At 35.3% G+C, this 72,089-nt stretch overlaps 3 protein-coding genes across 3 annotated transcripts in view; all 3 read right to left on the bottom strand.

Annotated features, from left to right (window-relative positions):
- The window catches only part of LOC136812820 (sialin-like), a 19,715-nt gene extending 16,945 nt beyond the window's left edge, over window positions 1-2,770 (bottom strand). The window contains exons 1-3 of the mRNA XM_067069344.1: window positions 2,296-2,770; window positions 1,788-1,824; window positions 1-84 (exon numbers count right to left, since the gene is read on the bottom strand). The exon at window positions 1-84 is cut by the window's left edge and continues 116 nt beyond it. Of these exons, the coding sequence (XP_066925445.1) occupies window positions 1-84; window positions 1,788-1,824; window positions 2,296-2,487 (313 nt within the window). The 5' untranslated portion in view covers window positions 2,488-2,770. The remainder of the gene's footprint in view (window positions 85-1,787; window positions 1,825-2,295) is intronic.
- A 1,301-nt stretch (window positions 2,771-4,071) lies between these two features.
- On the bottom strand, window positions 4,072-16,158 carry LOC136812819 (vesicular glutamate transporter 2-like). The gene is made up of 12 exons (XM_067069343.1): window positions 16,072-16,158; window positions 15,580-15,613; window positions 14,796-14,995; window positions 14,203-14,290; window positions 10,094-10,183; window positions 8,509-8,642; window positions 6,948-7,094; window positions 6,505-6,634; window positions 5,802-5,915; window positions 5,279-5,315; window positions 4,621-4,714; window positions 4,072-4,324 (listed from the first exon to the last, which is right to left on the bottom strand). Exons 1-12 carry the CDS (start codon window positions 16,156-16,158, stop codon window positions 4,097-4,099), a joined length of 1,383 nt encoding a protein of 460 aa, XP_066925444.1. The 3' UTR covers window positions 4,072-4,096.
- A 20,864-nt stretch (window positions 16,159-37,022) lies between these two features.
- Window positions 37,023-63,124, bottom strand: LOC136812818 (venom phosphodiesterase 2-like). Its single transcript, XM_067069342.1, has 28 exons — window positions 62,862-63,124; window positions 60,848-60,916; window positions 59,624-59,692; window positions 58,501-58,548; window positions 58,042-58,145; window positions 56,718-56,800; window positions 55,670-55,749; window positions 54,224-54,340; window positions 53,741-53,816; window positions 53,474-53,507; window positions 53,089-53,154; window positions 51,631-51,706; window positions 50,370-50,478; window positions 49,883-49,926; window positions 49,619-49,688; window positions 48,847-48,878; window positions 47,648-47,724; window positions 47,082-47,135; window positions 46,576-46,642; window positions 45,855-45,942; window positions 43,980-44,194; window positions 43,495-43,555; window positions 40,857-41,008; window positions 39,967-40,093; window positions 39,240-39,329; window positions 38,379-38,508; window positions 37,576-37,735; window positions 37,023-37,166 (listed from the first exon to the last, which is right to left on the bottom strand). The coding sequence occupies exons 2-28, from the start codon at window positions 60,851-60,853 to the stop codon at window positions 37,023-37,025; spliced, it is 2,379 nt and encodes a 792-aa protein (XP_066925443.1). The 5' UTR covers window positions 60,854-60,916; window positions 62,862-63,124.
- Window positions 63,125-72,089: the final 8,965 nt, after the last annotated feature.

Below are 72,089 nucleotides of genomic sequence, written 5' to 3'. Positions count from 1 at the left end.
TCTTTCCACCAAATTTCATTGATAACCAACCACCTGGTACTTGTGTTAATAGGTATCCATAGAAGAAGCTACTCAGAATTATCCCTGAAACCGAAAATTATTGAAACGGGTTATCCAGGACAAATCTGCCGTGATCTAACAAAAGGAAGTAACCATCAATTTTTTTAAATTTATATTTTTGCAAAAATCAACTCCTAAGGGTCCAGCTTGTATTTTCCAGTAGTTCATTTCCAGTAAAAGACTTCTTTTTATCATTTTTTCTGGACTAAAGTTTCATTTCATTTTCTGACAAAAGGTAGTAACTTTAAAATTTTTAGCTTGAAAGGGCTTGAGTAGAGTAAAACTTGTGTAGATTTTTCCAAAATCAAGATGTTAATCTCCTTTTAACTCCTTCATTTTAAATATTATACTATTCTAGGGTTTGGTCTTTCACAATCAGCAAAAGTTTTGATCTTAAAACGATACCATTAATCTTGAATAAGGTCAACTCGTTTATGCAATTATCTCAAAATAAGAAAAATGCAGTTACTTCCTTTTGTCAGATCACGGCAGAAATATGGATGGTCACCAATGACCTTATGAAACCTGGAGTAAGATATATCCGACATCTTTGATCGGAATTTTTTTGAAAGTAGTACCTGCAAAGAAGGCATTGTAATGTTAAAAATTAATATCAAACTTCTGGTTATATTAGACAATTTTCAGGGTGGAAAATTAGAAAAGTTTTCAATTTTTCGTCTACTTTCAGTCATTCTTCAGTGATTTTTGTCACTTTTCATGGCGAAGATAAAAAAAATTTAGATTTTTCTTTCTGGCAGGGTCCCAATTTTCAAACTCCGGCGACACGTCCCCGTCGGCCGTCAAGGTCAGTGCCCCCGGGGGTTTATGTAAATCTCAGTGATCTGAGAGTGACCCATTCCTATGAATACCGAGCTCCTAAAGTAGACAGGTAGCTTTAGGAAAACTTGCGAAAAATCTCGTGGTTGACAGGTCTTTCCAGGAGCGTTTCGGTTGACTTAAAGGTTTTATTCTTAAATAAGAGTACGTTTGCTTACTCATCAATTTTAATTCCAACCTTTTTCTTTCTTATTGAATAGACACGGATGTGGAGCAAGATTGGTCAGAAAGAGGAAAAGAAAAACATTTTTTGCTTATATCAGCATAATATGACAATAGACAGACACTGTCCTGATATGAAATATGTGTCTGATATGAAGCGGGAACACTTATGTAAAAATAAAACCTTTAACCCTATTTAACCTAGGCTTTTAGGGCGGTTCAGAACTAGGGGGGGGGGGGCTTTTCGTGTACCACCCCTTAACTTTTGATCTAGGGGGTCTTTTTGGATTAAAGATCCTTGTCACATAAGGTAACTTTTGACAAAAATTTTTTTTGATGACGTCACTCATCATGTCCAAAATGAGTGAAAACCGAAAATTTCCTTTGTTCTTTTAAAAAGCTATTGTATTCTAATAAAATTCAATAAATTACGGTTTAAACGATATATTTGACATAAATAATATTGTATTGGAAAAGTGTCAGTTTTTGTGACATCTTACTGTCAGAAAGGTCATTATGCTCAGAGTGTGAAAATTTTTAGCTGTCAAATTTTTTTTTATTTTGAAGCTGAATAAAAGTTAGGATTTTACAGAAAATTTCATGGCAAAAGCTCTACTATTTCAGGAGCTATTACCGATAATTTGACCTCCGAACAAAAACAGCCTCCTAGGCCGAATAGGGTTAAAGTAAAAAATAAATAAATAAATAAATAAGGAAATCTAAACTACCTTGCTGGTTTTGATTCCAATTGAACTCTCCTCCATTCTGTAAGATTATAAGTAAAAATAGATTAAACATAATTCCAAAGCTTTAATACAACATTTGGGCAATTTTACCCGGATGCTTGTTAAAAAAACATAACTAATTTGGCCTCCCAAGATCAGTGTTCGAAAAATTCAAAGATTACTGCCTCGCCAGATTTAGAATATTATAGGATTTAGTGCTAGCCAAAATTAAGGCCGGTCTTCACTTGCGCATGCTGCGATCGCACTTTTTCGAGCAAAGCTACCACGCTATTGGTCGGTTGAAAAATGAAGCAACTCCATTGGCGCGACCTGACATAACGGTTGGAAAAAGTTGAAATGTGTTCAACTTTTTTTTTGAGGGCACGCTACAACTTTATCACGTAATCTTTTTTCCAAGCAAAAAGGATTGAAGCCAAAAATGTGCGATTGCAGCGCGCGCTAGTGGAGACTAGCTTTTAGTTCCCTTAGGTTTGCGAATCTCATTACTTACATATTCTGCCGCTGTTACATTTGTATCTGTTGATCTGCATTCAGGATCACTGTTATCCACATTAGCATACGTCGAGTTCACCATTGCCACTAGAACAACACTAAGATTCACCCGTAGCGCGTACACAATAAAGAAACCAAAATGTGAAAACAGGATCATAATATATCTGCGTGGTACGTAACATGATGTCATTATATTTGTAATATGGTTGTAATATATAATTGTAGTGTCAGTCTATAACGCTTGTGGTGCGATCCTTCGTTTTACTACGGTGGTCAAATTGTTGATTTCTTCCTCGCTTCAACTCTTTATTTTGTCCGTAATTTTGAGAACCAGAATACAAAATGACGTTTGACAGTAGTGGTGGTTTCCGTAATTTTGAGGACCAGAATACAGTATGACGCTAGACGGTAGTAAGAGGTTTTTCGGTAATTTTAAGGACCAGAATGCAATATGACGTTTGACAGTAGTGGCGTTCTTTTCGGTAATTTTGAGGACCAGAATACAGTATGACGTTAGAAGGTAGTAAGGATTTAGTAGTAAGGTAATTTTGAGGACCAGAATACAATATTACGGTTGATATGATACGTATGCTCTGTTTAATGTTTTAAAAATTGATTTATTTCGACATATGAATGTTCTACCTGTAGTAAGGGTTGCTTTATTTTTCAATTCAAGTTGTCCATTGTAGCCACTGTTTTTTTTTTTATTATTCAGTTTTCTCTAAAAAAAATAAGGAAAATAAATTCAAGTTACTGTAAATGTGTGTTTAAATCTGATCGATACATACAGTCAACCGTCTCACTAATTCAAACCTCTATTGTTCGTACCTTAATGTTATTTCGAACTGAAATATTGGCCCTCTCAGCTGGAAAGGGGTTTATATTACTCACTGTAATTGGAATATTTCTCTAATTCATGATATTCATGACGTTATATTTTCTACAGAAAAACCCCGGTTTTAGGCAGTAGTTGCAAATTTAAACTGGCAAAAATCGGGGTCTTTCCGTAGAAAACATTACTTCATGAATATCATGAATTCTAAGAAAAGTTAAAATTTTTCATGAAAGCAAATTGAAAACAAATCTGACTGTTCAAGACTTTAAAATTCCTACCGAAAAATGATTTTAAAATAAAAACAAATTTCTGATCATCATTTGGATGATTTAAATAAAATTTATAAAATTAGTTAATTTACAAAAAGATAACAATCGAATCATGTGACACACATTATAAACAATGTTGATAATAAAATAAACATATTAAGTAAAATATCAGTTTTCCCAATATAAAAATCTAATGCGTTTATATAAAATTAAATAAAAATCTACCTATCTACACATTTATCTATAATGCTACCAAACTAAAATCTACAAAAATGTTCTACAAAACGAAGGAAGTAAATTACCGATTCGGAATAGCAAATGAATCTTAACCCCTAAACAGATCAGAAAAATATGTGTCCAGGGTTTTAAAAGCCTCCGTGACTTATACCTATCACCAAAAATGGGTCATTACAGAAATCGTCTGTACTCTCCCCATGTCGTGGAGGTGTGACGTCCAGGGTCGTCTGGTTTTTCTGGTTGCTCGGTAAAATGAGGAGGAAAATCCAGGATGGGCAGAAACATGAGGTTGGAAATCCAGGGTGGTCAGTAAAACGGGTTTGATACCCAGGGTGGTCCAAAAATGAGAAAAATCCAAAGCGGGTCCTGAAAAATTGGACAAAAATCCAGGGGGTCACCTTTTCAAAAAAAGACCTCCTCAACGTAGGGGGTACAAGTTATTTCTATAATAGCCTAATCTAAGAACGAACTAAATGTTCAGTCTCGTCATAACCATCACATTCATCGGAAACATTGATACTTTTTCCACAAGCAGTATTCCCAGAAGGACTTTCACCCTCTTTCTCTTCGTTCATATCATTCCATGGTTGCACTTTCCCACTCATAAAAATGATACAAAATAAACCGCCAGCTGTGGCCACACTCGCTGCACAGAAAAACACTTTTCGATACTGTTCTCGTGTGGGCTGAAAAATGAATGATAAAGAAAGTGGCTTCCAAAATATGAGAAATTAATCAATTGGTGATAGTTTTTTTTCAAAAAGGGACTAGATCTAGTGCTCAGGCAAAGAAAAAGAAGTCACAGAATCACATTAACGCCATCCAGTTCATCAAAAAGCCGTAAGTGGCACCCTAAGTGGCTGTCAAGGCGTAGCGACCGGTAATTTTCTCACGCTTTACTAGAATAGAAACAAGTTGTAATACCGGAATACCAGCACCTTGAAACCCCTCCCCCAAGTTATTATACCATATAGAGACTTACATTACCATTGGTGAAATAGCCAATGACCCATGGAGAAAGACAGCCAGCTAATGAAGCCGAAGTGTTCGTTATACCGACCAATATACTGCAATACCTAGTTAGTATAATGGAAGATTATTAGGGAAAGGGGTTGGGAAATATAATTTTTATCGTTTTGGACGTTTTCAAAAGTGCATTTTGACTGAAAAATCATTGAATTAATTTAACTAAAACGTTTGTCTTTACTCTCTAAAACCAAAAAATAAACGGCTTCCACATTATTTAGAGCATACTTAGTCATAAAACCCTTCTATTTTTTTCTACAGGCCATCACCCTGTAATCTCAAGTAAGAAGCAAAGTTTCGAATTCTTTTAAATTTCAACTAACCTAAGTTGGTCAAATGTCGACATCGCTCATCTAATTCCAACACCCCTCTTTAGAGATAGGAATAAATGGAAGGTCAGAATCAATGATAGACAATCGATTTTTCCTAGCTGACCTTTTAGTAAAGAAATATAGTTTCAATCAGCGATTCCGACCTTCCCTTTATTGGTATCTCTAATGAAGGATGTTGAAATTAGATGAGGGATGTCAATATTAGACCAAACTTAATCTAGTAAGTAATATCATTCAAACAAAAAACACTGTCTTCTAAGAAAGGTACGTGAATGTGTTAACCTTGGTGAGATATCCATTTGGTTCACGGTGACTGCCCCTAAAAATGAAAAAAATAATAATTCCTTGACCTTGAAATATCCCAACATTTGGTCGTTAGGCTGCTTTAACGAGTCCTCGTGTAAACTTTTTATGAGCTCTTAAGGCCGGTCTCCACTTTCGCACAACCTTTTTTGCCTGAAGAAAAGATTACGTCATAAAAAAGTTTCACGCGAACAAAAAAAAGTTAAAGGAAGTTCTACTTTTTTCATCCGTTACGTCAATTTCGACCAATGGAATTGCTTCATTTTTCAACCGACCAATGAGCTTACAAAAACTTCAAAAGGTTTCGCTCATGTGGAGACCGGCCTTTATGAGTGTTTTTCATCATCATAAGACATGACTGGAGTCGATTTAAGAGAGAGAGAGAGAATATCCAGGGGGTGCAGGACAAAATGCATCCTCAACAGGGGGTACGGACAATTTCTGGAAAAGCTCACTTTCCATAGATCAAGACAATGAAAATGTAAATCATGAAACAGTTCACCTTGATTGAGCGCTAGAAAGCACAACGACATGACCATTAGAGCCACGGAAAGAGATGTATTATCGCATCCAGTGTAATTGACAGCTATCAGACATGCCGCTGTTGGAAAGTACACTAAAAACAAGAATAACGATCAGAGGTTTTAGTGTTTTTTTTGGTAGGCTGGTGAATGAAAAATTAATTCCGGCATTTTGCAGATTTTAGGCCGGCGAAATCTTAGCAAGCCAAGTGTATGGATTAGCGTGAATATGTACTTGAGGCGGTGAGCCGAATAGTTATCTTTTTCGTCCCTTTGACCGGCAAAATTTGCTATTCGCCGGGTCTAAATAAGACCACTGAATGATACAGTAGACTCTCGTTTATTCGAATCTTTCTATAAAGATATATATATATAGTCTAGAAGTATAAAACCTTCAACTACTCAAAATGGAAACAATAAAGACAAAAACCCACAACACATATATATTTCTTAGTACCACCATTTTTTGTATTAAATAGGAAGTCTTTGGTATGAACCGGCCGAGGATTGAGCCCATGACCTTGCACACCGTGGCCAGATGCTCTACCACTGCACTACGGTCGCATTTTTTTAATTTTTAACCAAATTGCAAATTTCGATCGATATCGGTCAAAAAATTAGAATCTCATGGAAGGTTGTAGAATAACTGATTCTTCTATGGAAAAATAGAAAAAAATAGCTTACCAAAGCAGGCGATGAGTTTTCTAGTATAAGTCGTTGACAGATGATGTTTTCTTATGTAATCCGATATAAATCCGATACCCAAGTAGACGACACATGAGCCAAGATACGGTAAAGCCGACAGGAGACCATCCTTAAAAAGGAAATAATGAGACTACCTTAAGAGAAGCAATTTTGGCGGGAAGAAATTTTGGCGAATTTGGCGAATAGCCTCAAAAATTCGCCAAATTCGCCAAAATTTTATCCCGCCAAATTTAGATTTATGAGCCATTCGGAATTAAATTAATTTGATTGATTAAACAAGGATGTGGAGCAAGAAAACATTTTTTGTTTATATGAACATAATATAAGAATAGGCAGACACTACCCTGCTATGAAATATGTGTCTTGATTATGAAACGGGAACACTTAATGTAAAAACAAAAATTTATTAACAGAATACTCACATTCTCAATCTTAAAATCCAAGACTTGTTCAAAATATGTAGGTAGCCCAAGAGCCATTGTGAACACCCAAGAATCACTAAAACATCCAACAATGATTGCCCAAACTGGCATGGATGTCAGCATAGAACGCCATGGAATTCTCACATTCTGAGAAATGAAAATAGTTGACAGGAGGGGCGAAAAATTTGTGTAGGAGAGCAGATTTTCATGACACTGTAATTATCTATTCACAATTTTTGCACCCCTCTTGGCTGCACTACTGAAACTACTGAGATAGTACATTTGACTCTCGAACCGGCTATCTTATTCGTTCGAATTACAGAGAGATCCGAATTATCGAAAGTATATCAAGACGGTTTCTCCTTGACGGGGGCTGGGAATATAGAAAGATTCAAACAATATAAGTTCGAATGAGCGAGAGTTTACCATAATAACGACGAAGTTGAAGCTTCACCATATCATATACTCTTTATGTTTTTTAAAATACACGATTTTTTAAAGAGCATATGGCTGAAAATTGGCCAAAAGTATAATTAAGAACGATCCTCAGCCTCAGATTTCAGAAATTGCTTAAAATTACTTAGAAAATACAAAGGAACAAAGCGTATAACATCGTAAGAGCATTTAAGCCTGAAAATTGCAAAAAATTAAGAACAGCCTAGCCCGAGTCAAAATATAACGGTTCTTATAAAAAAGCGTGTAAAATCACATGTTTCTTGGAATAATTTTTTTTTATTTAACAGTCTGAAAGATTCCCCGTAGATCTGTTCATACGTACTCTGAACTAATATCAACGTCATCAAAAAATTGTCACAGAGAAAAAGCTGTACTCAAGGGTTTTTCTTTGTTTTTGGTAGGCAGTTAGGCGCTGGCGAATGAAAAATTAGCTTCGGCGAATTCTAGATTCTATGCCGGCGAATTCTTAGCAAGCACAGTGTATTGATTAGCGTGAATACGTACTTGAGGCGGCGAACCGAACATTTCGACCGGCGACTTGTAAATTTTTTCGTATCTTGGACCGGAGAAATTCACCGTTCACTGGGCCTAAATAAGACCCCTGCAATCAAGATATTTTATAGGTAGATAAATCAAGCCCTCATGCCATGTGAGGGGAATTGGGTAGTCAGTCCAAGGTGCTGACGGGGCACTTATTGAAAGCGTCTATAGTTGAGAAAATGGGTATCAGAGCCTCTTACAATTCAACCAAAATAGAAATAGAAAAAGCATTTCGGCCCTCACTTTCAAGAAAAAAGGTCAGATAAACAATAAGCCGGGGGGGAGGGGTACTTCGGCAAATGGAGGGTACGGTATGTGCCGCCCTTAAGGGTATCTTTTTTGGATTTCCAAAGTCCCGCTAAGGGTCGGAGAAATAGAAAATTTCAACTTTTTACCCCTGGAAAGATCGAAATTTGGTCAAATTTGTCCCAATAAGGGTCGTAAAATTGTAAAATTCACAAAATTTTGCTTTTTTTTCTCCTTTTTAGTCCAGGTTAGCCCAATGATCGAAAGTCGGGCGGCACATAACCCTAGTGCCCCCACCCCCACGGGACAATAAGTTTACCTTATTGGATTCCGACACCTTTTTCACATGTTTCTGTATGTAGGTCTTTTCTTCATCTGATATGAAAGGATGCTGAGATGGTGAATCGTAAACAAATATGAACCATAAAACTGATACAATGAAAGATAAACCTCCTATGAATGGAAATGTAGACAAAGTAAGGAATAAATCTTGAAATATTTGGTTCAACTAAATCTCCACGATTGAAGAGGAAAATAGTGTTCGAGTCGAATGTCATAAGCTACATTATTATGAATATGAACCATAAAACTGACAGGATGACAGATAATCCTAATAATGAAATGTAGAAAAATCAAAGAAAAATCTTGAGTTTTTTTTTGTGAGATCTAGCATTGATCATGGCATGGTTATACCGAAAAGCTTCGGCTGAATAAATGAAATTTTGTTGACTTTCTCATTTAACTGGATACTTTGAAATCACATCTTGAAATATTTTCAACTAAATTTCCGTGGAAGAGGAAGACAGCGTTCGAGTCGAATGTCTTAAGCTACATTATTAAGAATATAGTCGAACGTGCGCAACACACTGGGCTCAACTTCAGTGGCTTCAAATTATTCATAGGCCCAATTGTAGACCCCCAGATATTCACCCAAGGAACAAGTGTGCCAAATTTCAGCCAAATCCAACCATTTTTGAGGCCTGCAGGCTCTACTCTAAAGTTTTAGCCTCGTTTTGGCGAAAAACTCGTCCCCAGGCCCAAAAAATCAAGATTTTTGAAAAATAAAAAAAACACCCTTAGATATTCACCCAAGGAACAAGTGTGCCAAATTTCAGCTAAATCCGACAATTTTTGAAGTTTCCAGGCTGCCCCAAAGTTTTAGCCTCGTTTTGGCGAAAAACTCGTCCCCAGGCCCCAAAAATTAAAATTTTCAAAAAATGAAAAAAATACCCCTAGATATTCACCCAAGGAACAAGTGTGCCAAATTTCAGCCAAATCCAAGCATTTTTGAAGTCTCCAGGCTGCCCTAAAGTTTTTGTGACAGACAGACAGACACACAGACAGACACACAGACATTGTCAGATTGTAGCTCAACTGAAGTTGAGAATAAAACTACTGATAAATGTAAATGTAGAAAAACTATAGAATACATCTTGAAATATTTTCAATTAAATCTTCATGGAAGAGGAAGATAGCGTTCGAGTCGAATTAGAGAGAGAGTTGAATGTACTCCCTCACAAGCGCAATTTTTAACTAAATGTACAGATTGCCAACTATTTGTGGGAGCAGACCATATACTTTTAAAGATATATTTTCCCCTCGCGAGTAATGTTAAAAATGTACCCCAGATCATTGAATACACTTGGCATAAATAATGAGGATTTTATTTTATATAAAAATTTGTCTGCTTTTTTCGGAACACATTGTGAAGATATTATTTTTGTGACTCCACAATGCAATCCACAAAATGTGTAACCGTACATCCTGTGCCCAAGTTCAGGAGTTGCCATAAAGCCATTATGGTAATAACCGGGAGGGCACATTGCTATACATTGGATATAATTTATATAATTTATATAACAATTTGTCTGCTTTTTTCGGAACACACTGTATATATAGCATACCGTATAAGTAGAAGGAAGAAGGCCATCCATAAGACGAGTCGGCAAGGTAACCAGAAGTTGACAAAGCTACCACCGATCCTGATTGTAAACCTGTATCATGAAAAAACAAGCTAGATGCTGAATGGACCTACCTGATGATGAAAGTTAGATAGCAATGCAAGGAGAAAAATGAAAAAAAATCAGTCAGAAAGCATAACGCAAGAAATTCATCATTGATTGATGGTAGGGGGAGAGAAAAGGGTTGTAGGGAAAAAAATAAATAGAAAGTTCTGGTCGCAAAAATCAGTTTTATTGACAATTGAATCATGCTTGATGGTGAGCATTGTTATCAATAATGTTTTTGTGTGAAAAACATAGAAAATATAAGGAAAGAATCCAATGAAAATCTGCAAAAACGGCGATTTCTGGAATTTTCAACCGGAAAAAAAATTTTCTCAAAAATCGAACTCGGCCATGCTTTGAGCATTGCGAACGCATCTTTCTGCAAAAAATCAGAAAAAACTAAAAATAAAAATTCGAGAAAATGTCAAAAAACCGGTTTTTCCGGCATATTTCCGGCATTTTCGGCCGGAAAAAAAGTTTTTCGAAAATCGGGCTCCGTCACATTTTAGGTATTGTCATATTGCGTCAGTGTGCAAAATTTCATAAAAAAATATAAAGTACAGCTCGAGAAATTCAAGAAATACTGTCTTTCCGGCGAAAATGGGTTGTTCCAGCGACTTTTAAAATAGTTCTGGCTTCAAAAATCAATTTTATTGAAAATTGAAACATGCTTGATGGTGGGCATTGCTATTAATAATGTTTTTCAATGAAAAAACAGGATTTGAATGAAAAAACAACCAATTATAAGGAAAAAGTCCAATGAAAATCTAGAAAAAAGGCGATTTCCGGCATATTTCAGGCATTTTCGACCATTTTCGACCATTTTCTCAAAAATCGGTCTCGGCCGTGTTTTGGGCATTGTTAATACGCATCTTTGAGCAAAAAATCAGAAAAAACTAATGATAAAATCTCGAGAAAATGCCAAAAAAACAGTTTTTCCGGTATATTTCGGGCATTTTCGGCCGGAAATGAATTTTTTTCGAAAATCGGGCTTCGTCACAATTTAGGTATTGACATTTTGCATCAGTGTGCAAAATTTCATGAAAAAATAGAAAGTACAGCTCAAGAAATTCAAGAAATACCGTTTTTCCGGCGAAAATCGGCTGTTCCGGCGATTTTTAGAAAGTTCCGGCTTCAAAAATCAGATTTAATGACAATTGAATCATTCTTGATCGTGGACATTGCTATTAATAATGTTTTTGTGTGAAAAAACAACGAAATATAAGGAAAAAGTCTGATGAAAATCTGCAAAAACGGCGATTTCCGGTATATTTCCGGCATTTTCGACCGGTAAAGATTTTTTCTCAAAAATCGGACTCAGCCAAGTTTTGGGCATTGCTAATACGCATCTTTGTGCAAAAAATCAGAAAAAACTAATGATGAAATCTCGAGAAAATGCCAAAAAACCAGTTTTTCCGGCATATTTCCGGCATTTTCGGCCGGAAATGAATTTTTTTCGAAAATCGGGCTCCGTCACATTTTGGGCATTACCATTTTGCATCTTTGTGCCAAAAATTAGGAAAAACTAATGAGCCAATCCCGAGAAAAGCTAGTAACGAACGAACGAACGAACGAACGAACGAACAGAGGTTAATTTATAGGACCTCCACCGGGGTAGGTCCAAAAAGGAGTCAAAGATTTACAGTGAACTCTTACTTATTCGAACTTGTTTCATTCGAATCTTTCTATAATTTGAAGTTGTTTCCAAATTTTCTAAATTCAAGATATTCATGACGTAATGTTTTCTACCAGTTTTTGCCAGTAGTAGCAAACTTTTGTCTAAATCTTTTGTTTAAATTTGCCACTACTGGCTAAAACCGGCTGGTATTTCCGTTGAAAACATTACGTCATGAATATCATGAATTCGAATCTCTCTAGTGTCCACTTTCGCGCGAAGCGCGCGAGACTTTTCACGGTATTTGTAACGTCATTGGTTGATTGAAAAATGAAGCAATACCATTGGTCAAAATTGACGTAACGTTTGAAAAAAATTGAACTTCCTTCAACTTTTTTTTTGTTCGCGCGAAACTTTTTTATGACGTAATCTTTTCTTCAGGCAAAAACGGTTAAGAAAAATCTTTCGCGCGCTTCGCACGAAAGTGGACATCGGGCTTATGATTCGAACAAATCTGACTCCATGTTCGAGTTCGAAATAACGATTGGCAAATCTATACTGTTTTTCAGGACGTTGTCAGCACACCCTGACAATACCTGGGTGATTTGCATGAAATTGTTCCAAAAGGCTAAAAAAATTCTTTAAATAAATAAATAAATACCTGGGTGATTTGCATGAAATTGTTCCAAAAGGCTGAAAAAATTCTTTAAATTTTTTTTCTCCAAAAATTTAACTTTTTTGGTGCTATTGTATCCTCTAGGGGTCAAGTTTTAAGAAAAAAATAGTTTCATCACACTCTACAAGCTGTTTTTATGTTTTCAATACTTTCCACGGGTTTTACAGCTAAAAATTTGTACGCGACAAAACTGTAGTAATGTTAACAGCCTCTCACTTTGAAGAGAAAATTGTAATTGAGAACCAAATAACTTTTGGGAAATCTTCATTAACTTTCAGAAAAACTTAACTTTTTTATTCTAAAATAGGTCTATCAAAGTCTATGGGGGTATTTGTGGTATACACCATTGCACTTTGGTCAAAATAGAGTTTCGTTGTTAAATTTAAGGATTTTCCAATTTTGTCGCGTACGGGACATATGGAAATCCTTATTTTGTCCTGTACGCGACGCACAAAGTGTGAAATATCCCGAAAAAGAAAGATACATATGGTAAAACTTTTAGTGCCTTTTGATACATACATAAGAGTGACTTAAGGGAATACAAAACATTTTTTGTACATTACTGATTTTGAGTATTTCCAGTCCGTTGCGTATAGGACAAGTGTGATTTTTTTTCAGATGATGAGAGTCTCAGCGCAAATTTGGTTAAAAATATAATTTCTTTTCAGATAAAAGTGTCTGAAAAACATGACACATGTATAGGTAGTAATCTGAAAGAAAAAAACACATTTTGGGAAGAATTTTTTTTCTCGTTAATATTTGAAGCAGTGTTAATTGGAGTTGTCGCGTACGGGACAAAAAATTGGACTGCTGTGACAAAGGCGCATAGGCCTTCACTAACTGAAAATATGAGAAAATTTTGTTTCTGAATTAATTCTAAATAGTGAGCTAACAAAAAATGCAAAAAAAGGTATGTCAATTTGTCAGGAAAGGCGCATTAATATTTAAAAGTTTACATATATTGCAAAACCACGTCGCATACGGGACAAATTTTGAGCGAAATCCAAAAAAATTACCATTTAAGATAATCACCTGGAATTTTTTTTGCTTGTTCCAGCAAAGTTTACGTATCTCACAGTCAGCTCAATTATTTGGAAAACCGTGCCATTTTTTATTTCGGAACAATTTCGCGCAAATCACGAATTTACCAGGAAGGAATGACGTCAAAATATCTGAAATCATTGCATTGTTATCTTCATAAAATAAAGAATTTCGACGTCATTTCCTTGTAAATTTATTACCAGTCCCTTCAAAGCCCGACCGCATAGCTAAAGGTTGATAGGTGTATTGAATTGACTTTTTGCCGATCCTTAACAATACGAAAATTTTTTTACCAAAACTGTATATATCCTGTATATCAAAGAAAAGCTTTTTTGCGAAATGCCTTAGTGCCAAGGTTTTACTTATAAGCAAAATTATTATTAGCATTAATTATCATATAGCATATGCGAATCATTCATGTCTTGGAATCTTATTCCAGAAAAACTTTCTACTCCATATAGGTTGAATTGTTTTTTGGGAAAGGTGCCTCACCCTGGATTATTTTTCTCAATTATTCAGGATCCCTTTGGATTTGTTTTCTCACTTTACGGATTTTTACACTCGCAAAACCAGACCCCTGGGTTTTTTATTTTCCCAATCACCAAGGACGTAACACCTTCTCAACATAGGGGGGGGGGGTAGAGACTATTTCTGGGATAGTCCAATCAACTGTACCTGTATACACGACAACAAAGAAAGACGTGACTTGAGATTGTGCAACCCATTGTGATACCAACTGATTCAACGCTGAAAAGAGACCACCCTATGACAAAAAAAGATGCTGCTTGATAACTTCTTTAAGGGAACTTTTGGCGAGAAGAATTTTGGCGAGAACTAATTTTGGCAAAATTGGTGAGCGAACTCAAAATTCGCCGAATTTAGTTCCCACCAAAATAAATTTTTTAGGTCGAAATTCGCCAAATTAAGTTCTCGACAAAATAAAAAAAATCCTGATTCGCCAAAATTAGTTCTCGCCAAAACCAAAAAAAAATTTTGAATCGAGCGTTCGTCAAAATCAGTTTTCGCCAGAAAAAGTTTCCTGAAGGTAGAAATTTCTAAATTCCTTTATTAGACGCCCCCTCGAATAAACAGCACTTTCAATGCAAGTATGGAATACTCACAGACGTCTGTATTCGGAGTAGTAAGGTATTTGAACTTATGTGGATAGTACGTTTACAAGACTCAGGACTCCAGAGCAAAGAGTTCATCTTTCGAACACTCGTCGATTCCACAGGTTAATTCTAACTTTCAGAATTATAATGACTTACTTGAACAATGCCTTCAAGGACTCTGACAGTCACCAAACAAAAATAACTTATTCGAGATGCCACAGGTGTTAATAATGTCAATATTGAGGTTGCCATTAGCGACCATCCAAAAACTTTACGGCCACCGTAACGAAGTGACACCCATCCACCAAATATTTGTGTTAAAATGTAACCGTAGAAAAAACTACTCAAAATTACACCTAAAAAGGTAAAAATGAAAGAAGTATTTATAAAGAAAGTAGTATATGGAGCTACTGTACCAAAAGGTTCACCCCACTGACATTTATAAACTCTGCAGAAAGTTAAATTCGCAATCTTTGATAGAAGAAGCCATTCCAGTGTTTAAAAATCAACGTCAAACGGCGCTTTGTCGGTACCACTCTCAAAAGAACTCCGATCAAAAAGTTTGCTTTGCCGGGATTCAGAAACTTGGTCTAAGGTTTATATGACGTTCAGTGGTTAACCCTAATTAATCTTTCTGAACATTTCAACCGGGACATTCTTATTCTCTTTTCTAGCCCTCATTCTGGCACTTTTCAACACATCCAGGGAACTTTTATTTCATACCTCTATCGAGTTGTTATTACAAAACGGACTCGAGAAAATGTCTCTCGCATGGAGTATAGTTTTAGCGGGATTTTTATTTTATTTTGTTTATCGAGGCAGACTAAAAATGCCGTGCGCCGAGAAAAGATTTTCCTTATAAGATTATTACCAGTACTCTAACAAGCCGACCGCGCTGTTAAGGGGCTGATAGGTTAATAAGTCATAAATTAGAATTAACCTTGCTGGCTTTGATCCCAGTTGAATTTGCCATTCTGAAAAATAATGTAAAGTGATGCGAAAATTTCAGAATTGACAATATAAAATATTGCGCAATTTAGTAAGATGAAAATTACGCCATCAGAGAATCACACGCGATATTACTTCGAATAAAGCTTTACAATAAAGCTTTATTATTTTTTTGGTTTTTGGGAGGGGCGCTTATGCGACGGGAAAGGGCGTTTAAAATAAAGAGCTTTTTTTTGAAGTAATACGGTAATTAGCTAGGTACATTTCACGGCTTTATGAACTCTTAATCACCTAATTACACAAAAATACTCACAAATTGGGGACTAAGAACCTCTCAACATAAGAAAACGGTATAGGCAGCATAGTATGTAGTTCGACCCAGCTGGCACACAACGTTGTTTCAACGTTGATGTAACGTTATATGGACGTTGTAAACGTTAGATAAACGTTGAAACAACGTTGTGTGCCAGTTCAAATCTCTTACATTATGTATGATAGTATTATTTCCTGCAATTCTTCGACATTCTGGGTCATTTGATGGCTTTACATGAGCATAAGTTGAATTAACCATTGCTACCAATACGACACTGAGGTTCATACGACTCGCATAGATGAGGAAAAAACCAAAATGTGCAAATATTATGAAAACATATCTTTGCTGGACTTGACAGCAGCATTTTGTCATTGTTTGAAGGTATCAAAAGTTTTATTTGTTAGATTTTCTGGAAGAGAAGAATGAAATTTTCATTATCAATGATATAATAAACAGGTTCTTACAGCAAATAGAAATGAAACTCAAATATTTATTTTTAAATTCACGAGGAAATGAGTGTTGAAGATTTCATGGCGATACACGTTTTTTTATAAAAACATCCAAATTTTTTGAAGCCTTCGGATGTTCTTAAAACTTTTTCAGTTTTAAGCCTAAAAATGTTCTTAACATGTTCTTATTTTCACCATCTTTTGAGTATTTTTGCCCTTTTTCCTAAGAAATTTGGTGTTTTTAGGGTCTGCAAAGCCTTAAAATGTTCTTGACATGTTCTTAACTGGCCATCGAAACCTTGTGTTCTTATATAGTTTGCTCTAATAAAAAAACGTGTACGATAAACAGAAAAAAAGTTCCGTAAAAGATTCTAGGGATGTTTTTTTTAATCACCCTGTATTAAGAGCAACATTTTGTCATTCTAGTCTTTATATGATACTAGTTTTATGTAAGAACAAACTTGATAATTTAAGAACATTTTAAGGCTTAATGAACTCTAAAAGACCAAATTTCTTAGGAAAATGGACAAACATGTAGAAAAGAAAAACATGAAGAAAACTCAAAAAGTTAAGAATATCCAAAGTCTTTTTGGATGTTTTGGATGTTCTTATAAAAAAACGCGTAACCAACAGAAAACTTATTATATTCACCATTTTGTGGACATGTTTGTCCATTTTCCTAAGAAATTTGGTCTTTTAGAGTTCATTAAGCCTTAAAATGTTCTTGCATAAGAAGCCTAAGAAGAGTGTAAAGTAACTGAGAAAAACTAGAAAATTCGATCAAAAATGAGGAAAACTCAAATTAAAGTAAGCTAACATGATAATTTAATTCATGATATGCACCACTGGAGAGTCTTCTGAGAACTTTTAGAATTTTCCACCCAATACGTCACTTAAACAATAGAAAAAGTGACGTATTGGGTGGAACAAAAACAGAAAAGTTGCATCATTTCGTGAAGTCATTGCAGTGGTGCATATCACGAGTAGATTGAAAGGCGTAGTTTTATTGGGACCCTCCTTGACAACAACTTGACAACACCACACAACAAAGTCTAAATGACACACTTTAGAGAATCTAAAATTTGATCAAAAATAAGGCATGAAATAAAATACCTTAAAAATTCATACCTTTGAAATGGCTCTTCCAGAAAAAACCGTTCATAGGGGGTGGAAGATATATTGTCCAGGGGTATCGAAAAAATCCAGAAAAACTGCCATGTCCATGTGGTGAATTCGAAATGTCCAGGGGTAAATTTTACTGTCCAGGGGGTCGATTTGATGCTTGTCCAGGGGTAAAACGCGTATCCAGGGCGTGAAAAATCGAAATGTCCAGGGGTAGATCATTGAAAAAATAATATATCCTCCACCCCCCCCCATGAACGAATTTTCACCATACCTTTGAAATACCTTCTTTTACATACATACTATGCACAAACATAATATCACAAGTTCAAAACTATTTACGTTTCCTATAAATGTAATATGACGCTAGTCATAACACAGTGTGTTACGTAATAGTCTAATAACAACATAAGATATGAAATAAGCACGTGATTTCAATGTGCTTTTATCAAAAATGTAAAAAGAAATCAAAAATTTTCATGATACACGTTTTTTTAAGAAACTAGTTTTGCCTAACAGCCTCAATGTTTCTTAAGAAATCGGCCTTTTGAACCTTAAATATTTCTTACATGTTTCTAAACTTTTTGACATAATCAGCCTATTTTTCATGCAAAGAAAAACATTTATTTTAATTGGAAGGTTCTTAAAAAAAAACGAATTAAAAAATGTTATTTCCTCTTTCTCAGCCTCAGCATGGTTCTTACCTTAGATGTTTCTTAATTTTTAGGCATTTTGAGCCTCATGTTTCTTAAAAGTGTGTTTCTTAAAAAAAAAGTGTAATTATCTAGTATAAAATAGAGTCGTAACTTTTGACAAACGTCAAAAGATACTAGTTAGAAAAAAAAAATGCAAAAAGAAAATAGCGTTACATAATCATAATCGATATCAACACTGAATTTGAAGCCAGGAAAAGTTTGAAATCAATGCAACCCATCCACCCCATGGTCTGAAATGTCACAGGTTAATTTCTACAGTACACGTTTTTTTATAAGAACAAATTATAAAAGAACATAAGGCTTTGATGATCAAAATATTAAGAATATGTTAAGAACAATTTAGACTACTCTAACAGAAAACTTCCTTTCATGAAGACCAAATTTCATAACAGTGCTTGAAAATAATCTACGATATATATGTAACCCTCCCCCTTTTTCATGAAAATTTCTGATCCCTCCTTCTTCATTTTTACGGAAAGTGTCATCCCCACTTTCTTAAGAGGGGGGGGGGGGCGAACTATGAATAAAGTCTGCTATATTGCACAAGGCATCTTATCAGCGGCATCAGTCTATCAAAAAGCTATGCCCCCGGGCAACAAGTCTACAAGAAAAATGAGGACATCTGGAAAATTAGCAATTCAGTATTGATCATGATATTTACGAGGTTTATATTATTTCAAAACTTAATATTAATAGGGTATAAGGTTTACTCAACTCATGACGTAATGCTTTCTACAGAAGCACTTTGGTTTTTGCCAGTGAACTTAAGCTAGAAAAAAGTTTGAAAGTTGCCCTTTGAATCTGAAGGGTGTAAGCTGGAAGAACGGGAATTCATTGAAATTTATAGCTACTAAGAAATACAATAAAAATATGACAAAAAGCGAAAAATTAAACCAAAAATATAATGCAAGAAATTTTATGGTTGTTGAAATAAGAAAGAAATTAATTTGACACGTTTGACATGTTTTGTTAAGTTTTCACTACACGTTTTTTTATAAGAACAAACTATATAAGAACATAAGGCTTCGATGGCAAAAATCTTAAGAACAAGTTAAGAACATTTAAGGCTTAAAACTCAAAAAGTTAAGAACATCTGAAGGCTTCAAAAATTTTAGATGTTCTTATAAAAAAAAATGTGTATTATGGAAGCAAATTCGAAGAAGCTACACCTACAACCAACAGACATTCGAACGTTTTAGTTTTTCCTCAATGGTATGACAGCTAGAAAATGTTGTAAAATGTTGATATAAAAATATTGTAATATATTACTATTATAACAGTACAAAAAGTGAAATCTAAATTACGTGCAAAATTGTGAAATATGGCGAAAATAAAAAAAATGTAGTGTTTCCGGAATGCGGGTGAAGGAAAAAAGTTTTGATAGCTTGAACGGCCAACTTGATTTTCTTTATGATGAACCAAAATCTTTTTTCTGACCTGACCGCAGACTATGGGCTCATCTATATGATGAACCATATAGATGAGCCCATAGTCTGCGGTCAGGTCAGAAAAAAGATTTTTTTCATTCGGCCGGTTTCCGGAAACATTACATTTTTTATTTTCGCCTAATAGCCAAAATTTTATTTCTTCTCAAACAATGAAAGCCCTCGCTGGCCCTCGCCCTCAGCTGTTTGCGTGAATAGACAAAATTTAATTGAAAAAAGGCTTTTGACCAGTAAAGTGTTAAAATGAAAGTCCATCTCACCAATGGCTTTATAAATTTAAAATCGACAAAAAATATTTTATAAATTTTCAGAATGAATTATATTGAAATCTAATATTGAAGTAATGAAATTGAAGTTAATTAGAAATATATTAAAATTCAATATCAATTAGATTTATCAAAACAAAATGTTCAATCTACAAGAGGGAGCAATTCAATATAATCCCATATTAAACCAGATTTCCACCATGGATTCTCTCTATCAGCAAACCAAACAAGTACTTCATTTTCATTATCATCCAGGGAAATCAATTCATTCACTACAAAATCAAACCAACCAGACTCTTTATCATGATTCTTAAATGAACAGCCAGCAGAAAAATTTTCTAAAGGTGTCCCTTCATTAATATATGCTCGAATTTTTTCCCAATCGTTGGTATGAAAATTAAATGCATTTTCAAAATTGGCATCATTTTTATTGCTCCTCCAACAAGACTTGATATGAACCATTTCCCCACCATCTCCTGAAGGCCAGTAAAAATCTTCTCCAAATTTCATTCTCATAACAAACTGATATTCGCCACGCTTAACCAATTTAAAAGTGTGTTTCATCTCAAGCCAACAAACATTTTTAAGCCTCAAAACATCATGTTGGGTATGTTCATCAAACTCTCTTGAAAAGTATGCAGGATTTTTTGAGTGAGGGAAAGAATCGACTTCTAAACAAGATACACGTAGTGCTCCAATTGTAGATGTTTCCATTGTTTCGTGGAGCTTTGACTCGTTATTTGGTTTAATCAAATCTTCTATTCTGGTTGATTCAATGTTTTATTTTATTTTTCATTTTCTTCTGAGAAATGGATGCAAAATTTAGTGTCTACAAAAAAATTCACATTAACAAGGAAAAGGTTTGTCAAATTGTCGATAATTTTTTTATGAGCTTATGAACAAGGAATCCTTCAGAGAGGTAAATATACCTGTTCCTATGAATATTTATGGCTACTAACAAAAATCAACTCGAAAAAAATAAGAACTGAAATAATACATGAAAACACTTATTAAACAAAAAAAGTAAGAACAGAAGAAAAGTATAGGGTCCATTTTTCAAACTTCAGCGGCACACCCCTTATCGGTCGGCAAGGGTAGTACCCCTCCCCCTCCCGGGGAAGAAACAAATTAGAAGGGTTTCTTGTCCTCAAATTACACACTCAAATCATGGTGATTACCATTGTCATTCTTTTGTGTTCTTTTACCAAAACTTTAAATTGTTTATGGCAGACTTCATCCATTTAATTAAATTGCTTTTTTATTCCTGTAGATTCTTCTTCGTGACCAGCATAAAATGGATTCAACTCAATATAATCCCAAATAATACCAGATTTCCATGACTTGTTCTCAACATCCAAAAATTGGGAGAAGACTTTATTTGTATTACTCTTCAAAACAATTGGTTCATCCATTACCAAATCAAACCAACCAGACGCTTTATCATGATTTTGGAAGGAACAACCGACAGGAAAACCGTCAAAAACTTCTCCATCATCTAAATACTTTTTAATTTTTGCCCAATCACCTGATTTGAATCGAACTTCATTATCACAAGTAGGTGAATCTTTATTATTTTTCCATGAGGTTCTGAATTTCACTAACTTATCATCTCCATAATAACTTGGCCAACGAAAGTTTTCACCAAATTTCATTCTCATAATATATTTATATCGACCAGGGTTGACATTTTTGAAAGTATGTTTGATCTCTAGCCAAAAGAATGATGTAAGCCTCAAAACGTCATGTTCCAGCAAAGTATCCTGTTCTTTCGAAAAATATGATGGGTTATCATAATGTGGAAAGAAATCAACATCCGCACATGATATTCGAACACGATCATTGTATAGCTTAGCCAATTTGTAACTTAGCAAAGGTGATTCAAATGTTGTCAATTGATTTTTTAGCTTGATTTCTTTTGGTGAAAGATAATGTGTTCTTTCAAAAAATTCATGATTCTTTAATTTCTTGGTTTCACAAAATTTGTAAATGTTGCCTTTCATTTCTTGGCAAGTGAGAGCAAAAGCAAAAAGATCATTTGGGTGCAAAAAACCAAACATATGAAATAAATCATCTTCATTTAGTGTTCCAATTGTAGAGCTTTCCATTTTCCTGTTATATGTTTAGTTTCAGTGACTTGATTTTTCAATGTTTCCTGATTAATGAAAAAGAGAGAATTTAGGTTTGAAATATCAAGATTGACCAGATTTAATCTTTGTTCATTCTTAGGAAAGTAAAGGTGACTTTAGGCCTGACCTGATCAGTCGAACTTGTCAAGCCAATGGAACCAATGAATCTAATCAAACTCTCACAATTTTTGAAGCAATAGGAGTTCAATTAGTTTGGTCATTTAAAAAAAGTTCGAATAGTTTGATGATATCCAATCCTCACCTCTACCTTCAGGTAGGACAAGATAACCATCCAACAGGTCCCGGACTTATGGATTATCTACCCATATATTTGTCTATACAGAATGAAGTCTGTAGCCCCTTTGTTGCAATTCGCCTGTGGCCGCGTGGTGATATACTACACCCCAACAAAACCACCCTGGTGATGCCGTTGAAAAGGATACAGTAAAAGTATGTAATCCCTGTACCAAAAGTAATTTCCCAATTTATATTCCGAATCTGGATTTGAACAGAAGCTTATATTTGTTGGAGCGTGCGGCGCAAACTTCTTAAACAAAATTGGGTTATCGAACTGATCGCACTGTAATCCATTGATTGAACATATTCAGAGATCCACTTAGGAATCAAAAGTTCCTATACTATATATACCTTGAAGCTTTTGAATTAGGTTGTGTCCCATTAATATCACCCCAAAAACAAATAATCAAAACAGATCAAAAAAGTTATATTTAGGTTATAATGCAATATATTATAAAAAGTACATTTCCAATCTTTATCAAATCTGGGCCAAAGATACATCAGCAAAAGTTGGTATTTTTTGATTTTTGCATTTTCAGTATATACAGTCAAATATCAATATTGAGCTATTACGAAAAAAATTGCTATTTTTGAGGAATTTTTGCCGTACAATTAGTTTCGTTTTTAACATATTAGCAATGGACACTCCATGCATAGTTACAGGGAGAAAGAGAAAGAATCGAAATATAGAATTACAAAAAGATTCACACCGTCATATTCTGCATTTTAAAAACCACCTTCTCTATGTTGGGTTTTTTTCTCTGTGATTTGTAGACTTTAATTATCGTAATACAAAGTAAAGAAAAACCCTGGAAATCTTTAGGGTTTTGGGATTAGTAGAATACTTAAACATACTATTGTTTTCTTACCAGGTTTTTATCCGATCAGAATTCACATTCAGAAACTTTCGACCAATCAGAATTTAGCCTTGACACAGGAAATAATCAGAGAACTGCACAGAAAATAATCCAATCAGAATCTCGAAGTTGGAGACTTTCAACCAATCAGAATTTGTCAGCTTGGTAAACACCGTGTGTTTTGTTTTTGATACAAATAAGCTCTCACATTCTTTTTATGCCCCCCGAAAGCTGACAATTAGGCTAGGCTAGACTTACCTCTTTTCTCTTTTCTATTTCCAATAGACCAATTCACTGTGATGTCATTATGTTTTGGTTTGTCTTGTTTACAGTAGTCTAGCAAAGTTGCATTGAAAAACAGAATAATGAAGACAAATGCCCCCAATCTTGCCCCCAATTTTTGTCTCTTTTACCTTTCAGTTAGGGAAACCATCCAGGATCCTGCCATTCTATAAGCCAGCAAAAACTAAATGACATTAGTAAACTTAAGTTTCTTACCATTTTCCATTGAAAACAATCAAAAACATTACTACTTCCCAAAGCCGGAGACCAGAATAAATGATCTTCCTTGATGAGGGCGCCCTTTTGGATCTATTGTTAACTCATTTAAAATGGTGGACAGAGTTGCGGAATGATGAAAGCACCCGCCGCTTTCAGGGTGGTAACGCCAAAATGCCCAATATGATCAGCCAACAGTTTGTTTTTGTGCAAGTTACACCATGCACTCCAACATAGAAAAAAGTTCATTAAGAAAAATTGTAAATGAAAAAAATTATAAACCTCATCTGGTGGGATTGTGAGTTTAAAATTTAGTAAGTCATCCGGGTCTGGAAAATCTGTAGTACATGATCTTGGTAGAAAAAGCTCAGACAGATCTAAAAAGAGATAAATATTTCAAAGTCATTTTTATATGCATCCAGAGAAAGCAAAGAATCCATAAATATTTTCTAAGAGCTGCTAAGAGCAGAAAATGAAAAGTTTTGCAAAATATGCAGTGTCACTTTGACAAAAACATCATATCCATTTGGTATTCAAAAATGAAGTGTTTTACTATGCCTCAACTTGGCCAACCTCAAACTCCAAAATGGCGAAAGCGCGAACAACATTTCACAATTATAAGAACATCTTATGTGCCTAAAAAATTCTATTAGATTTTTAGAGCTCCATTGAAGATGAAGAAGTAGAAAGATAAAAAATGCGCTGGTTAATTTTGTTTAAATAGGTGTGTTAACTATCATTGTTGAAAGTTGGAGAAATTTCTACTGACGCAGAGATTTTTTACAGCCAATTAAAGGCACAGTCTCCTTTATACTTATATACAATGTTTGCTAAATCTTCTAGGCAAAAAACGGTAAAAAAAGACGCAAACGTAATTTCTTTAAGAGTGAGGATGATTTATTTGATTGCGGCCGTGTACAGGAACTCGCCAAACGTTCCTACCTGCCTTTGTTTTCAAGCTGAAAATCTAAAACAAAAATGAGACTTAGCGAGATCACAAAAACACATTCCAAAATACAGAAGGAATTTTGCCCAATACACCTCATCGGACAGTTACATCAATATGCCTTCTTACCTGTCTTTAAAAATATAAATAAAAGCAATCACGGAAAAGGACTCGAAAAAAAAAGACATAAGTGTGAGAACAGAGTAATCAAACTCGTTAGAAAAAGTACCATTAGAAGTCATAAAAAATCAACTTGAATAAATGCAATCGAAATTCCAGAGAACTTCATAATTCCCCAAACAACATTACATTACTATGTTAAACTCCCATCACATAAATTTTAGAGTAGACTACACTCGCCACCGAAGAGGTTTATTTGGAAAGGGTAATTATATTTTATTGTTCGCTTCTTTTTTAAAGATTCGCCGGGTTGGAAAAGTATGAATTTCTTTGTACATATTTTACCTACCCCAAATATTTAGGAGGCTGAGTTTTAAACGAATTGTCAAGTTGAAACGAACGATAAATGTATCAAGGTCTGTTTTATTTACCCCCTGGTGACTTAACAAAAGAGACTTAACTCGATGTTACAATCCAATTATTGAAAGTTTGTCTTGGCCTTTTTATAATGAGCGAGACATACGTTCTCTGATTACGCAATTTTCATATTGACATTTTCGAGGCATTTTGATGTAACTGTCGGAAATTCCACCTCCTCGCGTTGTTGCTATGCAACACTTTTTGGGATGTAAACAAAACGCGATATTGCGGTTTTCAGGCAAAAATACTTACAAAAAACCCAAAATATTGATGCCAAAAGAGCCTCCAAATCAACTGAAGAACCGCCAAAGTTGTTGTTTTTCTCTTTCTTATAGCTTCTGCTAGCATCTTGAATGAAAGCTTTGTTTTGTTTGTTTTTTTCAAATTCAGTGTATTTTTAGGAACATATAAACAAGCCAGATATAAGCAAATGAGTTCTTGTTTTACGCTGGAACTTTTAGCGCTACTCGCGCTACATTTTATGTTTATCTCCCAATTTCAAAGGATCCATTTTAGCGCGATTGTTTTTGTGGAATTTCCGATGAAGTGTATTTCCAAAATTCTGAAGAAGAAAAGGTTGATTTCCACATTTCCGAAATACCATATGCCCCCACTATATATACCACACGAAATCTCATGAAACCCGCCAACTTAATTTTGAGTTTGGCAAATCCCCACCAAGATTAGTGTCACTATTAGTGTCATTTTTTTCACACTTTTCTCTTTGACTTTGATCTTTTATTGGTTTCTCTTGTTGATTTCTTGAGTCATAAATGACTTGCGCATCATTTCTTGAAATGGAAACACACAGTATTTACCAAGCTGTTTGTTAGAGAGCGGTGTTCATCCAATCAGAATATTTTTATTACATTTGTCTTACAACAGTAAAAATGCTTACCTTTCAAGACCTTTACTAAATCCAACCAGTCTAGATGTTGATCATTGACTCAATCCAGTGAAATATGTATAAAATTTGGCTTGCACCATAAGTTTTTTTTCAGCTGATCACAGCAAAAAAGGAAAAGTCTGCTCGTTCGTTCTGCTTGAAATTTGTTGAAATCGAAAGTTGATGATTTTTTTATCTGCAAGTGTCTACCATCTTTATCTGATATTCTTGATATTCATGATGTAATCTTTGCGTTTTTTATTAAGGGGGGGGGGGAGGAGTAAATTAAAAATTACGTACTTACCTACCAGGGCTCGTACCAGGGGGTATACTATAGCCATTTGCGTACGCTTGCGTACAGGGGGAGGGGGTACTCGATGTTTGACATTTTAGTACGTACGTACCATATGGACGGCCCCTATGAAACGGTAGTCTGAATCGCATCAGACACCTCTACAAAACCCCAGGTAGTATAGGAGCACGAATCCGTTATGCCAGCAGCCTATTGAAAACGGAGGCTTTACTAGGGCGGGTGCCTGGAATTCCCAAGTTATTTTTTCCGAGAAATTTTGCATATGACGTCATAATTTCAGTTTTGTGACGTCCTTATGACGTCATCACAAAAATAAAACTCGAAATTTTTTTGAACTTTTCGAGGTACTTGTGTAAATATTTAGGGTCATAGGTTCTCAAGGTCAGGTTTTATGATTTCATTGTAAATCATGACATAAAACCAAGCTAAAATCCCTTAAAACTCAAATTTTTAAAATTGTGATGACTTCTGAACTATTGATCCAATCATATTCAAATTTTGACAGGTGATAGGTATTAACAATCACAGGAAAATTTTTTTGATTCCCTAGGCTATGGAAATGTATATTTCCAGATCTGGAAATCTAGATTTTTCCCTAACCTGGTTTAATCAAATCTTCTATTCTGGTTGATTCAATGTTTTATTTTATTTTTCATTTTCTTCTGAGAAATGGATGCAAAATTTAGTGTCTACAAAAAAATTCACATTAACAAGGAAAAGGTTTGTCAAATTGTCGATAATTTTTTTATGAGCTTATGAACAAGGAATCCTTCAGAGAGGTAAATATACCTGTTCCTATGAATATTTATGGCTACTAACAAAAATCAACTCGAAAAAAATAAGAACTGAAATAATACATGAAAACACTTATTAAACAAAAAAAGTAAGAACAGAAGAAAAGTATAGGGTCCATTTTTCAAACTTCAGCGGCACACCCCTTATCGGTCGGCAAGGGTAGTACCCCTCCCCCTCCCGGGGAAGAAACAAATTAGAAGGGTTTTCTTGTCCTCAAATTACACACTCAAATCATGGTGATTACCATTGTCATTCTTTTGTGTTCTTTTACCAAAACTTTAAATTGTTTATGGCAGACTTCATCCATTTAATTAAATTGCTTTTTTATTCCTGTAGATTCTTCTTCGTGACCAGCATAAAATGGATTCAACTCAATATAATCCCAAATAATACCAGATTTCCATGACTTGTTCTCAACATCCAAAAATTGGGAGAAGACTTTATTTGTATTACTCTTCAAAACAATTGGTTCATCCATTACCAAATCAAACCAACCAGACGCTTTATCATGATTTTGGAAGGAACAACCGACAGGAAAACCGTCAAAAACTTCTCCATCATCTAAATACTTTTTAATTTTTGCCCAATCACCTGATTTGAATCGAACTTCATTATCACAAGTAGGTGAATCTTTATTATTTTTCCATGAGGTTCTGAATTTCACTAACTTATCATCTCCATAATAACTTGGCCAACGAAAGTTTTCACCAAATTTCATTCTCATAATATATTTATATCGACCAGGGTTGACATTTTTGAAAGTATGTTTGATCTCTAGCCAAAAGAATGATGTAAGCCTCAAAACGTCATGTTCCAGCAAAGTATCCTGTTCTTTCGAAAAATATGATGGGTTATCATAATGTGGAAAGAAATCAACATCCGCACATGATATTCGAACACGATCATTGTATAGCTTAGCCAATTTGTAACTTAGCAAAGGTGATTCAAATGTTGTCAATTGATTTTTTAGCTTGATTTCTTTTGGTGAAAGATAATGTGTTCTTTCAAAAAATTCATGATTCTTTAATTTCTTGGTTTCACAAAATTTGTAAATGTTGCCTTTCATTTCTTGGCAAGTGAGAGCAAAAGCAAAAAGATCATTTGGGTGCAAAAAACCAAACATATGAAATAAATCATCTTCATTTAGTGTTCCAATTGTAGAGCTTTCCATTTTCCTGTTATATGTTTAGTTTCAGTGACTTGATTTTTCAATGTTTCCTGATTAATGAAAAAGAGAGAATTTAGGTTTGAAATATCAAGATTGACCAGATTTAATCTTTGTTCATTCTTAGGAAAGTAAAGGTGACTTTAGGCCTGACCTGATCAGTCGAACTTGTCAAGCCAATGGAACCAATGAATCTAATCAAACTCTCACAATTTTTGAAGCAATAGGAGTTCAATTAGTTTGGTCATTTAAAAAAAGTTCGAATAGTTTGATGATATCCAATCCTCACCTCTACCTTCAGGTAGGACAAGATAACCATCCAACAGGTCCCGGACTTATGGATTATCTACCCATATATTTGTCTATACAGAATGAAGTCTGTAGCCCCTTTGTTGCAATTCGCCTGTGGCCGCGTGGTGATATACTACACCCCAACAAAACCACCCTGGTGATGCCGTTGAAAAGGATACAGTAAAAGTATGTAATCCCTGTACCAAAAGTAATTTCCCAATTTATATTCCGAATCTGGATTTGAACAGAAGCTTATATTTGTTGGAGCGTGCGGCGCAAACTTCTTAAACAAAATTGGGTTATCGAACTGATCGCACTGTAATCCATTGATTGAACATATTCAGAGATCCACTTAGGAATCAAAAGTTCCTATACTATATATACCTTGAAGCTTTTGAATTAGGTTGTGTCCCATTAATATCACCCCAAAAACAAATAATCAAAACAGATCAAAAAAGTTATATTTAGGTTATAATGCAATATATTATAAAAAGTACATTTCCAATCTTTATCAAATCTGGGCCAAAGATACATCAGCAAAAGTTGGTATTTTTTGATTTTTGCATTTTCAGTATATACAGTCAAATATCAATATTTGAGCTATTACGAAAAAAATTGCTATTTTTGAGGAATTTTTGCCGTACAATTAGTTTCGTTTTTAACATATTAGCAATGGACACTCCATGCATAGTTACAGGGAGAAAGAGAAAGAATCGAAATATAGAATTACAAAAAGATTCACACCGTCATATTCTGCATTTTAAAAACCACCTTCTCTATGTTGGGTTTTTTTCTCTGTGATTTGTAGACTTTAATTATCGTAATACAAAGTAAAGAAAAACCCTGGAAATCTTTAGGGTTTTGGGATTAGTAGAATACTTAAACATACTATTGTTTTCTTACCAGGTTTTTATCCGATCAGAATTCACATTCAGAAACTTTCGACCAATCAGAATTTAGCCTTGACACAGGAAATAATCAGAGAACTGCACAGAAAATAATCCAATCAGAATCTCGAAGTTGGAGACTTTCAACCAATCAGAATTTGTCAGCTTGGTAAACACCGTGTGTTTTGTTTTTGATACAAATAAGCTCTCACATTCTTTTTATGCCCCCCGAAAGCTGACAATTAGGCTAGGCTAGACTTACCTCTTTTCTCTTTTCTATTTCCAATAGACCAATTCACTGTGATGTCATTATGTTTTGGTTTGTCTTGTTTACAGTAGTCTAGCAAAGTTGCATTGAAAAACAGAATAATGAAGACAAATGCCCCCAATCTTGCCCCCAATTTTTGTCTCTTTTACCTTTCAGTTAGGGAAACCATCCAGGATCCTGCCATTCTATAAGCCAGCAAAAACTAAATGACATTAGTAAACTTAAGTTCTTACCATTTTCCATTGAAAACAATCAAAAACATTACTACTTCCCAAAGCCGGAGACCAGAATAAATGATCTTCCTTGATGAGGGCGCCCTTTTGGATCTATTGTTAACTCATTTAAAATGGTGGACAGAGTTGCGGAATGATGAAAGCACCCGCCGCTTTCAGGGTGGTAACGCCAAAATGCCCAATATGATCAGCCAACAGTTTGTTTTTGTGCAAGTTACACCATGCACTCCAACATAGAAAAAAGTTCATTAAGAAAAATTGTAAATGAAAAAAATTATAAACCTCATCTGGTGGGATTGTGAGTTTAAAATTTAGTAAGTCATCCGGGTCTGGAAAATCTGTAGTACATGATCTTGGTAGAAAAAGCTCAGACAGATCTAAAAAGAGATAAATATTTCAAAGTCATTTTTATATGCATCCAGAGAAAGCAAAGAATCCATAAATATTTTCTAAGAGCTGCTAAGAGCAGAAAATGAAAAGTTTTGCAAAATATGCAGTGTCACTTTGACAAAAACATCATATCCATTTGGTATTCAAAAATGAAGTGTTTTACTATGCCTCAACTTGGCCAACCTCAAAACTCCAAAATGGCGAAAGCGCGAACAACATTTCACAATTATAAGAACATCTTATGTGCCTAAAAAATTCTATTAGATTTTTAGAGCTCCATTGAAGATGAAGAAGTAGAAAGATAAAAAATGCGCTGGTTAATTTTGTTTAAATAGGTGTGTTAACTATCATTGTTGAAAGTTGGAGAAATTTCTACTGACGCAGAGATTTTTTACAGCCAATTAAAGGCACAGTCTCCTTTATACTTATATACAATGTTTGCTAAATCTTCTAGGCAAAAAACGGTAAAAAAAGACGCAAACGTAATTTCTTTAAGAGTGAGGATGATTTATTTGATTGCGGCCGTGTACAGGAACTCGCCAAACGTTCCTACCTGCCTTTGTTTTCAAGCTGAAAATCTAAAACAAAAATGAGACTTAGCGAGATCACAAAAACACATTCCAAAATACAGAAGGAATTTTGCCCAATACACCTCATCGGACAGTTACATCAATATGCCTTCTTACCTGTCTTTAAAAATATAAATAAAAGCAATCACGGAAAAGGACTCGAAAAAAAAAGACATAAGTGTGAGAACAGAGTAATCAAACTCGTTAGAAAAAGTACCATTAGAAGTCATAAAAAATCAACTTGAATAAATGCAATCGAAATTCCAGAGAACTTCATAATTCCCCAAACAACATTACATTACTATGTTAAACTCCCATCACATAAATTTTAGAGTAGACTACACTCGCCACCGAAGAGGTTTATTTGGAAAGGGTAATTATATTTTATTGTTCGCTTCTTTTTTAAAGATTCGCCGGGTTGGAAAAGTATGAATTTCTTTGTATATATTTTACCTACCCCAAATATTTAGGAGGCTGAGTTTTAAACGAATTGTCAAGTTGAAACGAACGATAAATGTATCAAGGTCTGTTTTATTTACCCCCTGGTGACTTAACAAAAGAGACTTAACTCGATGTTACAATCCAATTATTGAAAGTTTGTCTTGGCCTTTTTATAATGAGCGAGACATACGTTCTCTGATTACGCAATTTTCATATTGACATTTTCGAGGCATTTTGATGTAACTGTCGGAAATTCCACCTCCTCGCGTTGTTGCTATGCAACACTTTTTGGGATGTAAACAAAACGCGATATTGCGGTTTTCAGGCAAAAATACTTACAAAAAACCCAAAATATTGATGCCAAAAGAGCCTCCAAATCAACTGAAGAACCGCCAAAGTTGTTGTTTTTCTCTTTCTTATAGCTTCTGCTAGCATCTTGAATGAAAGCTTTGTTTTGTTTGTTTTTTTCAAATTCAGTGTATTTTTAGGAACATATAAACAAGCCAGATATAAGCAAATGAGTTCTTGTTTTACGCTGGAACTTTTAGCGCTACTCGCGCTACATTTTATGTTTATCTCCCAATTTCAAAGGATCCATTTTAGCGCGATTGTTTTTGTGGAATTTCCGATGAAGTGTATTTCCAAAATTCTGAAGAAGAAAAGGTTGATTTCCACATTTCCGAAATACCATATGCCCCACTATATATACCACACGAAATCTCATGAAACCCGCCACTTAATTTTGAGTTTGGCAAATCCCCACCAAGATTAGTGTCACTATTAGTGTCATTTTTTTCACACTTTTCTCTTTGACTTTGATCTTTTATTGGTTTCTCTTGTTGATTTCTTGAGTCATAAATGACTTGCGCATCATTTCTTGAAATGGAAACACACAGTATTTACCAAGCTGTTTGTTAGAGAGCGGTGTTCATCCAATCAGAATATTTTTATTACATTTGTCTTACAACAGTAAAAATGCTTACCTTTCAAGACCTTTACTAAATCCAACCAGTCTAGATGTTGATCATTGACTCAATCCAGTGAAATATGTATAAAATTTGGCTTGCACCATAAGTTTTTTTTCAGCTGATCACAGCAAAAAAGGAAAAGTCTGCTCGTTCGTTCTGCTTGAAATTTGTTGAAATCGAAAGTTGATGATTTTTTTATCTGCAAGTGTCTACCATCTTTATCTGATATTCTTGATATTCATGATGTAATCTTTGCGTTTTTTATTAAGGGGGGGGGAGGAGTAAATTAAAAATTACGTACTTACCTACCAGGGCTCGTACCAGGGGGTATACTATAGCCATTTGCGTACGCTTGCGTACAGGGGGAGGGGGTACTCGATGTTTGACATTTTAGTACGTACGTACCATATGGACGGCCCCTATGAAACGGTAGTCTGAATCGCATCAGACACCTCTACAAAACCCCAGGTAGTATAGGAGCACGAATCCGTTATGCCAGCAGCCTATTGAAAACGGAGGCTTTACTAGGGCGGGTGCCTGGAATTCCCAAGTTATTTTTTCCGAGAAATTTTGCATATGACGTCATAATTTCAGTTTTGTGACGTCCTTATGACGTCATCACAAAAATAAAACTCGAAATTTTTTTGAACTTTTCGAGGTACTTGTGTAAATATTTAGGGTCATAGGTTCTCAAGGTCAGGTTTTATGATTTCATTGTAAATCATGACATAAAACCAAGCTAAAATCGCTTAAAACTCAAATTTTTAAAATTGTGATGACTTCTGAACTATTGATCCAATCATATTCAAATTTTGACAGGTGATAGGTATTAACAATCACAGGAAAATTTTTTTGATTCCCTAGGCTATGGAAATGTATATTTCCAGATCTGGAAATCTAGATTTTTCCCTAACCAATCCCTAACTAGGGAAGGTGCAACAGCTCCCTAGTTATGGAAATTAAATTTCCCGATCTTATGACTACCTAGGGATGTTAAATTTCCCTATTATTGAAAAGTGCTTTTCTTGAGCGAACCCCAATATAACCCCATAGGGTTACCCATATTCACGAATCAAATCCTGATTTATAGAAAGCTGGTAAAATAATTAAATGTATTCGATCATTCTGTGAGCATTGGTTCGATAGCTCTCATTCGTTCTGACATGTACTTGCGCTACTTTGAGAATCCCGGCACTTTTGTCACAACAGTGGAACTGCACTAGAGAGCCAACTTAATGACCTCAAACCCGTCTCACCGATCCATTGCGAACGAATGAGGCCGCCCTGGCGGGACGCCTCACCTTTAGCGTTGTGTTACACACTGATCGAATACACCCTTATAATGGTTTGCTTTACATACGACTCGAACACTTCTGAGTGAAAAATCACTTGTGGTTTTTTCTCACGCATGCGTAATACAAGTTAGGGAAATCAATTTTCCCTAACCTAAAAAATAATTTCCCGAACTTAGGCTCTAATTTCTGACAGTTTAAAATTTTTGATTGAATTGTCTTATTTGAAGGTTTGAAAAATAAATTCTGATTTAATTAATTGTTTAAAGGATACACTCAAATTAAAGAGTTTGGGAAATCGACATTTTATTTCCCTAATTCAAGAAATCACATTTCCCGATCCAGATAAAGAATAGAATAAAGCAAGCAAGGTCACAATTCGTGATATTTCCTTTCCCTAGCTTGTAGGAAGTAATCATTTCCAAAACTCGTGATCTCTCTTTTCCCGACTCATCCATAATCAGTTTGGAAAAACTTGGGATTTTTAATTTCCCGATGCAATTCTGAATGGGTAACTAGAATGTTAAAAATATTAGTTTTCCACATGTGGAAATCTGTTTTCACTAACACATTGGTAATACACTGCCAGCATGGGAAAATAGGTTTCCCTAGTTTCCTTACTTTCCCGAACTTAAAATTCTAGACTAATGTGATCGAATAAAAAACCACATCTGAAAATGAACAATCCCTAGGCTAGGGAATCAATAATTTTTTCCTGTGAATGTGATTTAAAAAAAAATAAAAAAAAATTAAAAATTTTACTCATTTTCAGCATATACTTTAACAAAAAATCTTAATGGGAACCTTTTATCTTTCCGAATCTTTAAACAGAATCTCAATATCTCATTTGCTTCGACTATGAGAGACATTTTTGACAACCATATATTTTTGCTTTTTCCCGACAGGTGGAAATTTTGTGATGACGTCATCGCTTTTTGGATGACACCATCAAATTTTTTTTTCTTCATGTTTGTGTCATGATGGAGAACATTTGTGCCAATTTTTATGGGCAAAGCTCTTCTAAATCAATAATAATCGAGGGTGGTATATTCTACCCCCCCCCCACTGGGAGCTACAAAAATCAAAAAAGGTTGGGGTTAATAGGGTTAAGTATAGTACTGCTAGGGGTGAAATTTGGCCAACTTTTTCAAACCGTTACATCAGATTTGCCCAAAGGAATTGCTTCATTTTTCAATCGACCAATGTTTTACAAAAACGTTAAAACGTTTCCCCTCATGTCACGCGAAAGGTGGAGACCGGCCAAATTTTGATTAAGTAATTATCAAAATCCAAGGTCAGATTTTATTTGTTCCTGGAATTGAATACCATTGAAAACCATTGCATTGCAGGGTAATTTTGTAAAGTCAAATTTTTTACGTATTGTTTTGAGAAGTCCCCCTCTGAGAGGGGAACTCGTATTAGCCCACACTAGGGTATTGTATGGCGTCAATCAGTAACGTAAATAGGGCCTGGGATGCACGGGGACGAGGTTGCTGAGCGAAGCTTTCGAACGTTTTTCATTACCCGCCTCGAAGGGAAGATATAAGAGAAGTTGAATTTAAACCACAGCCCTGCATTTGGCCACAAACTATAGGGTGTAAAATGCGGATAGAGATTCTATTGTTTCAAGCTTAAAAAATCTAATGGGGATGGTTTTAGAGCGTATATTTTGCATTGAATTTCAAATGTGGATGAAATCAAATTTGATTGACAAACGTAAATTTCCAAGTGGGGCTGACATTGTAGGGTATTTTTCCAACTGGGGACGAAATTTCGATCAAATTTTAATCAAATTCGGAGCAGGGGTGGGATACAGGGAGAACTTGAATAACAAGTGATCATTTGTATTAGAGTAATACTTTTCAAATGAATAAATGTGTCCATAAAAATAATATACCTCAGAATTTCCATTAGTTGAAAAGTTTTTCTAGTCTTTTACTCGAGCCTCCATAACATAATTTATCTCCTTGATTTTGGAGTTATGAAGAGTAGAGTATATTTACAATTTATATGAAATGATAATTTAATCAATACAAAAATATTTTACTACAATCAACACTTCCTTATTCGAACACCTATCATTCGAACTACTGTCAACTCTCTCTAATTCGAACCTCTATAATTCGAGTCTCTTTGTAATTCGAACTAGAACAGTGGTCCTCTCACCAGAAAGTGGGTTGAGTTACTTTCTATAATTCGAATCTCTCTATAATTCGAAAGAAAAGTCTTAGTCCCTTGAAGCTCGAATTAGAGAGAGACAACTGTAAAACCGAGTAGTTCAGGTAATAACGGAAATTACTTAACACCCGGGGGGGGGGGTACTAGGGCAAGATGGGTTACGGGGATGCTCCGCTGGTCAGGGTACCTTTTTTAACCTCCACGAGTCCCAGGTAGGGTCGCAAAAACACCAAAATAGAAAAATCAGTCCCTCGTAGGGTGCCTTTTTTTGGAAAATTTGGGGAAAAAGTAGAAAATTTGAGAAAATTTTTGAATTTCAGTCCCATTCAGGGTCACTTTTTTCGCAAATTTCGAGTCCCACGTAGGGTCCATTTTTCGAACCACAGGGGAGCACCCCCGTCGGTCGACAAGGGTAGTACCCCCCCCCCGGGACTTAACACTTTTGTTATATTACTCTAATTCAATAACTTCCTTCGAAACAGTAAAGGCCAGTAAAAGATTTCAAAATACGACTTTCTAGTTGAGGAGACCAATATTTAGGTCGAATTACAAAGAAATTTGAATATAATGTTATCTCATTCCCAGCTGGCACACAACATTGTTTCAACGTTTATTTAACGTTCCCAACGTTCATATAACGTTAGATGAACGTTGAAACAACGATGTGTGCCAGCTGGGTTCGATCAAGTTGGCATTTCTATCAGCGATAGCAAATCAATTTCCAATCCAGAATCTATTTGTTTCAAGTTAGCTCTAATTTAGACGGCTGTGTATTCTAATTTTTTAGATTATGCTAACGTTTGGCACTAAATTAACATTCAAAAAGCTTGCTTGGAAAAAATTAAAAGAAGTCATTAAATTGATGTCAAAAAAAGGGCAACACATTGACTTAGACAGCTTATTTTTCGCAAATTTTAATTCACAAACGAGTTTATGTTTTTGCACTTTTAAGGACGGCGGAGTAACTAAAGCAATTTGGAAAAACCCGCAGTTCTGACTCTCAAAATCGAGAACGGTAAAAGTGCTTGTTTACCGTCGTCCTCAGCTGATCAGGATCTAGACAAACCATCTCCGTCGCAAAAAAACGCACTTATTTAAACTCGTTACAGTTAAAAAAGGCAGGACGAAAAGTTGGTCGTCTAAACCAGAGCTTATAGAGCCTCCACTGGACCATATTTTCAGTATCACCATGGTTGAAGATCAATGGTTGTTTTAATTCTTGCTTGTTTTTGTTCAGATAGTTCACTGAAGAATTTTAAACCAGACAGTAGCTCCAAGTCACGAACTGTTGAGATGTGTGAGTTGACATATTTGGACATCGAGTGAAGCTTTAGTAATGAAAAAAGAAAGATTAATGTCAACTATTACTTTCATTTTTCCTGAGGGTTTTTGACTTGACTAAAAATTCTAATTTGAAAAGTTTAGCAAGGATTAAATTTAGAAGAAATGGCCTCTGTGTGTTCATAACTTTTCTCAGTATTAAGCCTGAAAATGTTCTCGAAATGTTCTTCTTTTCACCATTCTGTGGGTATTTTTTTAAAGAATTGGTGTGTTAACTTCTTCTTAATAATTCGACTATCGAATGTGTTCTTATAAAACTTATAATTTCATTCCCGTTCATTATTTTGCGCTTGATCTACAAAGAAAGGTATGAGCATGCACAAAAAGATCTTTGAAATGGAAAAAACAAATTTGCCTTATGTTCTTATATAATTTGTTCTTATAACAAACGTATACCTTTATTTCGCACATTGCGTTTTGATTATGAGGTAGAATGTAGGTTAAAATCCTCAAATCGTCACATGATACAATGGATTGAATGTTGTCATGACACCTGACCACCATTTTGTAATAATGCGTTGGGATGGCAACAGATCCTGTCACATTTTTCGCCCATCTAAGAGCATAAGTGAAAAGAGTTTTACAAAAAAAAAAGAAAATTCAAAAAGTTTATTTTTTGTTAGCAAGCCTCATACCTTAAAATTTCAGCTCAAATGCGACAGAGATAGTTAAATTGTGGTATTAACGGTTGAGATTTACTTTAACCCTTCAAATTCGAGTGACGTGTATACACGCTCTAAATTTCTAATATACAGAGTCTTAAGGTCCCAGACTTAAGGCTATAACTCCTGACCACTTGGTTGAAAAGGTCATAAACGTGCTTTTAGAAAGAGCATGAAAATACCTCTCTTATGGTACCAAAACTATTGTCTAACTCTTAAGTTCCAAGCTTGAATGCTAGTTTGAAAATTTGGATTCCAAACAAAAAAGTTGGAAGTTTTGCACGCTTGAAAGTAGTAGGAGTAGGTTTTAAAGAGGTACAAAAGTAGTAAAATGTAACCACGTGTCATTAAAGAGAACAATTAAAATCACGTGTCCAAAACAAACTTGAAACAATCAAAATCAGCCATATTTGTTTTGATTTTTTATTCTGACATGTGACATTTGTTTTGATTTTGTATCCCGCTGCATACGGTTTGTTTACAAATTTCGTCAGTACTTTTATGTCCCTTTAACATCACTTTGAAAACAAATCTTACATTTTCGGTGCATCTTCTTCATCTTTAATCCCGTCTTTATTCATATCAAATATAGAACCAGAATAGACATAAATCTGTTTGTATTTCAATGCCCACCTTCTTGTGGCGTTCTCTAAGTAATACCAAGCGCCTAAAAAGTAATATACAGTATATTTTATAAGAAAAGCAGAAATAAAATTTATAAAAAATTGTAATCATCTAGGTCGGAAGCGCCAAAATTTTCGTGCGTACTTTGCTTGCGTAAGTTTTACAAACATATTTTACTTTGTAAGGGCGCACCAAAATCCCAATTTAGAAAAATTGCCTCCCCGTTGCCCCAATTTTGGTCAACTCACCACGATATTGCTGAAAAAGCGAACCAAGATAATCGAAAAGTGCCGCCACAGACAAAAATTTCTTTTAGAAATATTATCGAATGATTTTTGACGTCAGAAAACTTTAAATACCATGAACTGTAGTATTTTTTAGAAAAAAAAAAAACGTTTATTTTAGAGTGAAGATTGTCGTCCTAGACGACATGAGACTGTCAGTATGAAAAATAATTAATGTCTTGTTTGTTTTCTTTTGAGAATTCGAAAAATTGTCATGTGATAAATAATATGATTTGTGAATCTTACCTAAACGATGTTCTCGTCCGTTACAGTGATAGTAAAGGCGGGAAAATATGGCGGCTTTGGCGTTATGGCGGTATACGGAAAAAAAATCGGCGGGAGAGTTTCGAAGAAATGACTGGCAACTCTACCGACTGTAAACTCTTTTCGGCAAAAAAACCCGTTTGCGAATTTTCTTCGACTTTTGGCTTATTTCTTAAATAGTGATTCGTCTTAGACTATAGCATAGTCTACTCGGTCTAAATCTTACCATAGAAACGATTGAAGCGGCCGTACTGTGGAGCAATGTTCGATAAAACATTGGTGTCTTGTTCACTTTCCACATCGAAATTAAAATCACCTAAAAAGATAAAACATCTGAGAACAGTAAGCGAGTAGTAATCGAGTCAATGCATCACGCTCTAAATCTACAGTCCTAACAGGCGCGCAGAGAATTCAATTTTGTGGGGGCTCAACTTTACTGAAAATATTTGAAGATGTTGCATTATGACGTCGCATAAAAGGAAAGAAATTTTGGTGAGAAAAACGCACGAAGACAAGAATTAACCATGACATGGTTTGAATTCGGGAGCTTGTTCGTTTCACATGCAATATATATTGTACGTGAATGGATCATTAATCTCTTAAATCTTAGGCATATTTCGATAATTTTCACGGTGTGGACGCCTTAGACCACTCAGGTATCACTCATTAAAAGCAATCATTGTATACAGACATCTGAAAAATGAATCTAGATCCAGACACCGCCTTGAAATAAAGGGAACTCTAACATCTAAAGCAAGGTTTAGAACTTTAGAGCCTGTGGCATGAATATGGCCAGTTTAGAACGGGTCTATATATTTTAAAGAAGGATGCCATACTCGGGGTAGGCAATGATAGATGAAGGACCAGCGTAGGAGTGTAAAAGGGGCCGGCGTTTAATTAGCGCTTGACTAAAGAATGGCCTGTGATATAAAACTAACGTCGTTTTTTCTTACCAGAAGGAGCCATATGACCACGATCCATTCCAGATTTATAGTACATATCACATGAAGAAGTTTCATTGTCGGTCAATCGAATGTCTTTACGGAAACAATTCGAACGTTTTACGTTTGTTAGCAATTGCTGAAATGAAAATATAATGAACAAATGATTATAATCAGTTGAGGGTCAGCTGTACTTATTATTCGCTCTCATTAATATTCAAATTTCGAATAGTAGTTTAAATAATAGATTTAAAAAGCCTTGTCAGGCTTTTGCTGAAAATTGTGCCGTCGTTAGGTAGGAAATCCTACCTAGGTCACGTGACATTACAATAGAATTTCAGCGAAAATTCGCTTCGCGGGTTTTCGAAAACAATAGCAACAATATTTTTTCCAATATTCAATTTTTTTTGCCTGCGATGGCTTAAAGCCCGACATCTAGGCCCTTCGGGCTTATAAATCTATGGTTTAATTCTCGAAGTGCTAAAGTAGAATCTCTAACCTTTCCCAGGTAAGAAAAAGTGAAACCACTTATTTCCCATCAAGAGCACGCCTAGAACGCACCGCAATCATGACGACAAATTGTATTTGGCGGTTCCTTTGTTTTTGAGGACCATTTTTTGAAATCAATCTAGCGTTTGTGTAAAAACCACGCGTGGGCGTTCTGGATGGGAAATAAAGTGGCTTCATTTCTCATGCAGGAGTCTCAAGGCTAGCCCCTCGGGCTTGGAAGTCAATGGTACTACTTACTTAAGCCTGTACGCTACCACTATCGGCATGCGAAGTTTAGTGTTGACTATAGTATAGTCTAGTACTTTACTTACCTTTTCTGTTAGCCTGTACGCTACCCACACCGGTATGTGAAATTTAGTGTTGATTACAGTATAGTCTAGTACTTTACTTACCTTCTCTGTTAGCCTGTACGCTACCCACATCGGTATATGAAGTTTAGTATTATAGCCTGTGATGTAGTGACGTTGTGTCAAAAGCAAATCCGATGTTTTGTTGAACGTTTTGGGTAATCCAAGTGGACTATTGATTTGATGTGATTCTGTGACTGAAAGATAGATAAAGATTGAATTATAAATGAACTGTTTTTGCGGAATTTACGGATTTGTAGGCCCGGCGGAACAATCGTTAAAGTGGGGAGGCTGAAGGTTTAAAATAAAACTAGTCATAGCTTTCACTAAATGCCCCCACAGAAAGGTCATCTCATGCACTTATAAAGCTTTTAATGCTTTAAAAATTAAAGCATAAAAAATAATCAGGAATAATTGATTGATTTAATTATTGATTGATTGGTTGAAAAAAAAATCATATTCCATTAACAAAATACTTGAAGAATTCATGCAGCTTGACAATTTAATGAAATTCAAGGAAAATATTGAAAAGCTTCTCAAAAACATATTTCGAAAATCATAGTATCATTATCTTACTGACATTCACATCTCCTTGTTTGTTTGTTTTTTCTTACAACAATATATGTCATGATCATTCACTAAATAGACCTTTTCCGATAATGCTGCAGACATCTTAGATTGTAGGCAAAATATATAGCGCTGAATAATTCAACAAGGTAACCAATCAGAAATAGCTTGTTTATTTTTCATTGGCTGGTATATATTTCAACAATTCTCTATTGCTACTTTGCCTAGTAAACAATAGCCCCCTTAAAGGAAGAAATTTTGGCCATCTTTAATTTGGCGGGAATTTAATTTGGCGGATGGCGGAAAAAAGAAATTTTCCGCCATCCGCCAAATTAAATTCCCTCTGAAAAAACTTTTTTGGCCATCCGCCAAATTAAATTCCCGCCAAAATTTCTTCCTTTAAGGTATAAAATTTATCAAAGATTTCTGCGCCATCTGAAATAGACCAATCCTAGTTAAGGCCCAGGCTCCACTTACGTACGCTGTGATTGCAGTCAAAAGAAAAATAAAGGAATGTCATTGTGGTCCATTTAGACGTACAGTCGAAAAGTTGAAATGTGCCTAATTTTTATTTCAAGTGCATAGTACTTTTTCATGATGCAATCTTTTCTCCAAGCTGAAAGGATTGAAGATATGATTGCAGCGCAGACAATGAAGAGACGGGCCTTCAGGAAACTAGACTTTTTGAGTTTTTATCTAATATACTCTCACTTTATGGTGTTCCTGTATGACTGTCTGTGTACCTAGTCTAACCACCGTTAAATGCCTTAACTCGGAAAGCTAGAATTGGAGCTATTTCACCAAGCCCCTAGAGCGTATGTTATTTAGGCTATGGGGCCATCCATATAGTACGTACGCAGTGAAAGGGGAGAGGGGGTTTAGCAAAAGCGTACATCTATTGTATAAATGACATCATTTCTATTGTTCTCTGCGTACATGGGGGGAGGGGGTATCAAATTTTTGGAGAATCTTTGCGTACGTACTATATGGACAGCCCCTATCACAACTGCATGAAAAAGTGGAACGTGCGCATGCAAAGTTAAACGAATGTAAACAAACTTTTTTCAGGTTTTTAAAATAGATTTACCACACTGAACAAACAGTGAAAACACTCTAAGTGAGGTAAATCTATTTTGAAGGCCAAAAAAAAAACATCGATTGACATTCAACACATTCAACCACTTTTGGATTCAACTTTACTTATGTGTACATTCAACTTTTTTGTACTTTGCCGGTATCTTGTTTTACCAAGTTAAGAAGGACTTTCTCGAGTTACGACCATATGATGGTCTTTAAAGCTCAAGATGCTCTATAAACAATAAAGCTAGTTATTAGTATAATAACAGACAAAGATAAATTACAGTTTGAACAAAAATATCAAATGTACATTTGAAAACTTGAGCAAACTTCTTTAAAGATTCCAGAAAAAGAATTGAAATCATTGCTGAAATGAACTTCTAACTAAATTACAATATTTAGTATTCAGTTTGAAAGACAAGAAACAAAATTTAACATACAAAACAATTTTTTCCAGTCAATGAATCAGCTCATCATCATAACCAGTCTGCCATTTTGTTTGTTTTGATTTGAACAAGTAATATTGTAATTCGTGTTATGGTGTAATCACTATACTTTTTCTATAATTTGCATTTATAACACTCGCTTCAGCTTTTCAATCCTAAATCAAAACTAATAAAATGTAATACGCAATAATGGTAATAGCATATAACGTAATATGAAAATATGTATAACATTTACTGCTGTATAATTTACCGCCATATTTTTGCGGAACACTTATTTGGCCGGAAAGCCGATTACGACGCAAAAACAAAAACAATTCGCAAAAAATCGAGATTCCAGTCCAATATATTGCGTGAAGCTATGAATGCCTCCTCAGTCGCTGCGCTCCTTGCGGGGGCAATAAAATTTGCTGGGAATTTGAGAAAAAAATCTTATTTGCTCAAAAGTATGAAAGCTGAGGTCTCCCCAGTCTCTCCGCTTCCACCGGGCCTGATACTGTATAAATAATTTGAATCGCCTTTCTGGAATTCGACAATAATTCTTGATCCCTTTAGGGTCGAAAAGAGAGAGAATCAACTATTAAATAACCACTCACTTTTAACTTTGGTGAGATTCAAATTTTTTCTGTGGTGATCCAACTTCGCAGAAACATTTCGCTGAAAAATAAGAAATTAGAAAATACCTTCACTCAAAGATTGATACACGTTTGTTTCTATGCTTTTAACTTTCCGAAATTTTAGCCTAAAAATGTTCTTATTTTCGCCATTTTCTGTGTATTTTTTGCTTTTTTCTTTAGAAATCGGGTGTTTTTATAGAGTCCCCAAAGGCCTAAAATGTTCTTAACTTGATCTTAATATTTTGAACATCGAAGCCTTTATATAGTTTCTGTTCTTTTAATTTATAACTCTTAGCAAGATAGAATCTCAACGTAAGAACTATGTAAAACCCCATTTTAAGAAATTTCAAATTATGACATCTGGACATTGAAAATATAGTTAGACAAAAATACTTGGAGGAAAACAGAAGGTTTATGCAGAGTAAAAAATTCAAACCATCTGATTATCCAAGTTAAATGCTTACATTACAATAAGGACATTTGCAATCATCACATTTCTCTAACGCTTTTTCATAATCTTCTGGAAAACGTCTTTGAGGGACATCATATACTTCATCTGCTTTAACGTCTTCCAATTCTCCTCTTGCTTCAATCAAAGAAGCTAAGAAATCTTCGTGTAGAAGATGCCGTAAACTTCCTTGTGTTCCGTTATTGGGAGCACCCGAGATCTTCAGTAAATCTACCGGAAAATGGATATTCAAAGATGAATTATTTAAAAACAATCGTACGAAATATCAACTTTGTCCGAAAATTTAAATTTTTTTTTAAACCAGGAAAAGAATCTTGGAAGGAGCTAAGGTGTCGATTTTTAACGTTTTCGAACACTTTCTGAAAGTAACTTTTTTATTCAATTGAGCATAACTTTCGATCTAATGAATCGAATTTAATAAATGACCCATAAAAATTTAAGTCTATCTTTCTTCTTTCCAATGAAATAGGAATGATTCTTTTAAAATTTTTAGATTTCGAGAGAATTAGTTTCAAAGAGAGAAATTTTTTGTGGCGCACCCGGTAGTTTGTTGTTTAAGAAACACACTTTTAAGAAACATGAGGCTCAGAATGCCTAAAAACTAAGAAACATCTAAGAAACATGCTGAGGCTGAGAATGAGAAAATTTAACATTTTTTAATTCGGCTTTTTTTTAAAATCTTCCAATCAAAACAAATTTTTTTTTTCTTTGCATGAAAAATAGGCTGATTGTGTCAAAAAGTTTAGAAACATGTAAGAAACATTTAAGGCTCAAAAGGCCGATTTCTTAAGAAACATTGAGGCTGCTTGGTAAAACTAGTTTCTTAAAAAAAAGACGTGTAATCAGGTTTTCCCAGTTCAAGTCCCTGATCCTTCTAAATTTTTCTGTTCAGCTCATAGTTAGCCGAGCGTGTTGGCTGCGTATACCGGCAATGCATCAGAAAGTTTCTAGATTACTGGGTAATCCATACTTAAAAGACCCAACCTTTGTAGTGGATTATCCGACAAGGTGGACTAGCCAGTTCTTAAGGGTTAGTGTATGTAGCCCTTTAGTCATTTTCACACTTTGTAAGACTATCTAGTGGTGTATAAAGGAATGCGATATCTCGACATTCGACTTATACCTTTGATAAGTTCGATATCAGACAAATGATAAAATTGATAGATATTATTGAATGATGGCCCAGAAGCAGAGTTTTTGTCGACTGGCCCCCGGGGAGACTATTAGGCAAAAGTAGGTGCTGGGTATGTGCGTACGGTCGGTGTCTAGTCTCTCTAAGGATTATATGTGATGTTGGTATTGAGGCATTGCTTTCTTTTTAGAGAGTCTTTGCCCTCTTACAAAAAGAACAAAAGTCAAAATAACGTCTCTAAGGGTGGGACATTTTTCGTTGATTTTTTCTCATTAAGGATAATTTTTAGCACAAGTTTAGTCTCTCTAAGGGTCAGTTTTTGGAGGTCCGGTCCTCGCATACCCGACACTCTCCAACCCTACTTTAATGGGATAAACTTTCGCGGGGATTAAATTTCGCGGATTTCGCGGATTTGGGTGTCATCCGCGAAAATCCGCGAAATTAAGCCTCAATGGAAATTTGGAAGGGCCTCTTCCGCGAAATGTTTCTAAACAAAACTCAAAATATGTCAGATAAATACTATTTGAATGGTTACTTGCTTCAAAGAAGCGCTAATAATGTGTATTTCAACAACCAACATGCATGATTTGGCAGTAAAAGCCACAAAATCGTGAAAATATTACCACCCAATAGTGCCACCCGTGAAATTAAGTCCCCGCGAAATTTAATCCCCGCGAAAGCTTATCCCATTAAAGTAGTAATTCCCTTGATATGGGTTTAAACTAGTTCCAATCCTACCTGTTAATAAGTTGTAGATCTCGATATTAAACAGATGGTCAAATTGATAACCCTCTTTGAATGAAGGTCCAGAAGCAACAAAAATAGCCTAGGAAGAAGATATAGTGAAAAAAACGTCAAAATTTGGATCTCGAGTATCGATCAATTGATAAGATGTTTAAAGATTTAGTTAACGTAATATACCGTACTACTTCGAATAAACGCCCCGAGTGTTTGTTAAATTTTTGGGGTTTTAGGTGGGGCGTTTTTTTGAAGAGGGCGTTTATTTGAAGTAATACAATATAGGTAAGTGCTGGCAAAGTATTGTAAAGTTGACAGGGGGATGCAAAAAATAACGAAATTGTCTAGGGGGTAATTGTCCCAGGGGCAATTTTCTGGGGTGATTGTCCTGGGGGCAATTGTCTAGGGGTTATTGTCCCGGGGCAATTTTTTGGGGGTGATTGTCCTGGGGGCAATTGTCTTGGGGTGATTGTCCTGGGGGCAGTTGTCTGGAGGGCAATTGTCCCGGAGGCAATGGTCCGGGGGCAATTACCCGGGGGGCAATTGTCCTGTCAACGAACAGGATTGCACAGATATACATGCACCACGTATATTTAAAATATGTCCGCAGCTCGATTTGCAATGTCACAACAATATAGGGGGTTACAGAAGGAAAAAACTTCCGATCAAATATATCGAGTATATTCCAGGCTTTCTAAAGGTCAGTGGTACTGGCTAATACCTTCATATCTTCGTCTAGGTTATCGAAACCATGCGATCCTCTGTCTGGATAACATCGTCCATTGTCTCTGATGAAAAGAGAAAAAATATAATAATCATTATTCATGATAACAAATTTGTGTGTCAGCTGAGCCCTTTTAACCTGATAACAGTTGTACATAATTTTCTTACGCGCACGGTAAACCTCTGAAGGCGCTTGAAAATTAAACATCTGAGGAAAAAAGTCCCTCCCAAATTCTACAACAAGAAAATTCTACAACAAGAATCTTTTTGTGCGCCGGAAAGTCAAAAACTGATACGGCGCCCTATTCATAAACACAAACACGCAACTTTGTTTTCATTCCTACTCTTTTTAGACGAACGCGGTCCTTACGATTTCGAGATTGCATATTCGTCAGATTGTTTGTTTTCACACATCCCTTTAGAGCTGCAACGTGGTGTGCAGAATACGATCACAATCTGATCTCGGGTTAGGCCATTTAAAATGCAACTGAAAATAAAACTTACTTTAATATAACACTCCAAGGTGCATTAGGTACAATTGTTACGTCACCAATTCTCCTATAGAGAATAGAAAAGTTATCTTAAGGATTTCAAAAATTAGAATCAACCAGTAATTCCTTTAACAGATCTAATATTTCGATTCTTTTAAAAACTTTCTTATTAATTGGATTAGGTTCTTTAATAAATCCCAATTCTGCTCTGCTTCTTTCAAATATCGAGATTAGACAGAAATATAATGTTTTCTACCCAGAACATCGAAAATATAATTTCTCTACCCAGAACATACAATTTCTCTACCCAAAACATCGGCTGTAGTCAGAGACAACCCGAAGGCTCCTCTATCAACCCACCAGGTTCACGCTGATGTTTGGGAGGTAGAAAATCCATTTCTGTACCAAAATCCTTGCTCCACGGTACATTTTGCACTAGAATCAATGCAACGACTTTTAAAAATTAAGCCCAAACAGAATGCAATTGCCTGTACACGCTTGCTAGGACTGTAGAATTAGAACGCCATTTTTTGCACAAGAACAATATAAATCACTATAAAACTTAAATTGACTTCTTACCTGCTATTGGTGAAATGGAATCGTTTTGGCATATAATCATTTATCTTGCTGTAAATGTTCAAATTCTTTGAAGAACACTGAAGAAATGGAAATTCAAGAAAAGATTATTAGAAAAATTGAAAACTTGTTGCAGTTCTTTTTAAAAATCCATTAATATCGGGTGTGTAAAAAAAACGCGCCTATTTTTCGATTTTTGACGTACACATTTCTATCAAACAAAGACAAACGAAATTTTCAGGGAAGATTTGAAATTTAATTTTTTACCCTTGGTGAAAATTATACATTTCTATGTTCATTTAAAATGACTTTATGATAATTCCGCTGACTTATGTCAAATTTTCATTGTTCACGGATTTTCATAGTTAAATTTTTCCATATAAACAAGAAATTAAAGTACGCTTCGTTTTTACTCTCTTATTTTGTTTCGCTACTATTAAAACATTAAAATGGCATCATTTTTTCATTTTATAGGTTAAGTTTTATTCCAAGGTCAATATTTGATAGATTCTAGCTAGTTCCAACCAAGCCATTTCTTAACGTCAATTGCGACGACAAAAAAAAGACTTTCTGTTATTACCTTGTGTACAGCAAAATTCTTAGGTTTTCAGTTAAAGTGTTTTGCAAAAAGTTAAAGAAGCAGAACAGAGCTTGTGGATAAGTTTTTATTATGGTTATGATATGAATGTTATAATTCAGCCGGCAAATTAAAATCTGAAATAGATTTCCCGATCATATTGGCGGAATCGACAGGAGGTGTGGGCACGAAAATGTTTGGGTATTTTTCACTTTTTGGCTGAAAACTGCTAATTCTTAGGTGCAAAAAAAGAAAAAGGGCGCCAAAATTAGTAATCAGAGGCGCCTTTTCCCGACCCTTGTCTTTCAGCTCCCAAAAAACTCGGCCGCTGCCTTAGACTGGCAGGGTCAGTCGAGCTGGAACAGGGAAAAGTGAGCGTAGGAGTTAGGTAAGCGTAGGAAGAAATTTTGTCGGCGGCAAAGCTGAATGCATTTAATCAGCAGCCTCTCACCAACTTTTGCTCGTTCTCCTACGCAGCTCCTATTCTAGCAAACGACCGCCGCCTTCATGTTTCCGCCCTCTGACATGATTAATTAACAGACTAGTTTGCTAGTCTTCTGCTGCCCCCTGCTCTCCTGTCACCACGCTATATTAGTATAAAAATAGATTGAAAGTTTAAACATACCCTTAAATTGTTGTAAATTGTACTTGTGTCGTCTTTAAAAAACAAAAAGAAATGCATATATTATACAGTCACTCCAAAATAGGCAAATAGACCTCCCATCCTTGAAATTTCGGCAAAAGTCTAAAGTGTTAATTTACAAGAAATGATTTTCTCAACATGGTCATGGTGGGAGGGGGTGCTTCAATTCTTCTTAAAGAAAAAGGCGTGTAGCAAAAAAAACCCCAGCAAAACAACAATAGAATTAGAAAAACTACACATTATTGTACCCAGAGGAGCATCATTTTTCAATATGACGTATGTATGAAGGGCGCTGTCAGATCAAAATCATAAAAAGCGAGCTAAAGAACTGGGTAAGAATCTGTAATGATAACTTGGTCTCAGCTGCTCTTAATAAACGGTCGAGGGGGGATGAGATGGAGTTTTTACAAGCTCTTATTTGATTTGGTTGGTGTTAACCAATGATAAAACAATTTTGTTACTTTTTCTAAAGAACGCGTTATTTTTATTACCTCAAATGATCAACTATTAAAGTATCTTATAAAAACTCCATCTCATCTGGGAAGGGGGGGGCTGGAAAAATCTTTAAATTGTAACAAACGGGGGAACCTTATTATCGGGGGTTGGAAACTGTACCTAAGTACCCCCAAAATTATTTAATTATAGACTATAACCAAACTACTCAGAATAAGAGGGTTGAGAAAATATCGAAAAATTAATAAACGGGGGAAGGGCGTTTATTAGGTACTTGAAAGTACATACAAATTAGACATACTTTCATCTTTACTGTTGAGCATCGAAAAAGATCCCAAGCCTTGGTAATAAAATAACGACGTATTTGTTTTCTAGAAATGTAATGAATAAGAAAATCAAAATACGACCATCATACTTCACTTTGTATTTACAGCAGAACTTAAAAGGAGCAATTAGTTTATTACCCTGCATTGCCTTGTAAAATTTATTTTCTCTACATCGGGGGTAATTCTTTTTCCCGAAAAACAACCAAAATTATTCTCGCAAAAGGATGAAAGGTTCTTACATCAACCAAAGTGACATTATTTCTACAGTCGACTTCCGCCATACCTTGTAAGAAAGAGAAAAAAAGAGTAACATGTAAGAAAGTAAGGAGAGTTGATTTTGCCAGAGACCAACACACGAGACTTTCTTCAATACAAAAAAGACTAAATATTTCAGAAATTAGAAAAAAGCACCAATGGTTAGAATAAAATTTCTACTTCTGTCAACCTTAAGATTTTTACCGTACTTGTGGAAACCAGCTAAATTTCCTGTGGTCTTGTGGAAACAAGCTTCATTTCCCGTGTCTGTGTGGAAACCAGCTTCTTTCCCTGCTTTGGAAATTCTAACCCAACTGTTCTGGCTAGATGCAACAATCAATGGTAGTGGCAGAGCATCTACGTCCAAATAAGGGGAAAACAAAGTTTGTCAAAAAGTAAATTCTAGTCTAGCCACGATGCATAGAAAATACTGCTGGTTATAAAAAGTAGAGATTAAATAAGTCTAAATACCGTGATCTGAAACCACAATGACGTTGACTTGATTATCAAGCGAATTTTCGTGCATTTTAGACATCAAATCTCCGATCGTCTGGTCTGCTTTTTTTATCATTTCGGTTACCTGAAAGTAGAATTTCAAGCGAATATCATCAAAATGATTATATGATTACAAGGCTATCACTGTGTCTCACCAATATTCTGTCGATTGGTTGTGTGAAGGTTTCAATCACAGACTTGCACTGCAATGGACTGTGTTCGAATCCCAAGCTCTTCCAGACATGGTGTTAGGGAAATATGGTGACTCTCTACCTTCACTCAAATATCATTCTCTCTCAAAATGGTTTTAGCTACCTTAATTCCTTTAATTTTCGCACCTAAATTTTCGCTCACCCTACCCAGCTGGCACACAACGTTGTTTCAACGTTCATCTAACGTTACATGGAAATGGGATAAAATATGATAGGGATAAGGTACGGGCTTCCTTAAATTCATTCTTTTTCCATATTCGAGTTTCAGATTTTGCTGAGTCAGCAAACCCTTTTTTGTTTCTTGAATTTATCACGCCTGAGTGTTGAATTCTTTTTTTCTAGGGAGTTTGAACAGTTTGCTATTATAATAAGAATCCAAAAGAACAGGAAAAGAAACCAATACTCTTGGTAATTCCAGTGTTCTATATTAAATTCACAAACTTCTATCTGCATCTAAAGAATCTTTTTTTTCGGGGCTAATTAAAAATTAAAAGAGATTCATTTCACGAATAAACGGACACTTTTTCACCGGATTCAACTATGATGTTGGCAAGACACAAAATACAACTATTCCAGCATAATTTGAAAACTGCGCCTGACGGCAATTTATTTTTCGCGAATCAATCAAATTAATTTTTTTTCACGGGAATTTTAATTTGGCAAACTAAGGGGGATTCAGGAAGAGAAAATGTGTGACATTAAAATACCTAATCCTTTCTGGACGTCAAAATCCTGATGATGAAGTATTGAAAATGTACCTGGGGCGACCGTAGTGCAGTGGTAGAGCATCCGGCTACAGTGCGCAAGGTTGTGGGTTCAACTCCCAGCCGGGTCATACCAAAGATTTCCAAATTAGTACTTGATGCCTTTTGCTTGATGTTCAGCAATTAAGGGAAATGATCAAGGGTAAGTGAAGCAATCCAGGGAGAAAGAGTGGCGCCCTCCCCTACCTTTGTGTAGATAGCTATCGAAAGAAGAACCTTTCGGCCGCGCCTCTGACTGCGGTCGCAGACTTACTTACTTACCTGGGGCGAGAGAGGTCCATACTTGTGTCCTTTTTTGTCCGGCTCTTCGAAATATAACGTGATGAATTCCGGACGGCTAAAGAAGAAAAAAGAATAAATTTGAATAAAAGTGGATTAATTTTCGGATGGCAAAAACTAAACTTTCTCAATTTATTTATTTCATTTTCCTTGGGCGTATGGCGAAAGTCACAATTTCAAGGTTTTCGCGAGGACTAAGTTAGATTCATAATGCCTCTGGAAATCTTAGCAAAAAATATTTCACCAAAATTTTGCAGTGTTTGTAACTTCATTATATTTATTTTCATCCCCAAAAATGTTGTAAAAAAACTTATATATCAAATTTTGATGAATTACCCAAAATAAATTCCGCAAAAATTAATTAACCTTAAGGGCTCTGACCATAGTCCAAAAATTGATTTTGGTATTTGAACATAAAAGTTATATTTCAGGTTCCTTAACACTTTTAACAAAGAATTGCCTTTATAAATTGCTTTTTAATCGAATCCCTTAAAGAGTAATTAAGAATTTAATAGCAAAAATGACGTTATGAACTTTAAAAAGATGTTAATAATATGTTGCATCACCCTCTTTTACAAAAAGTGCTTAGTTTTAATGGGTAATTAACTTTTTTGTTTCAAAATTTCTTTACACTGACCGCAAAGAATTGAACTATTTTAAATTTTGCGGAAAATTTCTCTAAAAAGATGTGTCAAAAGTTATGACTGTTTTTTTAAGCAAAATCCAGATGAAAAATTGATGAAAAACCACTATTTTGAAGATTTCGAGACAAAGAAGCATTTACAAAAATTTTTCGCAAAAATTTTTACTGTTCGGTAAAAGATACACCATCTATTGCGAAAAATTTTTCAAAATGTTTTTTCTTCGCCGAAACTAAGCTCTTCAAAGTTGAAATTCTCTTCCTCGCAAAAGTCTTCATTTTCTTCTTCATCAAATTTTTTCAATGCAATTCTTGAATTTTCAGATTCAGGAATAGTTTGTCTAACAGAAAATGTATAACATGCCATAGTTTTGTTGGTTACATCAGTCAGAAAACACATTTTAAACACGGCAATTATGAAAAATTCACTATGGTCAGAGCCCTTAACCCTTTGAGTATCTTCCCATTTTTTTATTAAGGGAAACATCTCGGGAGGGACCTCAAGCCCTCTTTAAATCTTATTGGTATCGTTGTTGGTACTTTTCAGACCGGTATGTAAAATACACGTCGACCCCCTACCAGAACTCACGAACTACTGAAGCTTTTGAATTGAAATATTCACCAGTTAGTTCTATATAGATATCGACAATTCAAAACAGTGCACGAAATTTCAGTGTACTCACATGCGTGGTTGATACTTTACAGACCGGTCCGTTTTTAACTAAAATGCTCAATTTCAACCGCTCGTCTGATTTTACTAAAAATTTACTGTTACCACAAAATTCTGAAAAAGCATTTACCTCTCGTTCACCGGTAATTTCATCCAATCAATGACTTGGTTAACACGTGCCGACCATGGTACTGATCTAGAAGAATTAAAGATACGAAAATAAATGACTTTGTTAATCCATACTTCCTATACAAAGCTTAGAGAAACTAAGAAACCACTCGAATAACGCGTACTCAGGCATGCCACAGGAAAACGCGACGGCAGATTCAATAACAAATTACTTCACATACATTACTTTCCCACAGCCAGTAAAAACATGATAAATTATATTGTCTCTAGGTAACTGCTGTGTAAGTAATTAGTTATTCAGAAGACCGTCGTGGAAACTTAAAGTACTAATACTCTTTTCGTTAGAGGATAAGCAGATGCCAGTGAGATAACAAAACAACACTTACGCGTCAAATTTCTTCCAGAATGTTGGACGAATACCTAGAAATAAAGCGCATGTTTCAAAAAAACCCTCAAACACATAGTGCTAGAAAAAACAATGTTATCGTCCACCGAAGGACACGGGAAAAAAAAAAAAAATTTTCAAGTCAGAAAAATCAGTGGGAATGAGAAAAATAGCATGATATTTTGTGGTGAGGATTAGTTTATTTGATTACTATCAGTGGCGGGGATAAAAATTGGAGATATGGGTGTGATATAATGTATGTTAATACCTTTAATTTCAGCTTCTGATCCAACCCAATAAAATGAAGCAGTGTTCAATCCGCTCTTATTTGCTGTCACCCAAATCTATTGAAAGAATGAAAAAAGTTTCATGAGAAGACCCGGTTGCACCAGACATTGAATAAATTTTATTATACAGTCGATGGTAGTACAAAGGAAGAGCATTCGGCTACGGTGCGCAGTGCCTTGGATTCAAAAGCCCTGACCAAGTCATACCAGAGACTTCTTTTAGAATTTCTGATATGGTGCTGCAAATAAGGAAATTTCATTTGGCTGGTGATTTCTCGAGCGTAATGAGAGTCATTTGATCAGGGGGTCTGGCGGAACCCCGTAGAAAATTTTGTCTGAAATGACCTTTAGATTGGCTAAAGACCTATTCATTTTAAAATATTTTCCTATTTGCAGCACTATATAATCAAATGAACGAAGAAGTGGCCCAAAAAAGTTAGAACTATGATACTATCTATACTTACTGGTTCACCAAGCCACCATTTTGATTCTCCAGCTTTTGGACCAATCTTGAAATTATCTTTCAAATCTGGATCATAAAAATTGTTGGCTACCATTCCGTTCGATTCTGGATATAAACCCTGAAAGAAGACAAAAGTATGGGTCGTCTGAGTCCACAGGTTTGTAAAGTCCGAAGGACTAGATGTTGTTCTTTAAGCTCTTCCAAGCAAAAAAAAAGTGAATATCGCAAAAAATATTGCTGCTATTTTTTTCGAAAACCCGCAAAGCTTCTTGTTGGTCAAGAGCTGAAATTCTATTGTAATGTTACGTTACTTAGGTAGGATTTCCTACCTAACCTCGGCACACTTTTTAGCCAAAACACGTCATCTAGCCCTTCGGACCTTATAAATCTTTGTCTGAGTCAAATATATGTCTGGTCACGTTACTTCATGTAGGAATTACATTTTTTGGTTACATTTCAGCATCTTAAGTTGAATGAAAAGACATTATCATTGTTATTATTTTTTAAGACCCTTGGCATATCGCACGGAAAAACAAAACCTCGAAGAAAATATATGTTAGAAAAACCTATATTGTTTTTGAGACCTTGGTACGTCCAAGCTGAGATAGAAAGTTGTTTTGTCCTAAAGAAAAGATTCAAAAGTAGGTCATGTCCTCAGTTCAATACACGCAGTCAGAAAGAGGAACAACAAAATATGGCTAAACAAATTTTTTTGTTCCAACAATTCGCGGAGATTCTTAAAATTTAGCTGAATTCAGAGACGGGATCGCTGAGATTTCGCTGAACTCCGTCTAACTTTACTCTTAATACTAAAAAAAGAAATATTCAGGTCATCCGCTGACCTTTATACAACTTGGACAAAGCTATATCCGCCATCTTTGATCGGAGTTTATTTGAAAGTGGTACCTGCAAAAAAGCCGTTGCAGTGTCGAAAGTTAACGTCTAACCGCGCTACATCAGTAGCGAGTTTATGTATGTGTGTTTTTCAGCGACGGAGACGGTAAGGTTCTAATTTGAGTAGATCCTGACCAGCTGAGGACGACGGTAAATCAGCACTTTTACCGTCCTCGATTTTGCGGGGCGGAATTGCGGGTTTTTCCAAATCGCTTCAGTCACTCTACCGTCCTCAAAAGTGCAAATACATAAACTCTGTAGTATTCAAAGAAGAGTAGACATATCGCTCTCGAAGTATTACCGCTATTCATGATATGCACCATTGCAATGTCTCTCACGGACCCAATAGCTGGTTGGAAGTGACGTATTGACTGATTTTACGTCACTTACAACCAATCAGCTATTCGGTGATATATGTCAGAAGACATTGCAATGGTGCATATCATGAATAGAATAGGATAGGGTACCACATTAAAAAAACTCCAATTATAGATTTTGCTTGGCTCTGAGATTGAAAAACTCCAGGGTATATAAAGGTCAGTGGTAATCATACCGTTGCAATTGTGTAATGATTAGTGAAGGTTTTGGGTGGAAAAGCAGGTCTCAGGAAATTCGCACGAACTCCATTGGAAGCTTGGGTAAGAAAAAGAAAGTTGACATTAGACCAGCAAGCTAGTCTTTTAATTAATCATGTCAGAAGGCAAGATCATAAAGGCGGTGAGCGTTTGCTAAAATAGAAGCTGCGTGTAGGAGAACGAGCAAATGTTGGCGAGAGAGTGCTGATTAACAATTAATTAATTAGCTTTCATCTCTTGCCACCGACAAAATTTCTTCATATGATAACCTAACTCCTACGCTCACTTTTACCGCGTGATACCGTTCAAGCCCGACTGGCGTATCAAAAGCGCGTAAACTAAATTCTGAGTTGTTAATCACTCAGTTATGTGGAATAGTTTCTTCCAGAAAAAACCGCATACCCCCTGTTGGGTGGACCTCCTCAACATGGGGTATACGTTTTTTTTTCTGGAAAAGCCCAATAATTAGGCAAGACTAATTTGATTTGTTGTTCTACGAATTTCCACTAAAATATATTTCACACACTAGTTATTTGTAAGAATTAAATTTCAATAAAGCTGAAAATTAATTCAAGAAATTGAAAAATTTAGAAAATCAAGCAAGCATTCCATACACTAAAATTTTATTATGATCTTCATCGAAGATAAAAAAGTGAACTTTTGATCCAGATATTTTTTGGAAAATATTTTCAGTACCTTACCAACCCTGATAAATGAAAAATTTATTCTTATTTTACCAACCGACCGATCCATATTTCTCTAACGATCTGCCCGTTAAATTAAATTAAATTGGTCTCGCCTATATATATGACAATTCAAATTCTCATTTCTATTGTTTTGATAGGTAGGTAGAGAGAAAAATACTAAATATAAAAAATTTTAGGCGAAATCTTTTTATCGTGTCCCAAAGTAGTCCAGGAGTTCCTCTACTGGACAATTCATGAAAAATTTTGCTACAAATCTTTTCAACACGCATGCGTAGAAAACAATCTACTAAATGTTGACCTCATACAAATTATTCCTTACCTAATTTATCCAAGTTTGGGGTGATACCACGTGTCAGATATTCTGCTCTGAAGCCATCCAAAGAAACCAAAAGGGAGATTTTCCTATTAAAAGAAATAGAGGAATGGATTAGAGTTCAGTCTCTAGTCTAGAGCTTACTAATTCAGAAATTGTAGAAGATATAGAAAAAATAATGGAAGAAACAAATTGCAGCTTACAAACTGATAGTATTCCGGAAAAAAGACCTTATCAGAGTTTTTGATTTTTCTAAAACAGCATGTATTGTGGGATTGTTTCGGGGGTATTACAATAGAATTCTCTCGAGGAATTCCTAAGAGATTTCTATTGTAATACCCCCGAAACAATCCCACAATGCATCACTTTTTTAGAAAAATCAAAAACTCCGATAAGATCTATTAACATATTATTGTACAACACCTGTATTATACCATCCCAGCTGGCACACAACGTTGTTTCAACGTTCATCTAACGTTATATGGACGTTGTGAACGTTAGATAAACGTTGAAACAACGTTGTGTGCCAGCTGGGATATTACACGTATTATAAACAACTCCGGTTGTTGGAGTCAGAATATCTATTAATTAAAAAATCTCTGGAGGATGATATCTTGAAATAGGGCCTACCCACGCTGGAGGTAAAATGCATTGCGCTGCGAAAAGGAATTCCAATCTACTGATGCGAGCTGCCGAATTAAAGCGTTTACCTTGACACTCGAACGTAAACGATGATTGCCCGTTAGAGGGACAGGAAATGCAGGAAAATTATATGCGCAGAGTCAGGGTGTCAGGGCGGTTTACCGGGAAAAAAATGGCGGTAGAGTTTGTAAACACCTCCGCCACTGCTTACTCCGCCCCCCGTTTTCAAATTTATCCCGCCTCATAAACTGTTCCCTTTTTAGTGATCTTATGTAGACGATAGCAGGATCATCTAACTCGAACAACACTGGATCACTCAATCATTTTCCTTTAATTTGACTTTGGAAAATCGTAAATTTTTTCATTATTTTGTGGGTTATGAGTTTTCCCTACAACGAAAGTTGCTCCGGATCCTAAAGGTTGCCCCCTACTCACTAGCGCTCCAACCGCACTTTTTCGAGCAAAGCTTCCACGCCATTGGTCAAAAGAGAAATGAAGCAACTCCATTGGCGCTCCATTGTGTTCAACTTTTTTTTTCGAACGCGCTCTATTTTTATGACGTAATCTTTTTTCCAAGCAAAAAGGATTGGAGCCAAAAAGTGCAATCGCAGCGTGCGCAAGTGGAGACCGGCCTTAAAGGTTGTTCCCCCTACTCACTAGCGCTCTTATAGAAAACAGATGAATATACCTTCCACTATGATCAATATTTTCTTTCAATTTTGCAGCTTCACCAGTATTGTTTTTCAAGAGGACGATGGTTGTCGTGGTTACTACCGCTATCAAAATCACCAACTGAAATTTAAACGGTCAAATCAAGTAGAGATGTAGAATGGTGTCGTAAACATAAAGAGGTTATCACCGCAGATATCTACAGTTGAGTCTCCCTAATTCGAACTCGAATTGGGAATCTTGTTCGTTCAAATTACAGAGGGATTCGAATTATAGAAATTTATTAAGAGGGTTGGGAATAAGTTCGGATTATGGGAAGTTCGAATAAGTGAGACTACCCCTGGCTGAAGCATCATGATAAATGAAGTTCTTCGCCGACTTGGAACCTCCTCAACCCGAAATCAGGACATTTTTCAAATTCTTTTTCGTGATTAATTTTTTGTCCAGGAAGAAAAAATATTTGATGATCTTAACTTACAGTAATTATAACGATTGCAAGTTTTCTGTATCTTATATATCCTTGTTCCTAGGAAAAAAATATAATAAATAATAATTAAAAGACTCGCAAAAAGATTACTACAATACACCTTTTTACGGTTAGCGGCTTCGTAAAAAAACAAAAGGGCTTATACAAAAGGGCTAACCGGAAAAAAGATGTATTGTCTCTCGGTAGTTTGAAATCAAACTAGCCTGTACCAAACTCATCTTCATTAAAATTTAAAAAACGCCCGTGGGCGGGGTGGTACAGGTTTAAATGACTAAAATCGAACGAGAATTCTAATTTGTTCAGATTATAGAAAGATTCGAATTAAAGAGAGTATTTCACGGGGTTTTCCTGTGATGGGGGGAGCTGAGAATTAGTTCGAATTAAAGAATGATTCGAATAATAAAAGTATTGGGTACTAGTAAGTAGAAACCTAGAAGTCGATTAGAATTATGTTGTTTTGTTTACAATAATGGTGCTTTTTCGTAAAGTAAACTTGGTCAGGGAATTTCCCGGCTTCAGATGGCTTTTCAGCTCCAGAAAGAAATTTCCATTTCCACAAATATTCTATAATAAACTTCAAAGATGTAGATTAGAACATTGTCTCTACTACAATTGAATTTCGAATTAAAAAGAGTATTTTATACCACTTTCCAGCTGAAGGGATCGACGTTTTTTTTCAGATAACAGAAAAATTCGAATAACAGAGAGTTGGCTGTATATTAAACTTAAGTTTCGTAATTTTGCGCAATAAAGGAATGTGTTACGCCCATAGATTTGTAAAGCCCGAAGGACTAGATGTCGTGCTTCGGCTGAAAAATGTGCCGTGGTTAGGTAGGAAATCCTACCTAGGTCACGTGACATTACAATAGAATTTCAGCGCTTGACCAATCAGAAGCTTCACGGGTTTTCGAAAACAATAGCAACAGTTTTTTTTTGCGATATTCAATTTTTTTGCCTGTGATGGCATAAAGCACGACATCTAGACCTTCGGGCTTTATAAATCTGTCAAACAGTCAAAAGTGTGCAGTTGCTCTGGGTACGAGATTTTTCGTTAGAATGATGGAGATTTTCATTGTTAGATTTTCATTGTTAGATTTTCATTGTTAGATTTTACCTTTGACTTTATTTGAAGGCTGATCGTTGAATCATTATGTTGAAGTTGATATTTCGCTTTGACGTCTGTCTAAAGATTAAGAAGAAAACGAAAAAACACACATTTTTTCATGAGAACATCCAAAAATTTTGAAGACTTTTAATGTTCTTAAAATGTTCTTATTTTCACCATTTATCAAGTATTTTTGTGCTTTTCACTAGAAAGAACAAAATATTTTCATTACAAGAACAAAAAATGTGAACATTAAGTGTGTATAGAGTTCAATATCTTAGAACATTCGAGCCTTTGCGATAGAGAGATATTCCCTCCGATGTATCAGAATGGGTCCTACCCACGATGGAGTAGGAATAACAGCGCAATCGACATTGCAACCTCGCAGATGGTGAGCTGCCTAGCCATGGCTGGCGTATAAACCATGACACTCGAACTACACGGGAGAACGGATGTCCTCGCAGGTGTAGAACCTCCCAAGTGTCTTAGCAGACCACAATTCGACAACTCTAAATACATACCTAAAATTTCAACAAATTAATCCAAAGAAGTTCTTAGGAAATTCCACTAAAATGCTTACAAAATGCTGAAAGTAAAATCATTTATTTCAAGGCTTAAAAGTTCAAAGAGTTAAAAACGTTCAAATCGGTAGAAGCGATTCCTTACGCAGATCGAACGTTTGCTTCCATAATAGCGTAAGTTAACAAAACATGAAAAATATTATAGTGTCGATTAATGTTCAACGTTCTTCACAAAAATTAGGACCGTTAAAGGTTTTGTTTTTAAATAAGTGTTTCCGTTTCATACCAGACACATATTGGGCTTTTCCAGAAAAAAATTGAATATGGGGGTGGAGGATATAACAATTTTCAGTGATTTACCCCCCCCCCCCGGACAACGGGTTTTACCCCCGGACAAGCACCAGTTGACACCCCGGACAACTCAAATAACCCCCGGACAAGGCAAACTTTGATGATTTTCGCTACCCCCGGACAATATATCTTCAACCTCCCCCCCCCATGTACGGACATTTTCTGGAAGAGCCCATTTCATATCAGGATAGTCTCTTCTATTGTTATGTTATGCTGATATAAGCAAAAACATGTCTTTCTGACCAATCTCGCACATCTGTGTCAATCCAATGTGAGAAAGCTTGTGAACTAAAATTGATGAGTAAGCAAACGATATCACTAAGCTTAGAACAAAACCGTTTAAGTGTAAAAAAAAGGTTACCTCCATTTTATAAATGTTCTAAGTTCCACAATTCTTTCCACGTGAGTTCTTCTTGCAGCCTGATTTGTACTAAAGAAAACACAAAAATACACATTATATGAGATATGATGTAAATGGATTAACAAGAAAGCTTCGTTTGAATATATAATTGTTGAAAGATACTTGCTCATTGAAAGATTGGTGTCCTAATTAATAGCTAAGTAACGCAAAATTACATTAACTTATCAAGTGCCACTGACATCATATGAGCTCGCTAGATTTTTTTGGCTTTGTAATGGTAGGTCTGGTAGGTCTTGCGACCCAGGCCGGCCTTTTTTAACTCCGCTAAAATAGAAATTGTTATTAAGAAGACTCCCGGATCGAACCCATCCTTTATTGGCCATATAGTCCGGTAGAGTTAAGATTTTACCTTGGAAATATCTCGCGGCCTAGCCATCGAAACGCTGTAAGCCACACCGCTTTCAATTAATACGTCTCAGACCATCATTTGAGCCTGGCTCGGAAATGTAAATCTTACTGAGCAGATCATGACCTGACCAGGAAATATGGTAGATTTTCGGCTATATGGGGGGGGGGGGTTGACGAAATTTTAGAAACAACACCATTTTCGTTATCTACTTTTCATGATCTTTCTTGAAGAACAGCTGAAATTTATTTTGAAAACTTTTTGAAGATCTTGTTTGCAGGGGCTGGTTTGTACTTAAACTAAGTCTATTTTGGCTATTTCTGGTATTTTCTGGCTGTTGTAGCCCTATTTGACAGGGCTGCAAATTTTATTAAAGAAAGATACGAATAATGTGAACACAGATTTGAAATCTGCGAGGCTCAAATATCACAAAAAATTTAATGTCATGATTTTCGAATCAGTTTTCATCTTCACTTTTCAGTTTTATGAAAACCTTCGATATTCTTCGCGAGAATATATTTCTAACGGTGTATAATTTTCTAACATAGCATAAGTGGGTGCTGAGAAATCGTTAAAAAAGCTTTCAAATACCTTTGAGACGTGAAAACACCAGGAAATTTTTAGCTAGACAATTCGAAAAAAAGGAATTTTCTGACACGCCACAAATCATTCAATCTGTCAATCACTTAAGAATTTTCTTCCAACAAGCACAGACAAGTTCTAAGAAAGTAAGAAAAAAGAAGGACTAACTTCTTAAAAAATTACAAAGTTGAAATATTAGAAGGTAGATATTGTGTTGGGGTATTGCAGAAGATCCTAAAACATGTGACTGCGCAGGATATTTTATAAATCTTATTTTATAAGTTCAAAGAATCTCCCTCATAAACTTACACCAATAGGACAGTCCCCGCCACTACCTGAATGGGAAGATATTTCGGAATCGGGAAAAAATTCCCGAACGGGCAGAAATATTGTTTCCAAATATAACAATTACCTTTCCGATTAGGTTACGCTTCACGCTTCACGCCCGATCGGGTTCAAACTTCCCGTTTAGGTAGGCTCAAAAGATATTTGACAAATAGTAAGATTAACTACGTGAACTTTGTTTTCCCTGGGGAAAAAACCTTAAAACTCGATGAACATTTTTACCGCCTTGCTGGTCATCATTCAGCTTCACATGAGACATTTTTTCGACGAAGGAAAATCTTCTCAAAGGAAAGGGCAGAAGAAATTCCGAAAACTCCGAGCTAACCTTCCCAAATCAAAATTTCAGTCGACGCACTCTAATAGGACCTTCAATTCAATACGCTCCATTATTCAGTTGGTCAAATATTGCTTTAGGTAACTATCATGTCTTAAAGTCCAGACAGGTCTTAAACCCAAGGCTGCCGACACTCGATGTCGTAACAACGTCCATTTGACATTCATAGCGTCCAAGTAACGTTATTTGAACGTTAAAACAACGTTGTGTGCCAGCTGGGAAGGCTGTATATCGATAAAGACAGTTGTCTACACAGACCACACAAATGTTGAAGTAAACTAAAAATCTAGAAGTGTTATAAAAACCCAAGGCTATATATTATACAAAGACCACATGAATAGACTCACCGCTCTTGTATGTAATGAAAATCAGCTTCTTGATGTTCCTAGTACCAGACCAGTTTTGTATGACTTTTACACACTACTGCACAGAATGTCATGGGATGAGTTGAAACCATCACAACCTCAGCATGCAATCTGATCCTACTTTCACACATGTCATTCTTGCAGTCTTTTTCATTCATTTTATAAGACCCATCCATTTATAGTTAGGGTCAAATCACCTTTTTGTGTTTGTGTTTCCATTTTGAAGTATATTGCATGTTTATGTTAAGTCTGTTACAATAATAGAGTTTAAGCTGTTATTATAAGTACATAGGTAAAAATGTACACGCATAAAATCATTCAGTGTTCTTTGGCGGGGAAATAACTTTAAACTTTTTACAGTATATGGCCCCCAAAACGTCTATCAAATTTAAAGTTTTTCTCAAATCGAGAGGAAAAGAGGTTTTACAAAAATTTTTGCTGCATGAAAAACTTTAACATCTCTACTTTATTTCCCGGAAAAATAAATAGTTATTTTTCGAAATTTTCAATTTCAACAATATTTTTCAATCGCTTAAAGATAGGAAGCTTTTTTCTAATGGCCCCCACAACGGAGGTTTGCAATTTTAGCGATTTCTCGAGATATCTTTAAGATATGAATACAAAATTTTGACCATAGTTTGGAAATGTGATTTAGAGGCTTTTGGGCATAAATTTGTTTGATAAAATTTTTACAGTATACCCTGGGTGTCAAAACGCATGTTTTAAAATCAAATTATTAAGCCCAGTGGTAATAGGGGGAGAAACTATGAACATATTTGTGTTTTCCCTTAAATTTACGACCCGATGGATGTAAATTTTATCATTTTTATAATATATTTCAAGATTTTCGATCTTGCAAAGTCTAAACTGAAGATTTAGAAATTTTCAAAATTACAATTTTGATTTAACAACGTCTTAATCAATCTTCTGAAAATCAATCTCCTTTGAAAATAGTTCCATTCATGTATGGCGAATATACTGTTAAAATTTTAGAAAAAAAGCTTAACTGAGACTGAAAATAATAAGCTTTAAAGTTATTTTTCTCCTATATTTTGCAAAAAAATTAAAGAATTTGCCGTTTTTGCTGATTCAGCGAAAATTTTTTATATATAATGTTGATTTTTTATCATAAACTATTAACTCAAGCTGATAGGAATGAAATTTCAAGATTTTTTGCTGTTTCTCATATTTAGAATTTTCGGTTTTATCAATGCTGATTCTAGGGCCCCAAAATACTGGTTGACCTTTATAATGCTATATCTTTTACCCATCCTCTAAAGTCACAGATGTATCTGCATTTTCCGAACAGCATTAGGTGTAGAAAGTTTCCTTTACCCCATTTTCATAACTTATTTTCAATATCCAAAGAGCTAGAGTGAGTTATATACAATTTTTATCTCATTTTGGTGTTGAAATATTTCCTTCAGACGCAAATATGTTGTTTTGAATCTTTCTCTCATAAAAAACATGCTCATTTTTAAGAATGACCATCATTCTTTCAAAATAAACAAAAAATCGTCTAATTCTATGCATCTATAGGTCAGAATCCTCATTTTAATGACGACCTACGTTTTGAGGGCCGTCTCCGTTATACTGTATATAAAAAAGCAAGCGTTCGTCTCGAGCGTAAAACCTAAAAGCTGGGAGCTATTTATTGTACAGACTAGAAAAATGATTTTGATAGGAAAGCCAGAATTAAGACTAAACTAAAAAAAAAAGCTTAGATCAAACTCTGAGAATGACAGGATATGGTGTATTGGGTGTATGAAGCCTATACGCACTTAGACGCACCATGAACTTAATAGAGACACTGGATAAACAACCTATAAAACGGTTGAACCATTTTGATTATCTATAAGCATTGTCTTTCTTTCTTTCTTTGTAACGCTGAGTTGTTACAAAAAATGAAATCAGCTTTTGAAATCAAAATTAAATTTAAATGACAACGCTGAGCTGTTATAAAAAATGAAATCAGCTTTTAAAATCAAAATCAAATTGAAGTGACAACGCTGAGCTGTTACAAAAAATGAAATCAGCTTTTAAAATCAAAATTAAACTTTAATGACAACGCTGAGCTGTTACAAAAAATGAAATCGACTTTTAAAATCAAAATTAAATTGAAGTGACAACGCTGAGCTGCTATAAAAAATGAAATCAGCTTTTAAAATCAAAATTGAATTTAAATGACAACGCTGGGCTGCTACAAAAAAATAAATCAATTTTTAAAATCAAAACTAATAAGAAAGAGTGTTCTCGCTTGGTTTCTCGAAGTCTCAAAATTTTCATGAATTTGATATCGAATCAATGACAGAAAGTTTTACATAAATCAATTTTCCCCACATAAAGCACCATTCATTTGATCGATCAACATTCGAAAAAGAAAAGATCATCAAACAAATCTTCTTCCCAAACTATAAATTATGTTCTCCTCTTTCAAAACAATAGATAAATTTGATATCGAATCAATGACAGAAAGTTTTACATAAATCAATTTTCCCCACATAAAGCAACATTCATTTGATCAATCAACATTCGAAAAAGAAAGGATCATCAAACAAATCTTCTTCCCAAACTATAAATTATGTTCTCCTCTTTCAAAACAATAGATAAATTTGATATCGAATCAATGACAGAAAGTTTAACACTTATCATTTTTCCCCACATAAAGCAACATTCATTTGATCGATCAACATTCGAAAAAGAAAGGATCATCAAACAAATCTTCTTCCCAAACTATAAATTATGTTCTCCTTTTTCAAAACAATAGATAAATTTGATATCGAATCAATGACAGAAAGTTTTACATAAATCGATTTTCCCCACATAAAGCAACATTCATTTGATCGACCAACATTCGAAAAAACAATGGATCATACAAATCTTTTTCCCAAACCATAATTATGTTCTCCTCTTTCAAAACAATAGATGAATTTAGATATCGAATCAATGACAGAAAGTTTTACATAAATCAATTTTCCCCACATAAAGCAACATTCATTTGGTCGACCAACATTCGAAAAAGAAAGGATCATACAAATCTTCTTCCCAAACCATAATTATGTTCTCCTCTTTCAAAACAATAGATAAATTTGATATCGAATCAATGACAGAAAGTTTTACAGAAATCAATTTTCCCCACATAAAGCAACATTCATTTGGTCGACCAACATTCGAAAAAGAAAGGATCATACAAATTTTCTTCCCAAACCATAATTATGTTCTCCTCTTTCAAAACAATAGATGAATTTAGATATCGAATCAATGACAGAAAGTTTTACATAAATCGATTTTCCCCACATTTAAAGCAATATTCATTTGATCGAACAACATTCGAAAAAACAAAGGATCATACAAATCTTCTTCCCAAACCATAAATATGTTCTCCTCTTTCAAAACAATAGATAAATTTGATATCGAATCAATGACAGAAAGTTTTACATAAATCAATTTTCCCCACATAAAGCAATATTCATTTGGTCGAACAACATTCGAAAAAACAAAGGATTATACAAATCTTCTTCCCAAATCAGGATGTGTCTTTTTTCTGTCAGAACAGGTGAATTCATTATCTCAAAATCAGCGACTGAAAGTCTGACACTTTGTAAAGTGCTAGTTCCCTGAGCACCTGCTTTTGAAATGGATACCAGCACTTCGTTACCATACCAGTCTGCCCAAGTGGTAACCAACCCGTTCAAATCCAAAGCAGCATTGAAACACCATTGCAGTGAGTTCACAACGTTAGTGAAAAGGTTAATTATCGTGTCAGTATAGACATCTCTCGAAGTAAAAATTATTTTTAATGTGGTATTATCATTCAAACACTGATGTTTAAAACGACCGAAATATTCGATCTCTTTATAGTTTACATTTTTCACCAAATCTAGCATGACTTTCATTAGGTATTTATTTGAAAGTAGCCTTGCGTGTAAAAATTGTTGTTTTGGCACAAAGGCTTTTAAAAGTGAGCAAAAATAGCTTTGAGATATAGTACTGTAAGGAGTACGTTTTCCATTACAATGTAATATAATGTTATAATGTTTTTCATTCTGCAGTTCTTCTAATGCATTTGCTCTCTTTTCCTCGTCATTTATACTCTCACGATAAGTGCCTGCCATCACAAGTAAGTCGTAGTGTAGATAAACGATAGTTTGTTTGATAGCCCCATTGCCTGAATGAAGTCTTGATATAAATGCAAGAAAATCACTAATCTCGATACTTGTCAACGTAGCTATTTCATTTGCTAAATCTAACATAAGGTCATTTTCTTTTAGTTGAATCGATCTTTTTCTGAGGTGTGAATACATCCAAACCTCTGCACATGGTATTCGCAGTAACTGTGAGGCAAGCTGGTATAAGTAGGTCGGGTCGTAACTGTAACCAATGAGGTTCCAACGGCTGCCAAGGTCAAGAATTATGGTCACATTTCTTGTTTTCAAACAATTAGTGTTCTGTTTTTGACTAGCGGCTTCAATTAATAAAATCGAATGAAAAATCAACAAAGACAAGAAAAACATCATTCATTTCCCAAATGTGTATGTATATACTCCATCAATTTTCAGTAAAATGAAATGTGACTAAGAGCAAAAAGGGTTTTGATGACCCAAAGCCTCTTAATAAATCAAATCATCTATTCAGTTTTGTTGAACAGGATGTGACCAACAATTTTGTATTTCTCTTATATTAATAATATATTTCGAGATTTGATTCTCATCTTCAGATTAATATCTAAAAAGAAAAATATAAAAACAGTTTTAAAAAACACAGTTTTGATTCGATGAAAGTTTGTTTTTATTTAGATGAGTGAATGACAACAATCACCATAATAACCGAAAAATGAAAGGCAAAAACAAAACATGAATAGTCCATCATTTAAGTCCACATTTAAATCGTCTTTTCAGGTTTTGATTGGAGCAAGATTCGGGGAAAGTCTGTTTTTATTTAGATGAGTGAATACACAATTTTCTTTTATAAGAATACATTTTATTTAAAAGTTAAGCAAGCTAAACAAGCTAAGAATGCCATTTTTAGAGCATTTTCAATTATAAGTGGCCAATTACCCCCAAGTAAGGCTCACTTCTTTCACAGAAATGCCATTTTATGCTTGAGACGCATGTACTAAATGTTAAATCAAGTCTGAATTAGGATCCTAACTTAAGAAGTCCCTAAGAACAGTAAGAATGCTGTAAGAATTATTTTAAGATGATTTTCCCAAAAAAGTTAAAGAATATCCATCACAAAATGAAAAAACACCATTCTTATAAAAAAAGTGTGTAATCATAATATCAAAAAAAAAGATCAACCAAACCGAAAACAATTAAAGGCATAAAAGATTCAATATGACCGTCAAAGAGATTTCAAGAGTCGCGTATTATTTATTCTTGAAAACCTTGTTCACATGGTGCTTTTCAGTCTGTTAGCAACCAATATGTAAATATAAAAGAAATAAAAGATTTCAAGAGTCGCGTATTATTTATTCTTGAAAACGTTGTTCACATGGTGCTTTTCAGTCTGTTAGCAACCAAAATGGAAATATAAATGTCTGTTAGCAACTAAAATGTCAATATAAAAGAAACAAGACGACTTAAAGTCGAAAATTTCGCATAACACTTGAACATCAACGACGAAGACGCGCGAAACGTGACTCCTGCAGCATTATGCATTTTGAATGAAGCGTTACACAAAATATACACAATGTATTGTACACACAGGTCATAGATATTATGTTTTTTTAATGAAAAATCTCAATCCATTAAAAAAAAGATTCCTTAAAAAATGCGAAAGAATTCCATTCTATAAAGCGTAAACAAAATCTTTCAATTCAGAATAATTCAGAGAACTGCAATATACTTGAGAAAAATAATTTTAAATTTTTTTGATAATGAAGAAGAAAAAATGAACTTTTCATTCTTTGATGCCAGAACCCTCATTTTGTGCTTTGAAGGAACTTGTGATAAAGATTTCTTTTAATTGCGCAAAGTTTATATCTACTTCTTTCTATAAACAGTAGAATTTATCTAAAATTGAGAAAAATGGCTAATCAGAAAAATCTGTTGTATACTATCTTCGCTTTCTGATATGATGGGCCCACCACCATCAAGATCATTGGACTTTTCCAGAAAAAAATTGAATATGGGGGGGGGGGTGAAGGATATAACATTTTTTGGAAATCCCCCCCTCTAAACATTGTGACTTTTGATCCCCCGGACAGCAGGTCTAACCCCCCCCCCGCCCCGGACAAGCATCAGTTGATCCCATCGAGAGCAAGTTTACCCCCCCCCCCAGGACAGGGCAAATTTTGTAGATTTTTCACTACCCCCCCCCTCCAGACACTATATCCTCCCCCCATGTACAGACATTTTCTGTAAGAGCCCATTAAAGGCAAAAAGCAGTTGAGTAGTTGAGCTCCAGCTTCTGGACTAGGAAATTGCAGGGTAATAACTAGCCAACTTTAAGCTTTAAATAAATAATACTCCTTGAGATTAAACTTTGACTCCTTTATAACTGCTTTAAACTGCATCCCATTAAACAAACCCTCCCCAATCTCTTGCCGTTCATCCCATGAAAAATATATATGGGTAAATGCTGTATTACACCCATCAATAAGCCAGCATCACCAGGGTTGCGATCAACCTGCGCTTTCCTGAAGCGAAAAGTTCATGGGTAAATGCTGTGTTACACCCATCAATAAGTCAGCATCACCAGGGTTGCGATCAACCTGCGCTTTCCTGAAGCGAAAAGTTCATGGGTAAATGCTGTGTTACACCCATCAATAAGTCAGCATCACCAGGGTTGCGATCAACCTGCGCTTTCCTGAAGCGAAAAGTTCTTATCCTGATCTTAACAATGTATTTACACAAGCTCTTGACGATTGTATTGTATTCAACAATCTGGCTGAAACCTAACAACATCAAAGACAGATATGTATTCAACACTGATATTACATTCATTCCTGATGGGGATATATTCACCAAAGAAGTGTTCTTCACTATTTCGTACAACATGATCCATACAAAAATTCAGCCCAGAAAACAATCTACATATCATCTGATCAACTTGTTACTGATCCTTAGTGGTCAAATTGAAACAAACCCAGGACCAGCTCGTCCAATTAAATTTCCATGTGGCGAGTGTTACAAAGCTGTGAAATGGGGTCAAAGAGCAATAGCATGTGACTCGTGTGACCAATGGTTCCACAAAGATTGTATTGAAATGAACAGTCTTATCTACCAAGCTTATGAATCAACTCCTGATCTCACCTGGGAATGTTGCAACTGTGGTATCAAAAATATCAGCCCATCATTATTCGACAATACCCTCAACTCCTCAACTGATTCAAACATCTCTAATGCCAGCGATAACACACCAAAGCTATTAGCCAAACAGCTCCGTATCTTATGCATAAACTTTTGTAGTATCTGGGACAAGAAAGAACTCCTTGAAGATGCGCTATTCGATGATAACATTGATGTTATCATTGGATCTGAAACCCACTTAGATCCCTGTATAAAGGATAAAGAATTTTTACCTGAAACATACAAGTGCTTTCGCCGTGACAGAATAAAAGATAACTCCAAAGGTGGTGCGATCATAATTGTTAAAAGAGAACTCATTGCAGAACAGGTCAAAAAATCAGAGACATGCGAACTTGTCTCAATCAAAATCCAGACACATAAACACCCAGTAATCATCACTTCGTGCTACAGACCTACTGATTCCAATCTTCTTGTAGCTACCAACATTTGCAATGAAATCAAAGATCTGAATAACACATTCAAAAACTCCCCACATTGGTTTGGTGACGATTGTGGCTTAGAGCAGCTAGTCAAGTTCCCTACACGTCAGGAAAACACTCTTGACATCATCGCAACAAATCGACCAACTTTTGTCAGCAGAATAGCCCCTCACCCAGGTTTCAGTGACCATGAAACAGCTGTTCTTCTTGACATGGTATGTCATCCTATTCGATCCAAACCTAGCAAACACAAAATCCTTATGTGGAACAGAGCAAACATTGGGTCCATCAAAGATCAAATCTCTGCTGAAATTGCTGAGTTTACCACTACTTACAACTCTGAATCCCCTGTTAATGACATGTGGAAAGCCCTCAAAGCTCTTATCGAAAATGCCATGCTATCCGTCCCTTCAAAATACACATCAAGTCGTTATTCTCAACCTTGGATAACACAGAAATGTAAAAGGTTATCTCGGCGAAAGAAGAGGGCCTACAAGCGCGCCAAAAAATCATCAAAACCTGCAGACTGGGATCGCTTCAAAAAGCTAACAAACGAATGCAGGAAAGCTTGCAAATCAGCATTCAATAACTTTGTCAAAAACTGTGTAAGCCCAGATGGGGTAAATAATCCTAAGAAACTGTTTCGATTCATAAAATCTCGTAAATGTGAAAATGATGGAGTAGCACCCCTGCGAGACAATGGCAGCTTACACATTGATAACACCAAGAAAGCAAACATCCTCAACAAACAGTTTTCAAATGTCTTCTCCATTCCTGACAATCGAATCCCACCCCTGCAGGGTCAAGCGAATACACCCATGCCAGAAATTAATATCACAGAACCTGGTGTTCGGAAACTCCTCAACGATATCAACCCTAACAAAGCTGCTGGTCCAGACGGTGTCTCATCAAGATTTCTCAAAGAGTTTGCTGACCAAATATCTCCTGGTCTTACCTTAGTGATGCAAGCTTCACTCAAACAGTCTTCCATCCCAGATGACTGGAGGCATGCCCTGGTTGCCCCTGTGTTCAAACCTGGTAAATCCGACAAATCCAAAGCCTGTAACTACAGGCCTATCAGTCTTACCTCCATATCCTGTAAAATTTTGGAGCATATTTTACACAGCAACATTATGGCCCACCTTGACAACACCAACATTCTGACAGATAGCCAGCATGGTTTCAGGAAACATCGGTCATGTGAATCACAACTTGTAACAACCATCCAAGACCTTGCTAAGTCCCTGAACGAAGCTAAGCAAATCGACTCAATTCTACTTGACTTTTCAAAGGCTTTTGATAAAGTTGACCACAAAAAACTTTGTCTAAAACTTCATCATTATGGCGTAAGGGGTAAAACTCTTGAATGGATCACCAACTACCTCTCCGATCGCACTCAAACTGTTATCGTTAACGGCAAGTCATCTGAAAAAGCTAATGTTATCTCTGGAGTTCCTCAAGGCACAGTCCTCGGCCCT

The sequence above is a fragment of the Clytia hemisphaerica genome, unplaced genomic scaffold (genome assembly GCF_902728285.1).
Source record: "Clytia hemisphaerica strain Z4C2 unplaced genomic scaffold, Clytia hemisphaerica genome assembly, whole genome shotgun sequence".
Taxonomy (NCBI): Eukaryota; Metazoa; Cnidaria; class Hydrozoa; order Leptothecata; family Clytiidae; genus Clytia; species Clytia hemisphaerica.
Note: the sequence above shows the minus strand (reverse complement) of the source record. Positions and strands in the feature narration are given on the sequence as shown.

Bases quoted from the DNA above. Each gene is read 5' to 3' on its own strand.
- LOC136812819 (XM_067069343.1), bottom strand. From the start codon at position 16,158: ATGGTTAATTCAACTTATGCTCATGTAAAGCCATCAAATGACCCAGAA. The intron at 14,996-15,579 runs GTTAATTCTAAT...TTACCTTTTTAG, and splicing joins CTGGGATCAAAGCCAGCAAG to GTGTAATTTTGAGTAGTTTT. The intron at 5,316-5,801 runs GTGAACTGTTTC...TTTCATTTTTAG, and splicing joins CTTTCTAGCGCTCAATCAAG to GGGCAGTCACCGTGAACCAA.
- LOC136812818 (XM_067069342.1), bottom strand. The intron at 37,736-38,378 runs GTAAGATTTGTT...TTATGCTCTTAG, and splicing joins GAAGAAGATGCACCGAAAAT to ATGGGCGAAAAATGTGACAG. The intron at 37,167-37,575 runs GTATACGTTTGT...TCATTACTAAAG, and splicing joins ACGCAATGTGCGAAATAAAG to CTTCACTCGATGTCCAAATA.